The sequence below is a fragment of the Gopherus evgoodei genome, chromosome 11 (genome assembly GCF_007399415.2).
Source record: "Gopherus evgoodei ecotype Sinaloan lineage chromosome 11, rGopEvg1_v1.p, whole genome shotgun sequence".
Lineage (NCBI taxonomy): Eukaryota > Metazoa > Chordata > Testudines > Testudinidae > Gopherus > Gopherus evgoodei.
Window position 1 is genome coordinate 50,323,985 of NC_044332.1, and position 72,089 is coordinate 50,396,073.

At 41.1% G+C, this 72,089-nt stretch overlaps 1 protein-coding gene and 1 long non-coding RNA gene across 4 annotated transcripts; one reads left to right on the top strand and one right to left on the bottom strand.

Moving 5' to 3' along the window:
• Positions 1–4,949: 4,949 nt before the first annotated feature.
• LOC115659645 lies at positions 4,950–7,226 on the bottom strand. The gene is made up of 2 exons (XR_004002623.1): positions 7,147–7,226; positions 4,950–7,003 (listed from the first exon to the last, which is right to left on the bottom strand). It is a non-coding gene; the product is annotated as an uncharacterized LOC115659645 (long non-coding RNA).
• A 2,297-nt stretch (positions 7,227–9,523) lies between these two features.
• Positions 9,524–17,037, top strand: NR4A2 (nuclear receptor subfamily 4 group A member 2). 3 transcript variants are annotated; one of them, XM_030580097.1, is made up of 8 exons: positions 9,524–9,611; positions 11,279–11,400; positions 11,844–12,709; positions 13,491–13,620; positions 13,955–14,118; positions 14,854–15,056; positions 15,272–15,450; positions 15,569–17,037. In XM_030580097.1, the coding sequence occupies exons 3-8, from the start codon at positions 11,846–11,848 to the stop codon at positions 15,823–15,825; spliced, it is 1,797 nt and encodes a 598-aa protein (XP_030435957.1). In that variant the 5' UTR covers positions 9,524–9,611; positions 11,279–11,400; positions 11,844–11,845; the 3' UTR covers positions 15,826–17,037. The 3 variants fall into 3 exon arrangements, with proteins under 3 accessions (XP_030435957.1, XP_030435958.1, XP_030435959.1); XM_030580098.1 differs by having other exon boundaries at positions 13,955–14,043; XM_030580099.1 differs by having other exon boundaries at positions 12,022–12,709.
• The last annotated feature ends 55,052 nt before the right edge of the window (positions 17,038–72,089 follow it).

Sequence of the window (72,089 nt, forward strand, 5' to 3'; positions counted from 1 at the left end):
TCCAGCGAAGAGTAACTGCTTTTTCTCAAAACAGCCCAGCGAATTGAAAGTTGAAAATTAAACTCCAGTAAAGCTTTTGCCTAATTTAACTCAACCGAGGTTTCTGTCACACTGGCAGGCTGCCTGCCTGTCTCGATTTAATGGCGTTAAGCTAGGCTTTTTTTTTTTTTGCACAAGTACAATTCCAGCAATAGTTTTCTGCACAGCTGGATTTCCGCTGGGTGCAGATGTTGCTAATGGCAGCTTAAGCACGGATGGGCAGATAACATATGGAATGCAACATGTTGCCATATGGTCCGTTTAGCCTTTCACCTCCAAGAATATCAATCAAATATGTTCTGGGAGAAATTTAATGACTCTCTGAACAGGAAGATGAATTGCTTGGTACGATTTATATTCCTTGACCTGATGCTATATAACAATAAGATAGTAAATGGAACTCTCAGTTTTTATAATAAGAATGTGGCCAAATGGGGCTAGATTTCAAATACTATAAACATTTGCATGTTAGGATCTTGACAGCTGTCAAATTATTCAGACAGTGAAGCGTGCCCCAATAAAAACGTGTCCACAATAAAAATGGACAACCACAGCTTCCACAGTCTTCAGTTAAAGTTGCCTACATGTATCTCTCAAAGCATTTGAAAGTATAAAACATTATTATTTATAAACACTCCAATATCTAAAACTAGCCACACTTGTACAGCATGCTAGTATGGGAAAGAAAGGAGAGGTGCTATGGAACTAAGTATTAGGATTCTCCAAAAAACTAGGAAAATAGATCTTGATAAATTTGTTGCATCTCAGTAATTTCAAACAAGTTTACATCAGGGACTTCATTTGTTTCTTTTTATGACCTAAATTTTTTTACTTCAGTATGATTGATTAAAATCTTTTGGCAGAAATTGCACTTGCAGAAAAATTAAGTAGCTAACTATTCTAACTGAAACAGGTATGTATCACCCTTTCATCTGTTGATCTTATACTTTGAGTGTTATATATCTTGGATGTAACATACTTAGGTCCCAATCCAGTGCCCAAAGAAATCAATGGAAAGCCTCCCATTGCCTCCAGTGGTTGTTGGATTGGTCCCTTAGAGAATTTACAAAGCCTGTAGTAATCTATTTTAGTGTCACAGTTACAGTGTTTTGAAGTGTGAGCAGACTCTAAAGGACGTGCCTACCTGAACCTCTAGAGTGTTGTTGTTTTTTTTTAATATTTGTGCTCACTCTGAGTTAATTTTTCAAAGGCACTTTTAATAACTAATGAATTCTTTCCCTCTGATACGTCATTTAAGATGGAAAAAAATACAATAAAAGAAGGAAAGAGATTTATAATCTGTCATATAAATCATTTTGAGTCTGTCACTGATCTTTTTTAATCTTAAATTAAATTACTCTACTTATACACAGGGAACCAATATAGATTGCAAGCTCCTCGGGGCAGGGCCTGTCTCTTTGCTATATGTTTGTACAATGCTTAGAACAATGGGGCTCTGGCCTCTAGGTGGTATTGTAAGACTAATAAATATTACTGTATATCCCTCTGTTATGGGATAAACCTGATAAATTATTAAGAACGGTTGGTCAACTAATAGAAAATGAAATTTCATGCTCCCAAAAATAGATATACTATAAACAGGATATGTGAGCATATTTTAATTAATATACCATATGTTTGGGGGTATGTATGTATCATGTGAAAAAAATTCTGTTGTTACACGAAGTTATTTCCTTTTCTTAACAGAAAACCAGACTCTCTCTCAATATACTGGCACCATTCTTCTTCCATTGGCTGCACAAAGAGTAGAATTGAGCTCCTATTCCTAGTACATAATTACAGAAGCCTTTCAATGTAAATATGTGAAGGCAAAGTTTGAGTTGCCCACATATGAAATAATTTATCATGTTAGGGACAATGAGTTATTGCCATTTTGCCAACAAGGATAAAAAATGCTGTAGAGCCAAGACTATCAAACCACGTAAAATAATTTGTTTGACTTTAAAAAAAATGGTTTTTGATCAGCACATGTTTAGAAAAAATGGTATTCTGTTAATGCTTCTTGTATTTAATGGGATTTCCAAAGGATGAATATTGTGGCAAGTACATAGGGGGTAAGTGTCACTGTGTTGTGATTTAATCAGTTAGTGTGTTCCTTATACAGGTACTGTCTTCCTTATACAACTACTGCCTGACTGAGAGCTTTAAAAACAAACAAAATTGCACAGAATTATAAAAGTCCCTTCGAGAGGACCTACATTTCAATGAGTCCCTATGATTTTTATTTTGTACTCATTTTCACTTTTAAAAAATGCAAACCACTTCTACAGGCATTAGTTCTGTTTTTTGTTGTTGTTGTTTTTTTTTAATTCTCTATGAACTGATTCTGTTTATGCATGTCCCACTCCCACATATGACTTGTGCAGAATTACTGTCTTAAAGTCCTAGGTAACATTCATTATAATTTTAACTTAATCCTGTTATCCTAAACTCAGATAAAGGTCCTCATTAAAGTCAGTGGGGAGCTTTGGCTGAGTAAGGACTATGGAGTGAAGGTCTAAGTGGCTGATTGCCAAAATTAGCCCTATAGAAGGATTGAACTGCATTTGAACCTGTCACCGTTATTCTAATGACCTGGGGAGGGACTCACATTGTTAGTGATTGGTAAAACATTGGATTTTAAAGTATTTGTTTAGATATGGGCCTTCTAAAATTTGGACTTCAATGCCAAAAATGGTTCATTATTCACATTCTTATCTCTTAAATTATCAACTGACTGAACATTGATTACATAATGGTGCACATCAGCTGGGGAAGGAAAGGAGAGGGAATTTGAAAAAATTAAAACATCACATATTATGGATCCTAAATGCATTAGTTTCCTTATAGCATAATTCTGATTGCATTACAACCACAGCTGTTTATCGTTCACACTGATGAATTAAAATATTTTGCACTTTTGCTTCTCATTTTGATGTTGGAACTATAGCAATATGTGACAAACTTTAGAGAAAACCATCATTATGCTGCTCCCCACATGTGAAAGTGTGCCTCTGATTTGTATAGTAGTACTATAGCACTTCTTTGTGTATAATGGAGAGATTGTCTTTTATCTTTCATATTTAAGTCACTTTTTTACTAAAGTGACCAGTACACCTCTTCTAAAATGGTTCCATCTATTAAGTTTTAAGCATGTAGACAATCTCACATTGATATGCAGTTTAGTTTATCCCATTTTAGTGGGATATAATGTAAAAGTGCATTTCCTATTATAATACTTTATCAGATTGACAGTTGTTTTAATTAAATATGTTCTGTGTTCTTGTATTTAGATACCAAAATACAGCATTTCACTACATTTTATAAAATTGTGTTTGCATTTATTTAATGTAAGGTTCTTTTTTAAAGAATGTAGTCTTGAATGTTTGTTCTCCCTTTTTTTTCACATCATTACTCTGATACTGCTTGATTAGCTCCCTCCCCAGTCATGATTGGTAATTAAAATAGGCATTAAAATTAGTCACTTAGCAATTTTGCTGTTCAATTGGCAATTACATTACTTAATTGCAATTAAAGTCCTAATTTTAATTGGCAAAATGATAGATGTAGATTTAAGATAATATGTATAAATACTTTAATAAGTGTCTATATAAGGATTACTTAATTACTCAACTTCAAGTTTATGCTGTTAACTTTAGAACTTTTAAGTGAGCAATGAAATTTATATTGCATCTATTCTAAGGATATGGTAATTAGATGTATTACTTACCGTGATAAGGGTCTTTGCTATACATTATTTCTTTTAGTAGTGTGGGCTAACCATTGAAATATACACTTAATCATATTACAAACTAGTCATACTTTTAGTTTTGTGATTCAATGTGACTTTCATTCAAATGGTAGATTGGCCTACTGGAGTAGTCTAAGGTTATTCTGCTGAACATAAGTGAGATTGAACTACAGTAAACCGGTCATAATTTCAGGTGAGAATAACTAAACCCTATATTTTATTTCAAGTTGGAATTTTCAACTATTTAATGGATATCTGTTGCAACAAAGAATGATTAGAAAAAGCAAACATGTTTTAGAAAGATTCTGAAGATGAAACTTAAAATATTGTACATGTGAATTTTCACTAACTTTACTTGTGGTCACTTTACCATAACACAAGGTTTCAGTGAGATTTACTCAACAAATCTATAGTTAAGAACTTAAATCACATTCTATGAAACTTATTTGCATTATTTCTCTTTATTTCAGTGGGACTAGATATCTGAGGTAAGCAAGCAGTTTGGGCCTCATGTTCATGTCAGGTGCCATATTTACAACATAAAAATATTTTAAACTCTTAAATTGAAAGCATTCTCAGTTTAGACACCGTATAATGGAATAATTACTGATTGACACAGATTGCATGTTTTTATGAGTAATTTTGGACTTGTATGTAATTATTATCTTAATATTTTGGATGTCTTTTAATGCAGACAGACATTCTAGCACAACTTTTAAGGGGGGTCGTTTTAAAATATTTCTCTGTGTAAAGTTATTTTTGTTAATTCTAAACTGATTATATTTGCATATAATCCTAAAGATGTCTTTTTTCTAAGTCATTTTTTGTTAGTTTTAGTCTATTTACATTCATAATATAATAGTTTTCGACAAGTCAAAAACAAGGCAGAAAAGAAATTGCATTCCAATTGTCAAAGATCTGGCTCATACGTATTACAGAAATACCAACTTGCCTTATTCTTAAACTGTAACCGTGGAAAATGATGAAATTAAACTGATGTGTGGGGTTTTTTTATCTTTAAATATACAGACTTGATTGCAGCAGAAAACTCAATTTGAAGACACACAGCAATTCTCAGAAGTCTCATTCTCTCAAGAAGCCAATATATGGGACAACTGTTTATTATGAAACTACTGGCAATCAAGCAACCTCTCTTTGTTCCAAACTCCAAGGAAGTCACTGTTTAAAGTGCTTGTTATGTGCCTTTTAAAACAGGTTCCTAAAGTGGCCGTAATGAAAAGGTAGTGCTCTTACTTTCACTCTGAGTAACTCTATTCTGTGAGTTAAGTTTTTTTTGCTTTTTTCAGAATTCTGTTCTAGTCTTTGATCCCACTGAAGTCACTGGGAGTTTTACTGTTGACATAAATAGGGTGATGCATATACAGTGTTTCATATGTTTTTGAGATGAGGAAAATACTGTTTCATGCAAGTCTTCATTAAGCATTTAATTAAAAGTTCCCTAGTTAAGGCTTAATTTCTAAATTGTGATGTGTATTAAATGTATATACAGATTATATGTAATATATACAATAAAATATTAATAATTGAGTTCCTTAGAGTGGTGGGTTTTTGGTTTTTTTTAGATTTTAACACAGTGGTATGTAATGATTATAAAAATGCACATAACTACTGGTCTTTTGCTTATTTTCATGGTCAAATTTTCAAAGTTATCAGAGCAATAAGACTACTGACAGATTATTCTAAAAATGTTACTTTCTTTAATTTTTTTAAAAGATGGCATAAATTGTGGATTTAGAGGAGGCAGGGAACACAGTGTCAACAAAAAACAACCCTCACTGTTGAAATGTTATTGGTCTGAGGAGAAAAGACACAGTGTGAACTTCACCGCCATCAGTCTATTCTTAAAAACATATTTACTATTTTTGAAAATCAAAGTTCTTTTAATTTTGCTTAAGCTCTGTAGAACTCTTCATTTATTTTAAAAGGCCAATCATTTTTCATATTTATTCCCCTTTGTATTTTTTTTCCAAGAAGATGGTAGCAATGGAATGACATTTAGAAATACAGATACCATGTCTTTTAAGAACTGAATGAAGTCTTCCCATTTGACTAAAAACCTTTACAAAGTTAGTCATTAGGCTTTGGGCCTAAAAAAAAGACTGCACTTCCTGTCAAACTGCCACATCATGGGGTTCCTCTGTATACACAATTTTAAACAGCTGGAGTCATTTTTAGCATGGGAAATCACTTACATTTAGCCCATTGTTTTACTGTTTACAGATATTGCTCAATTCGGTGTGGGTGTACAAACACACACATTTTCTACAGTCAGGAATCCTCTCATTAAGTTAACTTATTGAATGTTTTTAAAAAATGTGCCTTTTGGTTTTCCAAACCTGATTTGAATTTTGTTAGGAGATTAAAAAGCCACTACTTCACATGGCATTTATGTGGACATAAAAATTCTTCCTTCTGAGGAGTTAGATTCCTAGAATCTGTCCCAAAATAGAGAGAACCCTATGCCAATTTATTTAGAAATTATTTAAAGGCTTGAAGTAATACAAAAGTTGTTATAGTGATGGTTTCTATGCTGCTGTTTCAGATCCATATGCCATTCTGTACTAGGGAGATAAGGTGGGTGAGGTAATATCATTTATTGGACCAGCTTCTGCTGGTGAGAGGGACAAGGATTTGAGCACAGACAAACATCTGAGAAGTCCTGTATATCTCACCAGCAGAAATTGGTCCAGTAAATTATATTCCTTTACTCACCTTGTATCTTTAATATCCTGGGCCCAACACAACTACCACACCACTGCACAGGCTGTCGAGGTGCAGTTTTATATTAATTGTGAAGTCTAGCCTCCTACTGGTGGGATCCCTGAACTGCAGCGGCTGATGGTTCTGATTGGACTGCTGCTGCTGTACTTCCACCACTTTTGATGGTGGTTTAAACCTCTTCACACGCTGTGTGCATGTGTTAACACAGCTGGCTGTTGGACATCAGGATTCCTACTTACCATAGGAGTAGCTGAAGCCCATTTTGTCACAACTATGTCAAGTATAGGTGTAATTTTGGTCCAGAGGGGTGAGCGAGGAGAACTTTCAGTAATTTTTTGCATGGGTTAAAACACTTTCCAGAAAGACTTGGAAGGTACTAATTGTCCTCGTGGAAACGTGCTTCTCTTGTATTTTAGGAATGAGATTGATAAGGATTCAACATAGCTGCATAAAACCACTCATCATGCTTACCTACAAGAAATCATGGGGAATTTGCACAGTTGCCAATGTCATTAAGAAGAGCTATCACGAAAAACTTGTGAGCTCCTTTGAAGTACAGTGTGGCTCAGGGGAGCTTTTAATAAATTGGCAGATACCTTGCTTAAAACACCTACCTCTCCTTTTATAGTTATTTGCAGTGCTGTTGTAGCTATGTCTGTCGCAGGGTATCCGAGAGACAAGGCAGGTGAGTGAGGCAATATCATGTATCCGAGCAACTTCTGTTGGTGAATGGGAGGAGCTAGTATCCTAGTGCCGGTAGCACAGCCTGGCTAGGATTGCTAAGGAACTTTGGAACGAGGGTCCTTCCCGTTTTGGGGTGGTTTTTAACAAGTGCCTCCCACTGTCAACCTGGGAGCCCGCGGGCACCGAGCCTTGGCGGCTCGCGAGCTTCCGACCGGGGATACTTGAAATAGCCCCGCCCACTCTCGGGCTATAAGCAGCTCCCCCAACTACAATGGAGCAAGGAGCCGGCCAAGCAGCTGCTATTTTTGGCGCAACCGGCTGGTTGCGTCAATAGCGGCGGCCCCTTGCGTCACGCGCCGCCCCGCCCAACTCTCACTTTTTCCCTTTCGTTCGCTTCGGCCCACGGGCGGCGGCTGACGCTGCTGCGCTCATGCTAATGAGCCCCCTCCCTCCCCCGTGTGCCGCTCGCTGCAGCCGCCGCAGAGCTTAAGGTGGCTGCTTCAGGTTCCCCTCGCCCGGGACGCCCGCGGTTATTTATAGCGCTGCCAAACATAGCTCCCGTGTGACGGCCGAGGGGACGCGGGTGGGCGGCCGGGCTGTCCCTGGCCCCCCAGCGCAGACACGCGTCCTGGCTGCAAGGAGGGCCAGAGGGGTTGTAGCGGGGCAAGCCGCTTCCCGCTGACGGGAGGCGGATAAAGCCGTCCAAAGGGAGCTGCTTCCCTGCACCGTGGCCGTCAGGTTAATGGAGCTTTGAACCCACGTGCAGGGAGGTCAGATGCTGCAGCCGTCCGGGGAACCAGGATAGATGAGGCGCTTCTCTGGAGCTTGACTAAAACCCCACTGGAGAGCGCCGGGCAGGGGCTGGGCGGGGACACCTGGACTGTCTCCGAAGGGGTCATGCCCTGCAGGGAAAGGGGATAAAACATAAAGCACAGGTCATACCCTCGAGTCGAGAGCCAGCTTTCCTCCGGCAGACGGGAGTTGGGGGCAGGCTGGGCTCTTGCTGGGTCCCTATCATTGTTCCTGTTACGTACCGGCAAGTATTTCTCCTTAGCAGGTATTTTCTGCGCGTCTTCCCTTCCTTTCTGTGAGCTGGAGCGCCCACTCCGAGCCGAGTTCAGTGGATTAACATGCAAAGCAGGGACAAGGCTCTGTGACAGCTTCTAGCATTACCCTGGTCTGAGTAAAGCGCACCCCCACCGTCACCCTGGCTCTGCATTTTTTCTCTCAGTGGAGCACAGAGGTATTGATAGCCATGCTTTTACATTGCATACGTTAAAGTATAATGCGTATAACTCCGTACAATCGGCTTCTTTATTCCCCGCGTACAGAAAGAGACGGTGTCCGCGGCGGGACAGGAACTTTCCTTCCAGAACAAACGTTTATTTCCAACGCCTTTAATTGACCCTTTAAGTGGTGATGTGGGCTGTAAATCAACCGCCCACCCCCCACACAAACACACCTTCCTGACAATTGGACAACTTGTTGCGTTAAGCTGTGTGGTTTTGAGAGAAGGATGATTTCAAGGCACCAGCGGACTTCGATTTTATACGGTGACGATTGCTCTGCGCCGCGTAATAAAACATTCTCTCAAATACGCCTGGAGACAGTGAATCTGGTGCTAACAGGCGCTGCTGTTTGTTTTTCGGGGAAAGAGGGGGGTCCTCATTTTTAGCGTGTAGAAAACGCCTCCAGGGGTCACAAAGAAGGAAAAAACTGTATCTAATAAATGCACGAAAGTAGCGATGTCCGTGTGTATGTACGTATGCAAGAAAAATCCCCGCACCGTACTGTGATATAGACACACAACTTAGCAGACCCCACGCAGACAGAGCAACACACGTTATTACACCGCGTGTCTGCGTACGGAGAGCCGCAGAGAGATCCTCTAAGGTTTATGACACGGCGTAAGGGGTGGGGGGATTTAGGTCTTTGTTTACAGTCTTGCACATCTAGGGGGTGTACGTGTGGGGGAGGGTGGCACCTATTTTGGAAAAGCTGTAACAAGGTGAACCGAGGGAGCTTGTTCCCACCTTAAAATCTGCACTCTTGGTGATGTCACGTCGGAAATTTACCAAAGCAAGAACCGGCCAACTGTGCAGAGAGATCCAGCCCCTCGGATGGCTGATTGGGCGGGCAGCACTGACGTGCACTGACGCTTGGAGACTTTAGGTGCATGTTGGCTGTGGAATACGGAGCCCACATAAACAAAGGCACATTGGAGGGAAGGGCCAGTCTGTCCGGCTTGCTCGCACTGTGCTTTACTAGTACTATACTTCCCAACAGAGAATAACTAGCAAGTGCTCCGTCATCGGTTGTTTTGTCTGACGATCTGCAGCTGGGAAACTGTTGTTCAGACGGTTGAATGAATGAACGAAAAAGACATTGCTAAAAAGTGAGTATTGATTTTTGTAAAATCCCCCTATTTAATCTTGTCGTTGATTTACAGCCATCTGCAGGATGCCCTCATTCTTCACGATGGACTCCAGTGGAAGGGCTGGGAGGGTGGCTGGAAGTAGGAAGCGTTAAAATGTTTTGTGTGTGGTTTTCAAATGCAACCTTTTTCCATACTGCATTTCCAAAGTGTCATTCAGTTAATTCCTCACTGAGTGAGCCTCCGATCTGGTTCCGTAAAAGATGCTACCGTGAAATCAACTTTGGTGCAAGAATATGCCCCTGACCTTCTGCTATAACTTTCACCTGTTTGGGGGACATAGGACATCGAAGTTGGGCTGTTGAGGTAAAGGTGTGTAGCTGGGGCCTGAACTTCCACGGTTACATAGCAGGAGAAAAGTTCTTCAGCGTATGTGTTGCTTGGGCACATTTTTCTCTCTCCATTTCCAAGATTAGCAAGCGGTGCTGGTATTACACGGTAGCTCTGTAGAGTTCTGCAGTGTCCTATCACTTAGTTGCCTTTGATATTTATTGCTGCCGTGCGCGTGTTATAAGCTTGTGGGGGTGGCTTGCAAGGCTACCTGCTAGTTTAATCTAGCGTAGTTATTCTTTTCGGCGGTGACCCCCCCCCCGCCTGCCACCTTCTATTTACTTAGTGTACACTGACCATCAACAAAGCAAGGCGTCATGCCAGCCGTTAATTAGCAGAACGCGGAAGAGAAAGGAGTGAATGTTTGGATCAATCGGAGTTAGATTGAGGATACGTAGTCGCTGTCTGTGGTATCAATGCAGTCTGGAGATTTTAGGGATGTTAGCGTGGTTTGTTTCACCGGGTAGGGTAAATATTAAGTTTGTGATTGTACAACTGGTAATGTGTTACATGTGTAAGGTGTCACACTATGAAGCAAATAATGTTGGTGGGGGTTTAAAGTCACTCCTGCTTAAATAAGGAGCTGCCGGTTCTGTTTATTTCATATGTCCCCTTTTAACTTTAGTTGTGCATTTTTATAAAACAAAGGGAAAATTATATTAGGCGGCGTTCATTTATTGTTAATTAAGATTTCCCTGGGTAAGTGCATCCACTAGAAGCATTTTCCACCTCTGTTTACCAGGTTTCTTTCATCGGAAACTCCTTTGGCTTCTTTGATTGTCTAGTTACCTTTTTTTAACGTGGTTTTTTGTCATTTATGCCCCTTTTTAGAGCTGTCGTTAAAAAGTCACATTTGGATTTTAGGAACTTTCGAGGGAAGGTGCAAAAATGTGCCTTCCTCCTTTTATTCTTCAATAAATGGACTCAGATGTTTTTTGGGGAGGGGATAGGTGTTAAAAATCAAATCAATTCCCCCCTCCGTAGAAATAATAGAATAAAATAATTAAAATTAATAATGTAAATAACAACCTGCTTTCAGTAAGTTTTCTTCCCGATAATAACTCATTGGGGGGAACTAGTTTATATGCCAAAATGCCATAAGGACAACATTTCATATTAGATCTGACTAGCTCTTTTCTTAAACTATTTTAAATCTGATTTCTTTATTAAAAGGCCGCACAATGTTTCTTACTAAAACAGGCAAACTTTGTGCTAGAGAAGCTCATGGTTTTGTGATACATTTGTTTCAAATCAATCCTTAGCAAATCTGAACATAAAGTCTATTGTGTCTGTTTCAGAGAGCGTACTGGGCAGTCTGGAGTCCTCACTGATTTTCTAAAATCTTGGAAACTTTGTCTCCACTGAATTCCGACACTGTTCACCTTTAATTCCCTCGAAAACGCCTGTAACCCGGCTGAAGGTTTGTGAGCTTAATTTCTTTAATATTCAAAAGAAACAACTTCACACTGAAAGCCAAGTAACATAAGTAAGACACGTGCGTAGATGTGTTCCAAACAACTTCACATTGTGCAACTCACTTCATCGTGTTTCTTTACAAATGAACTAGCTGAAAATATCATTGTACACAGAAATAAAGCGACTGGTGCTCATTCGGTCTGTTTGTGGGGAACTGAAAGACATTTTGGGGGTACACTATGCACTTTAAACATTCACAAACATCAGAGCTCTATGTACTTTAGTGTAATCTCTTTTTTCCCCTGTGAACACGTTTTCTTTGCGCAATAAGAAGTGTGTGCGGCTTCCTAATGTGGCCCGCAGTGTTGTAGAAAGCAGGTGCACAAGGCAGGGGAGAGAGTATGCAGTTGACCAGGCTGAGTATATATTACACTGTTTCATTTCCAGCCATGCCCTGTGTTCAGGCTCAGTATGGGTCATCGCCTCAAGGAGCCAGCCCAGCTTCCCAGAGCTACAGTTACCACTCTTCAGGAGAATACAGCTCCGATTTCTTAACTCCAGAGTTTGTCAAGTTTAGCATGGACCTCACCAACACTGAAATCACTGCCACCACTTCTCTCCCCAGCTTCAGTACCTTTATGGACAACTACAGCACAAGCTACGACGTGAAGCCACCTTGTTTATACCAAATGCCCCTGTCCGGACAGCAGTCCTCTATTAAAGTGGAAGACATTCAGATGCACAGCTACCAGCAACACAACCACCTCCCCCCTCAGTCGGAGGAGATGATGCCTCATTCAGGCTCCGTTTACTACAAGCCTTCGTCGCCCCCGACCCCCACCACTCCCAGCTTCCAGGTGCAGCACAGCCCCATGTGGGACGACCCTGGCTCCCTCCACAACTTCCACCAGAATTACGTGGCCACCACCCACATGATCGAGCAGAGGAAAACGCCTGTGTCCAGGCTCTCCTTATTCTCCTTTAAGCAATCACCGCCAGGAACCCCAGTGTCCAGCTGCCAGATGCGATTTGACGGGCCCCTCCACGTGCCCATGAACCCCGAGCCATCTGGGGCCCACCATGTAGTCGATGGCCAGACATTTGCAGTGCCCAATCCCATCCGCAAACAGGCATCCATGGGCTTCCCAGGGCTACAGATTGGCCATGCTTCCCAGCTGCTGGACACCCAGGTGCCATCCCCTCCCTCCCGGGGGTCTCCATCCAACGAGGGCCTCTGTGCAGTGTGCGGGGACAACGCGGCCTGCCAGCACTACGGAGTGCGCACTTGTGAGGGCTGCAAGGGGTTCTTCAAGGTGAGCTGGCGGTGCTGAGAGCGCGTGGGGAGGGTTGAGGAAAGGGTTAATTCACAAACACCAAAGGGATCCCCCTCCTGCGCTCACCCACACAACTGCAAAGCAACAGCCTGGCCAAAGAGCTCGGGCGCAGATCCCACTGGGAGGGAGGGTAGAACGGGAACCACAGAAGGAGCAAACAGGAGGGCAAATGTTTGCAAATAACAGTGCCTTGTGCTCCTCTATGCCCGATGTGGTTTTGCAAAATCCCCGCTGCAATGGGCCAAGACACACTGAGGTCCTTGGTGCCGGCCCCAAATGGCTGCAGGTCCTTGGCGAGAAGTTGCGTGCAGCAGTTGAACAGGAGGCATTTGCGTGTGCTAGAAGCTGCCTTCCCCTTCAGATTGAAATTGGTTAGGACAGAGAACCGTGTCTAAGCTAACCAAGTGGAACAGAATTCCCTATGGTAAAATTAAGTGATCTCTTTATTTCACCATCCTGATTGAATAATCTTATCATTTTAAATAGAGAAGGTCTCCAAGGAATGTAAATAATATGAATGCCCACGGATTTGTATTTACTGAGCGTCTCCTTCTCCTTCTCTTGGCATATAAAACACTGCTAGGAGCTGCAAGGTTAGCTCAAATGTTAACGCTATCAATTTTCTTCTGTTAAATGCCCTGGAAAAAAAGGAAGGGAGGGGGGAATCCCAGCCATTCAGACACTTTAACTTGATCAGTTTGGGGCTGCAGAATTTAATGGAAAGTAACAAATAATTTGTCATTTCCTTCTCTCTGTGTAGCGCACTGTCCAGAAAAACGCAAAATACGTGTGTTTAGCAAATAAAAACTGCCCAGTTGACAAACGCCGCAGAAATCGCTGCCAGTATTGTCGGTTTCAAAAGTGCCTTGCAGTTGGCATGGTCAAAGAAGGTAGGTCTTCAGCGATCCCCAGATACACCCTCCCCCACACGTACTTTCTGTTCTCTCTCCACCCCAGAATTTCTTTGTGTCAGGCCTCAGCTGGGAGAGTGATCTCTGATTCCCTGAGAGCCATACAGATTTGTATTTAAATAGGATCCCCTTGGAATAAGAAATAAAATAAAGCAGCATTTTTTTTACCCTTTTCGGATGTAGCTCTTTGCAGCCTTGGCAATTTATACACAGGAGGCCTAGGTACCTTTAGCGAGGGGGGAGGGGCTGTGTGTTTCACTCTCGTGTGTTCTATGTGGGGGGAAGGAACGCTGAACACCCTTGTCTTTCGCAGTGGTTCGCACAGACAGTTTAAAAGGCCGAAGGGGTCGCTTACCATCCAAACCGAAGAGCCCCCAGGAGCCCTCTCCCCCCTCTCCCCCGGTGAGTCTGATCAGTGCCCTGGTGAGAGCCCATGTCGACTCCAACCCGGCTATGAGCAGCCTGGACTATTCCAGGGTAAGCTGGAGACAATATTAACATACAGACATAGCTGCAAACACGCACACGCACACACATGCCCATATGCAGAGAGAGAGAGAGAGAGACTAGTAACCAACCCCCTTCACACACTACACACTGCAGATATCGGTCCCATTTGTTCCGCAGAGTTTTGGGACTCTCGTGACATCGTCACGCACTCCTGTATACTCTGAGCACATACTTTTCAGCTTCTGCACACCCTGAATGCTGGCAGCCTGTAGTCCAGGCACTGAGTAGTGAACCTGTGGCACACTGCACTGGGAATGAGGGAGAAAGTAGTATAGCAAGAATATTCTGTGTTATTCCAGCTGCGCGGAAATATAGGATCTAATGAAAGGGGGGTTATTAAAATACATAAAGTGCTATAATTTGTATTAAGAGGTTACCAGGCTTTCCAGGAGGCTAACACCGGGACTGGCATGAATACTAACTTGCTAATTGTGTTGTGTAGATAAGAGTGAACGCTTCTCAATGCCGGGTGACCCTCTGTTTAGTCTGTATAGAAATGGCAATTTACATATTCAAAGCAACGACCTCATAGCACCATCCCTAATTGAATTAATTGCCCTGGAACATCTAATTTCCTTACTGGTCAGAGAGAGGTTTAATTGTTATAAAAACCTGTCTCCCCGACTAGAAATGGGGTTAGCAATTTCACGGGTTATATATTTTAGAGAACCTCATTAAGTGCTTTTTAAAATGAAATTCCAGTTCCAGGCTAACCCTGACTACCAGATGAGTGGAGATGACACTCAGCATATCCAGCAGTTTTATGATCTCTTGACCGGCTCCATGGAGATCATCCGAGGATGGGCAGAAAAAATCCCTGGTTTCACTGACCTCTCTAAACCAGACCAGGACCTTCTCTTCGAATCCGCTTTCTTGGAACTGTTTGTGCTGCGGTTAGCATACAGGTAAATGGCCAAAATTCAAAAGGCAACTTCTGGATTATTATGAAATCAAATCCTTTCATGGTCCACTGATCTGCGTTTTATTAACTCCTGGGTAATTAGGTGCCTCTTAAATCCTCCATTTATTGCTCTTCGCGTAATTAGTTGTTTAGCTTATCTTTTCTTTTTTCCCCTTTTCTCTTTCTCGCCTCCCCCCCCCCCCGTTGTATTAATTGCAGGTCCAGCCCAGTGGAGGGCAAGCTTATCTTTTGCAATGGGGTGGTCTTGCACAGGTTGCAGTGTGTCCGTGGCTTTGGAGAATGGATTGATTCCATTGTTGAATTCTCCTCCAACTTGCAAAATATGAACATCGACATATCTGCCTTCTCATGCATCGCTGCCCTGGCTATGGTAACAGGTCAGTACAGTTCTACCTTCTTGTGTTTGGTGTTTCAACATCACTGCACAGCCCATTTGCCCTGTTCTGGTATCCACATTGTCAAACCTGTGATGTCCTGCATCCTTGTCTTTTGCAGAGAGGCACGGGCTAAAGGAACCCAAGAGGGTGGAAGAACTTCAGAACAAGATTGTAAATTGTCTCAAAGACCATGTGACTTTCAATAACGGAGGTTTGAATCGCCCCAATTATTTGTCCAAACTCTTGGGGAAGCTCCCTGAACTTCGCACCCTTTGCACACAGGGACTGCAACGCATTTTCTACCTGAAACTAGAAGATTTGGTGCCACCTCCAGCAATAATCGACAAACTTTTTCTGGACACTTTACCTTTTTAAGACTCTTCCCATGCACTTGAAGTGAACTTTAAAGAAAATAAACTCGACCTGTCTGAAGGGGAATTCGCCTGTGCGCAAAGCAGCACCTTTGAGTGCCAGATTCCCATCCCCAAAACTGTTGCTAACCTCCTGAAGGCAAAACGTGAATGGGCATTTTGGCTCTGGGGTATCAAGGATTCAGATGATGGACAACTTAAATACCATGGTATAAGCTTTTTATTATCGGCTCAAAATATTATTAAGAAGGACTTCTGATTAAAAAGACGATCATATTTGGCAACTCTGGGCTAAGACTCATATGATGACAAAGTATTAAGGTGACCCACAAGTCTCACCCTCTTAAAGACTAAAGTTTTCTATGTAAAAGAAAGCTGTAATATATACTAAAACTAAATGTTGCGTGGGTGGCATGAAATTAAAGAAGGCAAAGGCTTGTAAATTTATAAGATGCAGTTTGGCTTTTTAAATTATTCTGTGCCTATTTATGAATAAATATTAAAATCAATTCTAAAAGAAAGAACATAGATGTGTTTGCAAAGAAAGAGACTGAAGTAACTCAATGAAATGGGAAAGCATGATGATTCTAGGATGACAATGTTATAGGCACTTGCTATTTCAGTAATGTCTATATTCTATAAATAGTATTTCAGACACTATGTAGTCTGTTAGATTTTATAAAGATTGGTAGTTATCTAAGCTTCAAACATTTTCTCAATTGTAAAATAGGTGGGCACAAGTATTACAAAACCGAAATCTTGGACAAAGGGGCATATAGTGTTTGTAAACACCGTCCAACATTCCTTGTTTGTAAGTGTTGTATGTACTGTTGATGTTGATTAAAAAAAGTTTATATCTTGATTATTTTGTTGTCTAAAGCTAAACAAATCTTGCATGCAGCAGCTTTTGACTGTTTCCAGAGTGCTTATAAAATATATAACTCCCTGGAAATTACTGAGCACTTTGAATTTTTTGTTTTGTTTTCTATGTCTAAAATTGTCGGTTAATATATTATTTTATGTTTGAGTAATATTTTTAATATTGCCATATTCTGTAGTATTTTTCTTTGTATATTTCCAGTATGGCACATTATACAAGTCACTGCCTTTTTTTCTATGGTGTATGACAGTTAGAGACGCTGAATTTTTTTTCCTGATAAACTCTTTCTTTGAGGAAAGACAATTTTAATGTTTACAACAATAAAACCATGTAAACGAATGGAATTTCGTCTTCTTTCTGTCTAAGCGAGAAGTACCAATACCAAAATCCATTGCAGATAAAGAAACTTGACTGTGGAGATATAGTAATACAAAATGAAAAGGAGAACGGATGCGCTATGTCACTTATTTAGTAATTTGTGGAGATGAATTTGCAAACTTTAAAAGAGGAGCAAGAGGAACAGCTGAGACTAAAAGGTTGGTCCAGATTTTATCCTTAGGAGGTCCCTGTCCTTGTATTGAGTCCAAGCACTACTTTTAACGGCATGGAAGTCATTTAAATCTTCGAGTATATTGCTTTTGTAAAAGCAAGGAACTTTTATGGATTCTATTTCCCAAATCCTGTACTGTAGCTCCTGGGGTCTGTTTGGGATGGGGGTGGAAGTAAAGGGGAACTAACGCTGGTGACAATGCCACAGATGTTTTTTCTGAAGTCTGAAGATTTTTTTAAAATGTGTTTAAATTTTGTTTACATGAAAATATTTTCATTTTAGGGATCAGTGGAGCCTGGCTTAGAATACTTAGAGTTCTCTTTGAAGAAAATGTCTGAATAAATAAGACAGAAATTGACTGCTTTGACTCCGGCTTGCTATAAATAAGTTATGACGCAGTCTCATATTTAGCGACTTTTAAAGTTTAAAAAAAAATGAAAGCTAGAAAAGCTAATTTAACTGTTTATACTGACCCCAAGCCTCTTGTATTTCAGTGTGAGACTGAGAAATAGACCTGTTTCATAGCTTTGAACGATGAAGGCTGCAAATTTGTTCAAAAACAAAAGTAGATTTGAGAAATTGTGAAACAATATAATGTATTTAAAATGTGACGATTTGAATGATTAGCGCCAACATACATTTATGTGGTAAAATTTACAGTGAAATGAAAGCTTTGGTATTATATGCGGGGAATTAAGGAAACTTCGGTCTCTTATGTCAGGGAAGGAAAATGTATGTAGAGATGTATCCCGGAGACGATGCTGAGGTCTGTTATTTTCATCTGTTTTGAATATATTATCTGCAAATTATAATAAAGAAAATGGATGGACAGATTAGGGAGAAAGAGATAAAAACCAGTTTTCCGGATTTCAAGAAAAGGGAATTTAGGAGCGAGAGATTCTCAATCTATTTTCAGAGTCCAGGAGCGTGGGAGGTAAAAACCCAAGTCACAGCTAACAAACCTTATTAAAATACGGAAATCTGCTGAGCCCTGTAGTTAGACAACTGGAGGCAAAGGCGTGAGAAAGCGCGAGATAAAGAAGGGGAAGCGAGAGTGTATTGAAACCTATTCCATCAATTGTGCGGCTCTAGACTGAGTAGGTGTCATCAACTAGTTATTTCACTTCTTACCTATCCAGGCTAACAGTGAATCCAGCTGATACCGCACTAGGATGTGCTGAGCAGCGTACAACCCCGGTATCACTGAACTCCTGTCTCCACCCGGGGTTGTACCGCAGCGTCGCCCCGCGATCTTCATTGTCTTCCCTTCGGATATAGGCTCTCCGCTTCACCCCACGGGCTGCGCTTGGGCTAAGGCGGGCAGCCTGTGGGGAGAAGGGACAGGTCCTGTGTCCAGCTTGTCTGTTGTTTGTCCCTAAAGGGAGCAGGATCGGGGGCTCTCTGCGGTACAATCTGCTGTCCCAGTCTCTGACTCTTTAGCAATACAGGGGATGCAGAATCTTCCTAATGTCTCATCCCCCGCGTCTCTCGCCAACCCCAGCTGTTTGGGGCCAGGGATCTCAAAGTCTTTGAGCAAGAAGCTTCTGTCGCTGCGGATCAAACTTTTTTTAAGTTAGTGCCCTGACCGATTCCTTAAGCAGAGAAAAGGCGAAGGATCAAAAGGCAGGGTCCCTATGACAGCCTCACGCAGTCCTCGAAATCCAAGCCGGAGTGAGGTTCTCCAAAGAGACTTGACACTTTCCAGGGCAGTGTTTAGGTTCGGGGTTATTTTACTTCTTATCCCCAAATGCACTGAAACAAACGCTGAAACCTTCCTCATTTGGACCAAAATCTGTTCTCATGATGAAGTTACTTCGAATGTAGCCAGGTGTAGCTGTGATTATAACGGAGCTACTCTGGCTTTAGCAGATGTGCATGATATCAGAATATAGCCCAATGCTTTTAACAGATTAGTATTTCTCTAGGTAAATGTACAGATTATTCAGGATATACGTCAACAGCGGGACAATACTATTAATTGATGGAGACACCTATTGTTAATTCAGTTTGGGAAGTAAAGTTATTTATATTGCCTGACGCTGATCGTCTCTCTTAGCATCTCCAAACTGATTTCCTCCGTTTCGTGCGCTTCTTCTGAATGTCTTTACGCTTCTCATTCTCAGGGACGCCTTTACCGTGACTTTGCTTATTACAGTTACGTTAAATGTAAAGATGCTGTTATGTCAAGAAGCACCTTTATATTTAGTTAGGACTCGCATTGGTCTGAAAGCTAGGGCACAAGGACGGAGCTTGTGATTTTACAAGGGATGGAAGAAATCACTTGTGCCTGTGTGACTTCTTTTCTTATTTGCAGAACACAAATAGCTCAGCCTTCCCTTTTAGGTGCCTCTTGCACATCATTGAAAGACAATAAGCGGGTCTTGGGAGTTATTTTGTCTCTCTCTGTGTATCTAATACACGTAGCTTTAGAGAGGAGAGATCCATTGTCATATGAACACTTCATGTGCGCTTTATGTAAATACCTCTAAAAAGAGAGGATTACTTAGCTCCATAATATAATAGCTCTGTGCACACAATTAACAATTATGGGAAGAACTTTCTGTGTTTTTATGGATTTCATGTTCCCAGGGAAGTTCTTTGAACTAAAGAAAAATCTCCAGTTAACCCAAATATGCAGCGACTCTTTCACAGTGACCTTTCCTTGGTCACATACTCTCATCCACTCATACCCCTTAATCCAGAGCTCATCTGTTGCCTCTCTGGCATGGCGGCTGCTGAGCCAAAGCCCTTTGCAACAAGGTCTCGCCTCTTCTGGGAGGTTGCAGGCCTAATCACTTTTGGAGGTCAATAGGGGCAAAATATTGCCCCAGCAGGGAACAATATTCCGAGACAAAAGCCAGAAGGTGAAGGGACAATATTTTGCAGCTTTTAGTTGATGTAATCTGATCTGTTGTATTGCATGTGTGCATTGCTCTAAAATTATAGATCCTGGCTATATTCAGCACCTGAAATGCTTCCAGTTCTTTACACAGCAAACACTCCTATTTTGTCAGAGCAGTTATTTGATCCCGAACTCTGATGGACCATTCCATTGTCACAGTCAGTAGAGGGGTGCTGGGCATGTAATGGAAGTATACACAACAAACAGAACATATCTAACAGTTGCTCAGGGCCTAATGTGCTCCCCATCCAACAACCTAACAAATAACATCACCTGCAGTAATGCCAGGGATGTATTTCTTTCTATTATATAATTGACTTTTTTGGTTCTCGGTGTGTGTGAGTTTTGAAGAAATCAAGACCTTTGCACTTACCAGTGGTTATTGGCACATTGTAAACGTCACTCTTTGGTAGCTACTTGGAGTGCATAATTTGTTCTTAGTTCTATAATCATATTTTGTAAATCATTTAGATAGAAAACAAAAAGCCTAGTGTGATTCCTCATTCCCCCCAAAACCGAGATAACTGATAATAAGTTTAAGATGATGAGGCAATACATCTTAGTGGCAATCTTTTCACATGTCATCAACCATTCGCATGCCTTAGGTCGAAGAGACCCCGATCTTGCTTCCATCGAAGGCAATGGCAGCCGTCTCATTTACTTTAAAGAGCGTAGGGTCTGCCCATAAATCGGTGATGCACCGGCGTGCCTGCAAGTGTGGCAGGACTTGTGAGCATGTGCGCTTAATTCTTTTGCCCTGCGGAGGTTCCATCGCCTTCTGAACTAATTTTTCAGGCACTATCACAGATCTTAATAGTCAAATGAAGCCTTTTAGGCATTGAGAATGGAGGGAGAACTCAGGCTGTCTCTGGGATGGTACGCCACACCTGTACGCGTACATTTCCAGAAGCGTGAGTATACACACCAACAGCGAAACTACATTTGTTTTTCTGTTCGTTGTTTATAACACATCGTCACTGTGCAAATAGCATCGTTTCAGCTATGCCTATAGGTCATGTTGCTTCCACAGCAGCAGCTGTGTCATATGTCACAATAACTCGGCTGATTATTGCAACACAATGGAAAGGATACTGGATTGCCTGGCTTGGGAAGAGTTTCATCTTCTACTCAAGGCTTATTCTCTGTAAATACCCTTAAACAAACCGGAGGTCACAGACTTTAATGGGAATCCCAGGACTAAAACCCGGCGCATCATTTTCAAAATGTAGGGGATAACCATCAGTCATAATAAAATAAGCCAGGAAATTCAGGTTTCATCTTGAAATGCCGTCCTTACAACACATATGGGCCTCAGTTTTGTTCTTAGACAGATGGGGCTTATTGCCACATACTCTGTAAAATCAGCAGCTGCTTGTGCATGCATACGCACTAGCTGGTTTTATGTATATGTGGCGACAGGCACCCACCTACTAGGAGCAAGTATAAAACAAATGCAATTACTCACGGTTCAAACACCTCTGCAATAAGGCCAGGACGCTAAAGACGTGTAGAAATCTATTCTCCCCTGGGTACCACAAGGAACTCCCATTAAAGTGAATGGGAGTAATGCACACATTAAAGGGAGGATGCCATTTCATGTTACTTCAGAGCAGTTGTTTGAATGTAAACGTTACATGCAAGTATAGACTGGAGTTTATATCCCGGACACATTGGAATAATAATACACAAATACAGACAATTACCAATAATTTCTGTGCACATTTACTATATTTATGCGGGCTCACCTATTTTCAGGATTTTCAGAGAGCCGTATAAGGCAAGTAAAAGCGCTTATGAGACTTCATGTCAATTCATTATAGTCTTTTAAGCATATTTCTTTAGTGATAGCCATGAACTGGCATGTACAGCATACACACCTGGGTAAAGTGAGTGAGGTTGCATTTACTCACGCAAGCACACGTTGATGTAATAGGTATTAAGCCTTTTGTCAAGTCCTAAGAATATCGGAAATGACCGCAAGTCCTTAAATATCTGCCAAACGTCCAGCTCAATCTACCGCTGAAAGTTTTTGTTAGGCATAATAAGCGATCTCATTTTCAGTGGGGGAAAACTGTCTATTTGATCAAACGACAAAACACTTGCAAGTATAAGGAATGGATTACCCCGCCCCATAAATAACAAGAAATATAAATGCTAAGGTGGAGAAATTATGGCAATCGATTGGATTTCCCCCTCTGCTTCTTTATCATCAACTATTATTTCTCTGATCGGAGAAAGAAACAAAGGCTGTGGACAATACAGGCGAGCACAGCCAAATTGTGCCGTGATTCGAGCTCAGCTATTGCAGGGCTCTGCTGCTGTATGGGTGACAAATATTTGGCAAAGGATTGTTTTACTTCCTGCAACTAGGGAAAGCGCCTGTCCCACTTCCAGCTCAGAGGGCTCGCACAGGGATCTAGCGCTGATGGAAGATGCTCTCATCTTTAGTAGACAAACGCCGAGCGCTCGCGTTTATTATGGGGGAGTCTGCTGTGCTGTTAAAACGTGGGGAGGTGTCAGACAGAGGGACAGGCAAAATGTAACCCTGCGGGCTGCTGTGGAGAGGGAGAGAGAAGAGAGAGAGAGAGACCGAGCTTGAGCTGGACGGGGAGGGAGATGAGCCGGGCGAGAAAAAGAAAGAGTGGGACAAATGGACACTGGGAAAGGGGCGGGGAGTGGCGGAAAGAAGGGACAGGAGAGAGAAAACGGGTAGGTGCAGTGGGAGGAGAGATTATGTAGGGTCCTTGAGAAAGAAGGGGGAGAAAGAGGTCGGAGGGGGTAAAGAGATGGGAGAAAGCAAGAGACAGGGGAAGAGAGAAGCAAGGGGTCTTGTGGGGTGGAGGGTGGAGGAGAGTGCACCGAGTCCTAGGGGGAAGGAAGGACATATGGAAACTGACCCGCTGGAAATGGGGGCGATCAGAGACGGGCGCTGGCCCTGAGCCTGGGGTGGACTTGGAGGAGGCAGAGTGAATCCGAAGGAGCTCAGGGGTGTGTCTGGGTCTGGTGATCCTCTTCCCATTCAAGTTTCACTTCAGTGGGAGGATGGAGCCCGGGGAGCAGAGCTGTGAACAGATGTCAGGATAGACGCCAGCTGACACTGGGTACCTGGGCACAGGGGCCTGCAGAGGGGGTACCCGTGAGGAGCGGGTGTCGTGCTGAGAGCGGGGGAGGAGGAGCCAGGGACATGGCTCTGTGCCTCACTCTGCCAGTGACCCTTAGGTGCCTCCCTTCCCCCTCTCTTTAGGCTCATAATTGCAGCGAAGGGAGCGCTGGGATTTCCTGTACGTGCGGCCCCGTCCAGTGAACTGCACGCCCGGAGTTTGCCTGGGAAGGGCCGCTCCGGGAGCGGCTGGGGTGGAGGAAGGAGGCGGTCCTGCAGGGGAGGGAGAAGCAGACAGCCGGGGAGCCTGGCGGTGGGGCCGTTCCCCACAGCGGGGTTGGGAGCAGGTATCAGGCCCATACTGACTAGCGCGGGCAGAAGTGGGCCCCTCACGGGCCCTGAGGCAGCCCCAGGCTGTAGCGCTAGACCCCGCAAGCCCCTCACATCCCCCAGCGCCCAGAGATGGGAGCTCAGCCCCCTCTGCGCCCACGTGCTCCGCTGGGAGCTGGCCCTTTAAGTCTGGCAAAGAGAGGCCGCTGCCTGCCTAGAGGGGCCATTTTGTGCCTGGCTCCATTAGCGTTCGCCTTTCCTCGCGGCTCCTGGGCTCTTGGGTGTGGCCGGGAGCGTCCCTTGGCTGGCCCGGAGCGGGCCGGTGCCTTAGCCAGGCAGGGGACTGACTTCCCCAGCAGCGCCGGGCGCGGAGCCGGCCGGCCGGCCGGTGCCTCTGCAGCAGGGCAGCGGGAGGGAAGCGGAGAGTGTGTAGGTAGCGGCGGCTCTCCCGTTTTAACGGGGGAGGGGAAAGAGGTTGGGGGAGAGAGACCGGCTGCTCGTTAGTTTGGTTTCTCCAGCCCCAAGGAAAGGCGAGGTGGGCAGCCACCTGCAGGTGTCGTTCAAAGAACACAGACATCAAGGGGCAAATTGGAGGAGTGACTGTAAAAGCGTGTTACCAGTCCGCGTCGATGGGCAATACAAACATTTTGACTCTTTTTACCCCCCCGTTTCCAGGTCACTGGCTTAGCTATTGTCACTCCATAGCCCATATGGAAGTTGTCTCTCTTCCCGGAGCAAGTTGTCACATAATGGTAGAGGAAGAAAAGCTCCAGCCAGGCCTGAGCTGACCCTGAAGTCTCCGTTTTCTCTTGCACCTACCACTTGACCTCTTTGAGCCTGATTCTGACCTTACTTATGCTAGCATAACTTCATTGACTTCAGAGAAGTCATGAACTCTGTATCCTGATGTATAAGTGAAAGGAGATCCAGGGCTGTTAGCTTTATTAATCTTTCTTTAAAAGCCACACTTCCATTTCCAGCAAAGTCCATAAAACGTTTCCGTGTGAATACAGTGGATTGTCTTTGCCTCCTTCCAAAAGACAGTGGAATGCCTAGCTGTGTCTGCTTTGGAAGGATGACTGGGTTACACGAATATATTAATTTACAAAGTTTATTAGAATTTGTGCACTTGACAAAAAATATGGTGGATTTAGGTCAGGTGTTTGCTTATACAATAGATTCTGTTCCTCTTTAACATTTAATTTAAGCTTCATTTATTTGAGCGCCTGGGTAGTATAAAAGTATGCTTTGCATGTATTATGCTGAGTCCCATAAAACTATACTTATCTGCAGTTATTCTGAGATAATTCACAATTGGTGACTTAGGGACAAGAAAGCTATGCAACATCTTCTGAAACTGCCTTTTTAAGATGAAGTGTTGAAAAGATATATTACTGTAGGCAGACTCACAGTAGCTTTATTAGTTTTGGAATGCAACCAACAATGCTTGCTTTATTAATCCTTTACTTAATTACCATAATTGCCTATGGAATGTACAGTTAGAAATAAGCCAGTAGGAATTCATGTTTGATGTAGTCAAAACTTGAAGATCTCTGTTACGTGTACTTCCTCCAGTGCCCTCTCAGTTGTAGGAATCCCTGGGTTGGTGGCATACCTCAAAACATATTTGACACACCTGTGGCTCATTTTTAAGTATAAGAAAAATAAAATCCATAACTGCAAAATCTGCCCTGGAAGGAGTGTTAGCCCTAAATAACCTTTACAGCCGGTTCTGGTGTGGTGGGAGATAATGGTATTCATTAATGTTTTGACATGTTTGACATTTTGTATGTGGTGTGCTGCTTTGTCTGTCTTCCTGATTTTTTTTCTCTCTCTCTCTCTCTCTTGCCAGGTTGGTGTGGTAGGCTGGGTTGGAGACAGTGATCTTGGTCTGCAAAAAAGTGTATGGGATTTAAGCTTTGTTTTTGTTTAAAAATGTGTTTATGTAAATAACAGGATTATTTCTATTGAGCATGACATAACTGTAAGCAGAGCAGTTCTTGTGACAAAATAAGTGATTTGTGTTTTCTTTCAAAAGAAAGACATATCTAGCATGAACCATTGAAAGACTTGAAGGCAATGGATTATGCATATCTGAAGCTTGATGTAGATGCTCTATAAATGTGGTGTGCTTATTACCGAGTATCAGTTTAAAGTAGGGATTTATACTGTAAATTCATTAGGATGATTATACTTACAAAAATTATGGGTTTGTCAGCATTTGAATCTCAAATGCAATGTTTTCTACAAGCTAGGTAGCATGCCTGACCAATAAGTGACTTTTTTGATTGTAAAGGATTGATTGTGGAGTACAAACTCACAAGTAGACCTTTGCTGAGTAGGCTGCAAATATGCTGAGATTATGTCTAGAGTGTTTCTGTGGTGTATACTTGTTCTTTTTATAAGAAATCAAACCTAATTTGTGTAGGATAAGGAGGTTGATCTGTAATCCTGAGTGTGATAGAAGAATTGGTGGGATATTTTTGGCCGTTTTATTTTGATACTTAACCTTTTATTGTACATTTTAGAGTAAAGGGATCTTTGAAACAATGTAAGAGAGTAATTTTAACCTTTATGCACCCGCACATTTATGAGAAAAGATATTGTAATAAAATAACACTTTCCCCCTATATATAGTGCTTTTATTCACATTTCCTTCACAGAGAATCCATGGAAGAAACAGAATCCAGTGCCTCTGACAACCAGTCCCTTGTAATTTTTAAAACATAATGTGAGCATGGTTGTACATGTAGGCTTGAGTGTAGTGCTTGTGAGAGATGTACCTCAGCCTTGAGGATCGAAGCACTTTATCAAAACAAACAAAACCTCTTCAATACAGTATTGTCACATAATGTGTCCATTCAGTCACACTTAAATGAATAGAATAAATTTTCAACATTCAATATCTACTAGCCCTATTTTTATTTTGTTCACATACAAAATAATACAGTATAATACAGTCACCCGCTCAAGACCTACTCATGGTCAAAATTTAGCTGTAATCCAGTAATAAAACAAAGCAAAAAAACATTGTTTGTGCTCCCACTTGCCAGAAAAGTCTGGGCAAACAGATGCAACTTGTGTTGTGCCCTAAAATATTAAGGGAAAAAGCGATTAGTGGTACATTAGTTACTGAATTATAGGGTTGTGCTATTTTGGACCTAGAATTAGGTAGGTAAAATATCCAAAGTGGAAGAGCTCTCATAGGCTACGTCTACACTACAGGATAAATTCGAATTAGCTTAAACCGATTTTATAAAACAGATATTATAAAGTCGATTGTGCACGTCCACACTAGGCACATTAATTCGGTGGTGTGCGTCCATGGTCCGAGGCTAGCGTCGATTTCTGGAGCGGTGCACTGTGGGTAGCTACTGTAAAATAATGAGGCCAATAACATCGATTTGCGTCCACACTAACCCTAATCCGATATAGTAATATTGATTTTAGCATTACTCCTCTCGTTTTGTAGGAGTACAAAAATCGATTTAAAGAGCCCTTTAAATCGATATAAAGAGCAGTGTAGTGTGGACGGGTGCAGTGTTAAATCGATTTAACGCTGTTAAAATTGGTTTAACAGCGTAATGTAGACAAGGCCATAGACAAGTCCAGTGAAGGGCAGCAAGGCATACTGTTAGGCTCACTTTGATTTAATATCTCTATTAATGGTTAAAGTATCTCGTTTTAAATCAAGAACAGCCCCCCTTCCAATTCTCTCAAACAATGCCTTCAAAAAGAGCCTACAAGAAGGGGCAAGCTTTGCAGCATGTTTGCAGCTCTGCTGGATGAAGATTGAAGAACAAATTGTGGAGTTGTGAGTCCCCCTTTGATAATGTTCTGCCTCCGTCCTCCACATCCAGGGAATGTGACCTTGAGAGACTGAGATGTTCTCTATAGTTGGATTATAACACAGGGAGAGAAGTAGTCTCTAAAATACACAGCACCCAAATTTGAGAGGGCTTTATAGATCAAAACCAATACTTTGACTTGCACCCAGAAGCAAATTGGAAGCCAGAGCACGTGTGTCATTCATGAAAGAACTATCGCTATGTAAGCAGGCAGCCACATTCTGCACCAACTGACGTTTCTGAGGTGGACTCCAGGTAGAGACCCAAAGAATAACTATAATTTAGTCTGGCACTCACAAACGAATCAATAACTGTGACTGCACTATAGTTGTGGCTATGTAAGTTATAGAATGTGGTACACTGTATGGTATAGTATCTGCTGTAGTGTGTGGCTATGTAATAGCTGTGTGTTTATTTTAACATGCTCATAGGTAACTGCCAAGTTTAACAGTTTTGAATGAAAACTATATGCAGATACTTATTTCCCTAGGTGATGAACATAAATGGTATGCAAAACCTTTTCTGTATGCTAGATCTGTGAGATAGGCTTGGCAGAAAGTTCTGCAGGTGATTTAGTAACTATAATATACCACTAATCACTTTTCCCCCTTAACCCTGATATTGCTAATTCTGTAGGATTATTTTAAATGTTATTCTCTTTAAGAATGTTCCTAACTTTATAAGGTCTGACATTTTTTTCGTCCCAGATATTTTTCCTGTTTTTATCTCCACTTACTTCTTGTCAGCTGCCATGACAGCTCCTTACCTCCAGGTGGAAGGGCAGGTGAGCAGCTTTCTCTGGAAATGATGTCAGGGTTGGTTTACTTCACGGAGTTGCTAGGAATGGATGCTTTGTGAGCAGTTTGGTCTGTTTGCTTTCCCTGGAGTCTGAACTCATCAATACTATGACATGCTCAGCTTCAGTGGCCTGGGGTCTGGGATCATAAGTCCACCTCCAGTTTGCAGTGAAATTTATTGCCTATTTGTGTCCAGGCAAGCTAAATTAGTCTATTGGCATTACAGCAGTGGTGCTGGAACAGTTGTTATAGTGGGGGTGCTGAAAGCCATTGAACCAAACTGAAAATGCTGTATATAATGGAAATCACTTCAAGCCAGGGGGTGTGGCGGCACCCCTACTTTCAGCACTTATGCATTAAAGGATCAGTTTGAAAAGTAACGTTCGGAAGGTGGCCTTACAAGTTCTGCTCTTTGTTATCAGAATGTGAGGCTATAAATTCTGCACACTGGTTTAAAAATTCTTCTAAGTATCAGCATGTCTCCTTAATTATTTGGAGGTTTAGGGTAAAAAGTAACTTAGAATCCAAAGTCTCTTCTGTGATTTTGAAAATTGTATCATTTCCCTTTATATGGAAGGTAATTTTGAGTTACACTAGGAGTGTTTGTATGCCTGAACAGACTTCTGTTATAAGATTACAAATGAACGTGATCCTAATTTCCAAAGTTAGAGTTTAGGGAATTAAAATAAAAATGTTGAATGCACTGCATTTTCCTGGTTAAAAAAATACTGAGCACAGATACACCGCTTATAGTCTGTCCTTAACTGGAGCACGTGAATAGGATGAAGCCATATCTATATCTGCTTTTAGAGTGCATTTGTTCTAAAACTTTAAATTTTGAACAGATTGACAGAATAAAACAGTATAAGCAAAATGGCATAAATGAAGTTAGTTAACCATAAGAAGGTGCTGGTGTAGGTATCAAAATAAACAGGATGGGATCATGGTTATTTAGCATTAACCTGATGTTCACCGTTATCTATTAACTTGCTGATATCTTCTGGGTCATCAAAAAGAAGGATGCTACCGTTTCAGAAAGCAAGTGGCTAGGTGTAGGCATTTAGTCATTGTTCAGAAATATTTGTATCCCTGGAAAGATTTGTGTCATGCAGATTTCTTTGTAAGTTTTAATTCTGGAATAATATTCCTTTTGAGAACAGAAAACATGCATGCAATTTCTGGGAACATTTATAATATGTTTTAGATGCAGGTGAACTAAGTATTCAGTTAGTATGAAAAATGCAATATTTATTCAGAAAAGTTATGTAAATAATATGAGATTTTTTTTATACGGAAGAAATCTTGCCAGTCAAGCTCAATCATTTTTTATAATTATTTACAAAGTTAGTGGATGAAAGGGAACGCATTAGATGTAATGTATGTGGGCTTCTGATACAGTGCCTCACAAAATCTTTCTTCAAAGATTAATTCAAACAGGCTAGGTTAGGATGCAAGCACTTTCACATGAATGAAAACAACTGGAGAGTGATAAATAAAATGGTAAGTAAGATAAACAGCAATGTATCGAGTTGAGAGGTGTAGAATGAGGTGTTACAGTTATCAACATCTTTAAAATGATTTGAGAGAGAAGAGGTGAACAGAAACTGAATTTAATTTGTAGATAATAGTTACTTGGGAGGAGTTGGAAACATCAGTGAGGACAGATAAATAATACAAAGGGGACATTGAGAGGTTAGGAATATGGATCTTGCTCTTGTAAGCAAATCCGTGTGGAGTCACACTGAATGCAGTAAGGTGTTCCATGTGGTCTGCCTCAGTGGATCTAATTAAGGTCAGGAAATAGATTTGGATTTTTTTTTAAGGTTGATTCTCGTTTTGTTAGCTGGTGAAAAATAAACACAAAACAGACATTCAGTGGGAGGGAGATGTATGAAAAGTAGTGATGTTAAATCAGAGCTAAGATTGAACAGCAAGTTTAATTTGTGTTTGTAACTTGATGCGATGACAAAAGAAAAAGGCAAATATGATTTGTAGCTGTATATGCAAAGATATTGTGGGACAGACCTGGGCAGTGATAGCCCTTATCTACATGAGGAATCTGTACCTGCAGGAATCTTGTCATCTGTCCTGGGTATTTAATTATTAGAAGATATCAAAAAGTTAGATGGAATTTGAGGAAGAGTAATTAATTAAAGTAATTGGGGAAGAGTAAAATGATTAAAGGGCCTCAATGGCATGCCAAGATCTGTGCTTTAAAAGAGTAACCTTAAAAATGGGTAAGTATTATTGTATTTGTAATAAGGTTGCAATGCTAGAATAATTTTGCTTCTACTGCCGTCAGTCCATTTCCTGCCACTGCTTGCTCTATATTTTAGAGCTTGCTTCCATTCAAGTCAGTGGTTAAAGTATTCTCTGCTTCCCTAAAGGCATGTTTCAAACACTATTTGACTATAGTAAGGTGCTACTCAGTGTGAGTAAAGGTGGAATAATTGGACTTTTAGTGAATTTTCAAAACCAGGTTTATTTTGGAGTTAAATATAAAAAGTGATGAAAACAAGTAGATACCTTTTTTTTTTAAAAGGCATTATCCTAAACCAGAAAAACATACATATTCATTTAACAATTAAGGTCCAAACCCAAGGAGCTTTGCTTGCATGGGCTCTGGCACCTACATGGGTACCTATTGAATCAATAGTGCTCTCTGCAAGGGTCTGCATAGATTTTTTAAAAAAATGTATTTTATATGTTCTTTAGTATAAGGGCGTTAATTAGAAAAATGTCTTTCAGATTGGGATCATGTATGACTACGGAGACTATTTCCTGCCGACTTATAAACCCCATTAAAATAGGATTTTTAAATGGAAGTGTTAATACAGCCTTGAATATAGTATTACAAAAACTGTCTGTATGTATTTTCCCCCATTGAATTTCAAAAGGACCTGTTTTCAAATCTTGCTAGTCACAAATAGAAATAAATGTCAGTCTCCCCCTTAGTCCCTACTGGACGTCTGTCCACATCAACAATAAAAAACCCTCTGCCACATGGTTTGGCACAGCTCGGCACAGTTGGCAGCTTCTCCTCAGCAGAGGGCTGGGACTGGAAGAACAGATGTGTTGCAAGTCTGCTTTGTGGTGCATTGGCACAGCTGTGTGGGAAAGCTTGTACAACAATTTAATGCATTAGTTTGGCTCCAGTTTGCAGTTCTATAGCTAGATTCTCTTGTTTCTAAGCAGTAGAAGTGAATCTAAATTTTTTTTAAAAAGGTAAAGAAGTGATATTGTGTGTCAATGTTGTTTTTTCTTTATGGCACTTGTAAATAGGAACATTGTAAATAGATGAAACCACAAAGAGTGTCTTGAATGAGCATCCATTGCTTAAATGTTGTTTTTGGAAGATAGTGAGAAAAAGAGAGCGTGCATTAATGGAAAAAGTATGTGTCAGTCAAACTGCTAATGAGAGCAACTTCTGTTTGAAGCAGTGCTCAATGTATTGTGCACATTTGTTGAAAACTGAAGAAAATCATTGCTTGAAAGTATTTTCTTTTTTTAACTTTTGGTGTCACTGAATGCTTTAAGTGGTGTTCTGCTAACATCTAAGGCATAAATGCTCCCACAGTTTCTTTGACTCAAAAGGATCATGGATCTGGACTGGGAAAGAATGATAGTGAGGAAAGAAAACTTCATAGCCTGCTCCCTTCCTCATTTCTGACCCTTCTAGGGGTCTGTGACACACCCTCTGCAGATTGGGAGGTGGAGGGGCATGTGTTGAAGGGCCAGTCTGGTGCAAGTTACTGCTTACTAAGGTCATGCTACTGGTAACACTTAGGTGCATGGTTAACTTTAAGCTTGGTGAATAATCCCATTGAAGTCAGGGGAATTGCTCAAAAATTTAAAGTTAAGCATGTGCATAAATTCCTCTTCCATGATGTTGAACTTCACAGAGGGGGATTCTAGAGGCAGTGGTTGTCAAGTGAATTTGCAGTTTGTCTACTGATGGGGATGGGGGAACTGTGAGGGGGAAGCAGGGTTTCCACATAGACAAATCCCCTGAGATCCATTGATTTAGGGGGCTGAAACTCTTGTTACTTCCATGAGAATGGGGACCCTGTGCCCATGGCTGGAGAATGAGAGCAGGGGTGAGGGGACTCGACAAATCCAAATTTGTGGAGTTTTCTAGCCTCTACATAGGGGAGCTTGGAGATTCTTAAGATTTTGCTGGTCTTATTTACAATATTTTAAGTTTGCTACATTAATATATGGTTTTACATCTACTATAAATAGATTAAAATGTATGATTTTGTTTGTTTCTTACTCATTCTTTCAGCTTGTGGTAGCTGTGAATCATCAGATGACCTTCTTTAGGTGGCATGTGGTAGACAGTGCTGTTAGAGTATGTCTTATTTTTCTGAATCCTCAGCAGATAGCTGAGATAGCAAACCTTGGCAATATGCTTGCCTCCTTTTACAAAAAAAAAAAATCTCATTTGGAAGATAAGACATGCGGCTTTCCACTACAGAGCAAGGGCAGTCTGCCATTATTGGTTTAGACTGTAGGGCAAGTTTAGTGGTATAGACACACAGGCTATGGAAAATGTCCTATGAAAATGGAATGAAACTCAGTGACTGGATGGTTGTTACTGTGACAGCACAGCATTTTCTATGCAGTCAAGACAGATCATTTACCTAATAAGGAAAAAGTGTGTGAAATATATTTGCCTTTGCAGTGACTGACTGAAATTTTGTCTCAATTTTAATCAAGCAAGTTAACACCCAAGTAAAGTGAAAGCTTTACTTTCAATTGCCTGTCCATGTTGTAATTTTAGGGTTTTTCCTGTATCATGACAGTAGTTAGTCTCATGTGTCAAAGGCTGTTTCCACAATTATGGTTTGCCTAATGGTCCTTTTGTTATGATTCATAGGCTAATAGAAGTCAGAGATGGAAAAGGCCTATAAGATTATTGAGTCAATGCCCTGCAAATGCAGGCTATAATCTCCTAGATAGAAGATGTATCAAGTATTATTAAAGAGATTCTATACTTGATCTTAGCTAAATAATGGGTATGTAGTCATCAGAGTTCCTTGGATGGTGTAATAAGGATTGTTTCATTTCAGATTTTGTATATATTAAATACATTTACCATTTAGCATTTTCATATATTATCTGTAGATGTGCATGCAGTGTAAGGGAAAGAGCATATTTCTTATAGACAGCAATGTGCAAAAAGTCCATCAAATTTTGCTCAAAAGCATTTGCATTGTGCTAGGTTAAAGGAGTTTTAAATATTCTACTTTGCTTAGTGGAAGAAGAAAACTGAGCAAGAACAAATTATCATCAGCATGTGAGTCAACACTAGAGCTACATGAAATGCAGCTGTTTAATTTTTTAGGGCTTTGTGCAAACATTTTTTTGATTTTGATCCAAATGTGTTGTACCCATCTGAGTTTCAGGATCAAGTGAGCCTAAAATCTTAAAATAAAAATTAATTTAAAACATCATCCTTCACCTGGTTCTATAATAAAGGTATTGTGAAATTATAATTTTTCCATGATTTCAATGCAAAGTCATAACTGTGGTCCAAGTTCACTCCAGCCTAGCTGATGTTTCTTCAAAGCTGAGCTCAGAATTTTCTGTGGTTTGGGGGTTCACTGCAAACATTTGCCTAACACCATTGTTCATTTGTAATGAAAGAGGTGCTGGGGCTATGAACTGTTAAGTCTTGAGGTGCTGCTCAGCCCTGGCAAGGCCTGGCACAAATTAAGCAATGCCAAAAACTAGGCAACAGAATAACATAGGTTTCCATTTTCCTTCTCCTGAGGTTAGTCTATTATCCTCTAGTTTTCCCTTTACATATTTACAAGCTTTTCTCAAGTTATGCTCCCCAAACCTTTCTGAACAAAAGAGGGCATATTCCATAAAATGTCTGAGAGTGGGGAAGAGAATATTGTATAAATACAGCATGATTACTCTGTAAGTGGTGAAGACCGCTAGTGGTAGACTGTGCTTAAACCCACAATTCTGTTCAGCCCAGGTAACAGGAAAGTCCTTTGACCACATGAGAATCTTTGAAAACTACTTCTTGCTGTCCATTTTCCACTTCTCAGTGTTTAGATAAATGCTTGATAATCAGTGTATTGCTGGTAAAATCTTCTACAGTGAGTACCACCAAAACCATGAAGTGATGATGAGACTTGTTTTAATAGGCAGCTTCCATAAGTTCATGTCATACTTTCAAAGCATCAGGCTACATTGTTCACATGCAGTGCAATGACATAATTTATAGCTGATCTGTTTTGTGGAGTCTGAATATTCTCTTACCCTTACATACATACATTATATATATATATATATATATATATATATATATATATATATATATATATATATATATATGTATGTATGTATTTGATCATAGCAAAGTTCCTGAGAAAAAAGTGATTGCCATTCTGGTTCAATATAGCTTTTATTATTTTTCAAGTCTGATAATGTAAATATGCAATCTCTTTTAAAAGAAAGGAACATACAAAACCATATTGTGATCTTTTTGATTGGGGAAATGCATAAAATACTTGTGCATATGAAAATATTTTAAAATGAACAGATGTCTTTAATGAAGGTAGTTTTTTTTTAGTAATTGCACTTGAGCAAAACATATTTTTGGAAATAAACCAGAATATGTAAAGAACTAAATGCAAGGAAATAATCTTGAAGTGATGATGCTTTGCAGCATAGGCATGAAATTAGGTTTTGTAAAATAGTTTATCAGAATTTTATATTAAATGCAAGTTTGTTTGAATTTAAACATTTCCCTGCAGTGTTTGCCATTGTTTGGAAACCAGAGGGGGAAACTGGAGGCAACCTGAAACAAAATTGTCTTTCTATTGTTAGAGCTGTATCATAAAGTTTAGAGACTCAGACAGCAAAATAACTTTCCCTTTTTAGAACTGGAGCACAATATCATAGTATTCTACATTTAGTGAAGGGGAAGATGAAAGCTGGGAGAGACCAGGAATTTTGAGTGTTTCGTGATTATCCAGTGCTGATCATAACTAAGTTTGACTTCAGAGGAAGGTAACAGATACTTTGTCTGTTGTGGGAGAAGATACATACAGTGAATCACTCATTAGGCATGATTTATAGGGTTTCTTTGGGTTTTCTCAGGGTCTTAATCAGACCTTCTTAGATGTATTCTGCTCATTTTGATTTGGTGTGGGGTATGAGTGGGAATGTCATCTGACTTGGGTAGGATGCACGTGTCTTTTAAATTCATGAAGAACACATTCTGGTCTTTACATAAAGTATGCAGAGACAAAAAGTAATAGAGGAAGTACTATTGTCTGTGTCCTGCTAATGAGGAAGTTTCGTCTCCATCATCTGACTTGTGAATAGTGCCTGGTGATGTTCCCAGCTGTGTCTTTGTGTTGGGATCAAGGAGCTAAGAAGAGCCATATAAAAATCCCTATCCAACATCTTGTACACTAATATGAAAAGCGACAACAGATCTGTGTGGTTCCCATGGCAAGAGGAGAAGTTGTATTAAAAATGTAGCACCAAAAAGAAATGTTAAGCACTCTCCATGGAATTAAATAGGATGAAATACTTAAGACTGAATAACCAGACTGTTAAGACTTGGGGTCTTCAGTGGTGGATTCTTGAACAAGTGTCTCTGGCATATTGAATGTACCCTCTTTGTTGGTCTGCCTTATCTGCATCAGAGACTTTATCCCTTTTCTTCTGATTCTGATGGTGTTCTCCACAGTGGCCAGTATAAATCTGAGTGGTAAATTCACAAGTAAACGGTCCAAAAAACTTGAGATGGGTGTAGTTGTGTAATAACGAGTTTGAGTGTTGGCAGCCATGCAATTCTGTATGAATATCAAATGTACTTGCTGGAAGTAAGAGAATGTCAGAAATATTCAAATGCCTTGTTGAGCTTCTACACCAATGGGAAAGGAGATGAGTCACATTATTTAGCTTTATTCTGGATTGTCATACATAACTAAATTTTTCAGGTTGGTATGAATTTTTTTTTATTCCAATTGAAGGGAGTTTAGTTACACAAAGGGACTAGAAAGTTGTATTCTAAAGGAGTTGCAGCCTCTATTTATTTTCAGAACTGTTTCCACCAGCTTTTTTCTCTGCTGACTTACTATATAGTGTGTCAATAAAGAAAAGAAGGTTGGTCTTGTGGCTAAATAACAGATTTCCTCCTGTGGGTAAAAGGAGGAATAATACCTCCTTTCCTCATTGGGTATTGCAGAGCTTAATTAATATTTGAAAAACTTTCAGATCCTCAGACAGAAGGTACTATAGAAAGGAAAAGTATTATAGTAATGGTATAAACCCTATCTCATATGTCTAACTTCCTGTTGCTTTGTATGTCTCCTAGTTTGGCTATTACTAGAAGAAGTCCTTATGAATATCATGAATTTCTGAAGGTCTGTTTCCTAAGAATTATCCTGTTTTAATATACATATATGTCTATATGAATGTTAAATGCTACTCTGGAAAACCAGTCAATTTGGCTTACATTTTCAAAAGTGAGTAGTGATTTTGAGTGCCCACGATGATGCATATTAGACACCTGATTTTCAGAAAATGCTGAGCATCAACCATTTGTTTAAGGTGTCTTAAGTTAGGCACAAAAATTTGCTAGTCACTCTTGAAAATTTAGATTGATGAATAAGTGGAAAGGAAATCTCAAAGTTTCAAAGCTCTGGTATTTGCTGTGTGGGGCAGAGGAGCGCTGGCTACACAGCTTATGCTGTGATGTTTCATTCTCATTCCCCTTGGTTTCCAGCTTCTGCATCTGATGATGCACACAGTAGCAACACACCATTGGGGGTAAGAACAGAGAGGCAAGTAGTGACCCCTTGTATAAATGGAGTGACCTCACTCATTGGCTCACCAGTAGTAATGAATGCTGTCTTTTATTTGTTTAAAAAAAAAACAGTGTCCAGCAGCCCTGCAGAAGGATACAATAGTTGGGGAAAAAGGGAAATAATTCTGCAGGGGAGACTTCCTTCTGCACAGCATTGAAAGGGTTTCTTATCCTGTGAACATATTCCCCCTTTAGCAGGTATGCTTATGCAGTTTCCAGTATGCCCTTTACCTGCCAAACTGTATTTGATCTAAGTTTTTCTCCTCAGGGTCTACGATAAGCTTTAAAAACAATATATGAAATAGGGCCTGAGGACCCCAAAACACTGAAGCCAGGGTTCATAAAGCATTTATAAGGAAAAGCTGATGATCTCCTGAGGCTATCTGTGTTTACCCACTGTTTCTACATGGGTCTGAGAAGCATATTAATATGCCTATTAGTAATGGAAGTCTATTTCATTTTGGGGTCAGACAGCTAAAAGAATATTTCTTTTCTTTTTCTGATTGCTCTACCTGGACAGTAACTAGCTGAACATTTACAACTCTGAGTGATATAATGCAATTAAGACTCTTTATAGCATTCTAATTTGCATATCTCATTATATAGAGTGACACCATTAGAAGACATGTGTTGAAGCTTTCAAAATGATTATGATATGTGAAGGCATTAGGGACATGGATATGTCTTGCTGGATCTTAGGATGCCTGCTGCCCTGGCATTGTACAGAACTCTCACAAGTATTGCTTAGCTTAGTAGGTGTTTTCAGTGGAAAATAATAGATTCTAAAGGGCTAAAGTCAACTGACTAATCAGCTCTTGTTCACACAAAACTCCCGTTGGCTGAGTAAGGACTGAAGGAGTTAGCAGCAAGTTAGAATATTAATTTCAACTGTATTTAGTGTATGAATAGAAATACAAGTTCAAGTTTTGTTACGAACTCCATACTGTTGAAAGATTTGTTTTGAAAATTTTGGCTTGATTTTCAATTTTCTTCAGACCTGCACGTGAGTCAGAAATGGAAGAGATGGAGGACAAAGGTAGCCTTAAGTTACTTTTGTATTCTCTATATTATTGGACCAAGAGGCTCCTCTAACTTAGATTCTGCTTCTTGCGACCCCTTGGAAACAGAGAGTACCTGTACTGTGGTGCACTTTGGCCAGGATTTCTCCTGTAGGGAGACATTTTCCTGTGTTTTGTAATATCCCTATAGCACCATCTTCCCCATAACGCCATCTTGGATTACTGTAACACTCACGTGGAATCCATGTTTGGTATCCTTCATCACCCCCTGTTGTGTTTTGGTGCCCTTTTTCATCTAAGGCTGGGAAACTGGCAGGTCACTTGACAGGTAGTCTGCCCAGTGACTGGGCAGTATATAAGGCTTTGTTCTCCAGTCACTGCTCATCTGGGAGGTAGCAAGTGCTGCTGCCTACCCTAAAGGGTAGGCCTAGGACCACGCTAAGGGTTGTCGGGAGGGCACATACCTGCACTGAAGGATGAGCTATCATCTGCCATTCCTTCTCATATATCCACCCACGATGACGCAGGGAAGAAGAGGAAGAACAGACCATCCATCAGCCTGTGCCAGAAGATCCTTCCTTTGTTTCTGCCGGGTCATCTAGATCTGGAACTGGAGCCAGTCCTGCCGTGACGGTGCCATTGGTTAAAGTTGCAGGATATGGTAGAGACCCAACATCTTTCTTTCTACCTAGCCTAATTTGAGAGTAGCCTTCAAGCCCTCCCCTGTTATGGTCAGTGCCTGTTTTTGTATTTGGTCCTGTTTGGTTGTATTGTGGGAGTCCTTAATGTTTTATTCAATACTTTACTTCACTGTACTTTCCTGTATTACTTACATAAGTTTACTTTTATCTTGTTAACTGTTGTCTGTCAATAAACCTGCTCTTGTTTTGCAAATTATCCTTTTGTTAGTTCTCTTAGGCCCTGTTGAAAGACACGGGATAGGGAAGATGTATTTGAGACTGATCCTCTGGCCAAGTTAAAAATCCAGTCAACACTCTCTGCCTCTGACATGCCTCTATGGGACATGGGAGCAGAGCTGGGATGCATAGGCAGTCTTAATTCTGGCATTTCCTAACTTCTGAGTGCTTGACTTTGCAACCTTAATAATTTTCTTTTAAATGTAGGTGTGTGTGTGTGTGTGTGTATGTATGTAATTTCCTAGGTATTTTAAAAAAACAAACTGAAAAAACATACTCCATTATGTGACCTCATATTGATACTCACATGAGACATCAGAAGGCATGGAATCTTTATATCCACTGCACAGACTTCTGCCACTGGAGTTAACAGTAACTGATAATTAAGGCTACAATTTTGTCATGGAGGTCATGGATTCCATGATTTTACAAGTTGTCTCTGAATTTGGGTGTCTGGGCTCAGAGTTTGGCTTCAGCCCCGGGCAGCGGAGCTCGGGGAGAGACCGCCACCTCCACCTCTTGACTCACCTCAGGGGGCCAACCAGCCTGTGGGTCTTTGTCAATGCCTCTGCATTACACTGTAATATTTTATTGTTAAATTGTTACATTTTTTGTTTTTGCCATGACCATACACTGATTTTGTACATTTTTATCATTACTGTTTTGTGAATTTTGCTTAATTTTACTGTGACAAAATCGTTTGCATACTGATGATACTAAGTTATAATCATTTATGTGGGCCATCACTAGAGGGGATGAGAAAAGTACTTTGCCAATGAGTTTCACAGATACTGGCTGAGAGCAGAGAAGTAACTGGATTTGACAATCTTGAGTTCCATTCCGTGTTTTGGTGTTGAGTATTCTCTAGTGAGCACAGATTCTTCTGCTCATTGTCCCTTAAGCTTTATTACTACTGGCACATCCTTCCAACCTCTCTTTTCTCCACTGCTGGTTCCTCGTCTCAGTCCCACTCTCCTCGTTTGCTCTGTCTCCATTCCTCAGGCTTCTCATCCCAGTCTCCTTGCCCCAACTAGTCCTAGTTGTCTTTTCTGGGCTCACTGTTTGAATCCCTCTCTCCCCCCACCCCAGTTCCAGTCTCTTTTCCCAGCCAGTCCTAGTTCTCTTTTCCCAGCTCCTCACCTGATTTGTGTCTCTTCTTCCCCCCAAAATGCTCCCAGTCCATCTCCCTTATTGGGCTTTCACCCAATCTCAATGTCACCCCCGCACCCTCCTTCTGGCTGCTTGTCCAAGTCTGTTTGCCTGTCCCCACCTTCCTCCGTAACTCCCAATCTCCTTGCACAAGCAAGCCCAGCCTCCTCTACCCCCTCACTCCCAGTCTTCTTGTCCAGCCAGTCCAAGTTTCTCTCACTCACCCGTCCGAGTCTTACCAGAGTCCTTAACCCAATCTACTCCTTTCCCTCTGTCATAAACAGATAGCTAAGGGTTAATGTCTCTTTCACCTGAAGCACCTGACCAGAGGACCAATCAGGAAACCGGATTTTTTCAACTCTGGGTGGAGGGAAGTTTGTGTCTGAGTCTTTGTTTTCGGTCTGCCTGCTTTTCTCTCAGCTATGAGGAGTGATTTCTATTTCCTGCTCTCTAATCTTCTGTTTCCAAGTTGTGAGTACAGAGATCATGTATTTACATGTCTATAGTTGCTGGAGTGCTTTGAATTGTATTCTTTTTGAATAAGGCTGTTTATTCAATATTCTTTTAAGCAATTGACCCTGTATTTGTCACCTTAATACAGAGAGACCATTTGTATGTATTTTTCTTTCTTTTTTTGTATAAAGCTTTCTTTTAAGACCTGTTGGAGTTTTTCGTTAGTGGGGAACTTCAGGGAATTGGGTCTGCAGCTCACCAGGGAATTGGTGGGAGGAAGAAGTCAGGGGGAAGTCTGATTTTGCATTCCCTCTGGGTGAAGAGGAAAGTGCTTTTGTTTCCAGGATTGGAATTACAGAAGGTGGACTCCTTCTGCTTAGATTCACGGAGGTTGCTTCTGTGTATCTCTCCAGGAGCACCTGGAGGGGGGAAGGGAAAAAGGATTATTTCCCTTTGTTGTGAGACTCAAGGGATTTGGGTCTTGGGGTCCCCAGGGAAGGTTTTTCAGGGGGACCAGAGTGCCCCAAAACACTCTAATTTTTTGGGTGGTGGCAGCAAGTACCAGGTCCAAGCTGGTAACTAAGCTTGGAGGTTTTCATGCTAACCCCCATATTTTGGACGCTAAGGTCCAAATCTGGGACTAAGGTTTGACACCCTCCCCTTGGCATTAGAATCAGATGGCTTCCTTGTGCACCAGCAAGGAGGTCATTGAGAACATAGGCGAGATGGGCTCCCTGCTCTTGGCACCTGTGCCCTGTCCCTCCTGACTTCCCTACTCCCCAGTGGGGCCAGCCATTACAGGTAAATTCCTCCAGAGTCTGAGTCGCTCTGGGCTGAACATGCTCATTCTCTCTGTGGGGATGGTGCATGCACAATCCCATTTGCACTGGTAGTTGTGAGAGGCTTGAAACAGAATCTTTGGAGATTTTAGCTGTTAAGCTCTAGCAAGTTTCCACAGACCGTGTGCAAAGATTTATTTTCAAATGCTTATAACTCGACCAAGTTTGAGCAGACTTTCATGGGCACAGCAAAAGGCACATCCCTAACGTAAAGGCCACTCCTGTGGAAAAATTTCAAGACCCTACTCCAAAGTACTGGAACGCTTCCAAGAAAATATCACAAGATTTTTTTTTCCCTACACTTGTTCTCAGAAACAGCCTAACTGTTTTGGCTGTAATTTACCAGAAAAATTCAGCCTGAGGCAGTCACCCATCACGGAAAATTTCACCCCAAATGGTTCAAGTTTAGCAGAGTTGTAAGCAACTACAAACAGGGAACTTCCAGGCAACCTTAATAGGCGGTGCTGCCAGTGACATCCATGTTGTCTTGTGTGGAAAACAGTTACACAGATCGACGAGCATATTGTGAGCTCAAAATCAAAAAAGGAAGCTCCAAATAACCAAAGCTTATTTAAAAAAACATTTTCCATGAAGTTCATATTAACAACCAAGGTGCAGGAAATTTCAGGGAGGTTAATGAATGAGCCACAAGGGTACCCAGAAGTCGCCTACTACAGGAGCGGCCCAACAAAGAAAGTAACAACGCCACTAGCTGTCATCTACAGCCCCCAACTAAAACCTTTCCAGTGCATCATCAAGGATCTACAACCTATCCTGAAGGATGATCCCTCACTCTCACAGATCTTGGGGGACAGGTCAGTCCTCGCTTACAGACAGCCCCCCCCAACCTGAAGCAAATACTCACCAGCAACTACACACCACACAACAAAAACACTAACCCAGGAACCAAACCCTGCAACAAACCCTGGTGCCAACTCTGTCCACATATCTATTCAAGGGATACCACAACAACCACAGCATCGGGGCTCATTCACCTGCACATCTACCAATGTGATATATGCCATCATGTGCCAGCAATGTCCCTCTGCCATTACCTTGGGCAAACTGGACAGCCTCTACACAAAAGAATAAATGGACACAAACCTGACATCAGAATTATAACATTCAAAAACCAGTAGAAGATCACTTCAGTCTCCCTGGTCACTCAGTAACAGACTTAAAAGTAGCAATTCTTCAACAGAAAAACTTCAAAAACAGTCTCCAACAAGAAACTGCAGAACTGGAATTAATTTGCAAACTGGACACCATCAAATTAGGCCTGAATAAAGACTGGGAGTGGATGGGTCATTACAAAAACTAATTTTCCCCTACTGTTACTCACACCTTCTTGTCAACTGTTTGAAATGGGCCACCCTCATTACCACTACAAAAGTGATTGTTCCTCCCTTGGTATTCTACTGTTAATTGAATTATCTCGTTAGCACTGACAACCCACTTGGTAAGGCAACTCCTATCTTTTCATGTACTGTGTATACCTGCTACTGTATTTTCCCCTCCATGCCTCTGATTAAGTGAGTTTTAGCCCATGAAAGCTTATGCCCAAATAAGTTATTCTCTAAGGTGCTACAAGGACTCCTTGAGTTTTTTAAGGTTATTGTGTTTCTGCTGTATTTACATCAGCTTCTCCTAGTTAGTCAGATAATGCCTTAATATTTTGTTTTTATATTTGGTCCGAAGCTTAAGTTGCAATCCTCTTAATTGAAATCAGTAAAAACAAACAAAAAACAACAACCCCTTTTACTGAATTAAATGGGAAGAAGGCTGGGCCAGTAAGAAATGTAAAAATTTGCGTGTGTAGTTACTTGTTCAGCCATATTCTGAAGTATATACTTAGTCCTTACTCAGGCAAACTCCCACTGTCTTCAAGGGGGAGTTTACAGAATTTTCATTGGCTTCATTGGGAACTTGCCACAGTATGGAATAAGTAAAAACTGAGTAAGGCTTCTGCATTCTGAATGATTGATTATTTATTAATATTTTTGAAATAGAGAAACCTCTATCTGCAGCAAGTAAACAGAAAATTCATGAGAGAAATGTACATCTTCAATTGTAGGCATACACGTCTAGCTTCTTTAAAATTTCTGTCTCACAGTCATCCACTCCTCCAAGGCCCCATTAAAACTGGTCCCATTAGATGCTTCCTTTGACTTCCCTGAGGAAACTTAAACTGCACCCCTTTTGTACAATCACTGATGCTGCCTTTATCTCAAGATGAACGTTCTTTGATTTGGTGGCCTATGAAAAGAACTCCCTCATTATTATATTCTCCCACTTCAGTGGCAGACAGGGTTATTTTTAACTGCTGCTGCTTTAGGTAATGTCTTTCTCAGTTAGCTTAGAAATATGCTTTCAGAATAGATCCAGTCATCAGTACCTTATATACAATAGCATATATTTACAGACATTATCTCTTCCAGACCAGGTATACAGCATAAAATAGTAAGACTTTTTGTAATGTTTTTTAAGCAGACCCATATATGGGTAAGACTAAAGCCCACATTTTCAATGGTCTTGTGTCCCTTTAATACACTCAATTTGTGCTCTGAGAAATATACAATAGAACCTCAGAGTTTTGAACACCAAAGTTACAAAGTTACTGGTCAGCCACACATTTCATTTGGAACTGGAAGTACGCAAGCAGGCAGCAGCAGAGTGCCCCTCCCTCCCCAACAGGCAAATACAGTACTGTTAAATGTAAACTACTAAAAAAAGTAAAGGGAAATTTATTTTTTTTATAAGATAAGGAAACTGCTTGTTTCATGTAAATTAAGATGGTTAAAGACAGTATTTTTCTTCTGCATAGTAAAGTTTCAGAGCTGTATGAAGTCAATGCGCAGTTGTAAACTTTTGAAAGAACAACCATAACATTTTGTTCAGAGTTATGGACAACCTCCATTCCCGAGGGGTTCGTAACTCTGAGGTTTTACTGTTCTTGCAATTTAACAGTAGATGCAAATCTTAGTAGTAACGTATTTAAATACCTATCAGTCACAAGTCAGATAGGTATTGTGATTGTTCAGGGGCGAGCTGCACCTATGATTTCTCCCCCAGTTTCTCGGTGCCCTTTCCAAGTAGCAGGTCTATTCTGTACCCTTCCCAAAGTGGAACTCCCCACTTTAAAGTTCACCCCACGTTAGACTGGATTATCCTACTTCAACTCCCCCTAGTCCACTGTCCTGCCGTAGTTAGAATGAACAATGCCTTATAACACTTTGCAGTCCCTCACAACAGCATCCCTCAGGGTACAGGTTTCGCTGCCTTTACCTCTGGGTGGAAGCCAGCAGTTCTACCAGGCTTAGCCTCTTGCGGGGTGGCACCCTCTTCGTGTTCCCAAACATGTTAATGCGATAGGCCTAACTGTAATTAGTACCTGCAAGACACTCCTTTTGGTGCCTGTGACAGGGAGCTGATTTAAAGTAACTCAAAACAGGTTGTTCCAAACAGCACATTGTCTATTTGCCCAAAGGTACATAGTAAGCACAGGAGAGGCTTAAAACCGCCCAACGTCCACAGGCTTAGGTCTTACCTACAGCCTATCACCTCTATCAAAGCTTAGGCAAACCTTAGTGCCATGGCATTACTGCAGGACAGACTCTCCCCATGCCTTTCCCGCAGCTCCTCTTATCCTCAGCTGCTGCTGCTTGCTCACCACCAGGGCCGGCTTTAGTCCGATTTGCCCGATTCCCCAGAATCGGGCCCTGCGGCTAAGAGGGCCCGGCGCCTTTTTAATTTTTTTTTTAACTCGGCAGCGCTCTGCTCTGGGGTCTTCGGCGGCAGGGGGTCCTTCAGTACCATGGAAGACCCGGACAGCCGCCAGGTATTCGAATTGGGCCCCGCAATTAATAAAGCCGGCCCTGCTCACTGTCCCCTCTTTTTTACTTTCTATGGCAGAGTTTTTAGTGTTTTTTTGATCTTAGGCTCTGGTCTTGAGAAAAGTAGACCTGTGAACCTGACTGGCAACAGGCAGGTAGGTATTTCCCAGTGACCAAATCGTCCATTGGTCACAATGACTGTTGGTATTCTCCTAGGAGGCGCATTATCAGACTTGTTGTTTGTTTCCTGCTTGTTCCCCTGTACAACCTCTGTTGATTTGACCCCATGCAGTCAGCCAAGAAATATCAAGAAGGTAAATGGAGGTACATACTTTTATGCCACATAATATATATTTCCTTCATTCTCCACAAGTATCGACTAAGATTTGTGCCCACAATTAATCAGAGGGTGCAAAAAATGTAGGTGTAAGTAGTGTAAGAAAGTGGTCTCATTTTCAGTTTAAACTTCATATTAAGATTTTCACACACAAGCAAAGAAAATTAGTGATATAGTTTTAAAAAGTATATTACATGCAGATATTCTATAAAATAGAAGTTCTATGGAATACTATAGCAACATATTGAGTAAAAAATTGACAAGATTCTAAATGTTCATGAAGCATTCGAGCCCATTACATTTTGTTGCCTAAAACTCTCTTAGTTCTAATCTCGTTCTACAATGTTTGGTTGTAGAGCTATCATGTGAGAAATCCTACTTGTGTTCTCTCACTCGTAAGATCTTTATCCTGAGTCTCGCTTTGCTTGCTTGTCTCAGAGAAAGTCAAGGAGTCACTCATTTCCACACAGAGCTTTGCCAGCTGGTGGCTGACTTTCAATCTTCCTTTTTACTTAATTATAGTGAAAGTCCTTTGAAGTCAAGCCAGTTTTATGAATTAATTTACCTGCTGCCTTAATACAAACATTTAACAAACATTCAGGAAACAAATATTCAGGCACTGATTGAATTAAACTGAACTTGTGACCTAGACTCCACATGTCATTTGTTCGGTTCCTAGACTGAATAAGTGAGTAGTTGTCTGTCCATAGTTCTTCCCTGCTGGGTGATTGAGAACCATTTGGAAAAACTGATTTTTCTACAAACGAATTGGACCAGGAATATGGCTACCTACAACATTTGATTTAGCCATTCAGAAGAATGGACTACCAGAATGGGTCAACAAAGCTAAAGACTCTTATCTAGATACAGTTTGATAACATGCTCATGACTTGACTTGCTGCTCTATCATTGTTCAAAATAGTTGATTCAAACCAAAAGGCCCCTTCACATTTAAGTAATTGACAGTTTAGACAAACTAATACTGATCCTCCCTTTGTTTTGGACTTCTCCATATTAAATAGTTTTTACATATTTTTTAAATGAGTTGAAATTATATTGATTTACTGCACATCTCTGCATCACTGCAGTTACTCTTCTTTTGACAATGCAACACTGATAAACACACAGGTCGTTCTCAAGCTTCATTAGTGAATGAGAGACTTGCAGGCTTTCTAGAACCTTCATTTTCTCAGTCTTCTGTAATGTTGCACTGAAGCAGAACAGGAACATTTAAAATTATGCCACAAGTAAGGCCCCACTGCAAAGAATTCAAATAAACCATAGCTTCCTGGTTGACAGAACACATTTAATATTGCTACTCTATAAAAGATAATCTCTTTCTAGGGGGGATTAAGGGACACAGAATAAGAAAGGTTCATATGTATGAACCATGTAAGGCTTTTCTTACAATTACAAGTAAGACAATAATTACCATGGTAATTTGGTTCCTTCATGGATGAAATTTCTTCAAACATGTTCAGAAATATCTCCTCCATGTCGCTGTATCTTTATGCTCAGTTCACCTTAGAGATAAAAGCTTCATATCAAACATTTTGAGGAAATCCAGGAGGCTCACAAAAAAAGCTTTTAATCTAATTTTTACAAAACCCGTATACACTTGTTCACTATTCATATAGTTGTATATAAACAGAAATTTAGCCTTTGGCTTTTCTGTCTCACATTTTATATAACAGTAGTTCATATTTAGTACATAAAGGAAATTGAATGTTTAGAAAACTGGCAATGGGCTATGTATAGCCTTCAGCATCTGTTATTTTGGATGGCTGTTCAATATCCACTGTTGAGTTGGTTAAGTTTGGCCTTGGTTCAGTTCTAGTGGGGGTAAGGTGAACAACACAAAACCCACCTTCATAACTAGCAGACTCAATGGCAGTCTTAGCAAAGAGGACAAGACTGGATGGGTATGGAATTTGAACGACCATGTCCTTGTAGAGATAATAGAAATGTTGGACTGGAAGGGACCTTGAGAGATCATCTAGTCTACCCCCCACGCCTCGTGCTGAGACAGGGCCAAACATACTTAAACCATGTCTGGCAGGTGTTTGCCCAACCTTTTCTTAATTCCTCCAGTGATGCCACCTTCTTTGGAAGCCTGTTCTTCACACAAGGGTCACTCTAGTGAAGAAGGGGAACAGTGCCTACTTCTAGAACTGGGTGGGCATTTTTGAGAGTTTGAAAAAAAATCCTGTCCCAAATTGGGACAAAAAGGCTAAATCTCTCATTTTTCACAAACTGAAAATCCATTTTTTGGATCAGCTTAATTGAAATGTTTCATTCCAATAATTTTTAAATGCTTTGTTTTGATTTTGACCTTTTTAACTTAAATTTCCAAATGAAAAGTTTTTTCAAACCAAAAAGCAGAACTTTTTGTTCTGAAAATGTTTTGAATATGAACTCCAACCACAATAAACAGTGTTGAATTATCGCAGTTAAATATGTACTGGTCATATTCAGAAGATATTGGTACTATTTTCTCTCATGTTCTGTGAATGTAATGAGGTGGATCACAATTTCTGTGTGCAAGTCTGGAATTTGACTCAGAACCCTCTTGGATCTTGACACTATGGGTATGTCTACACTGCATTGTAGTCCTGGGCTTGTAGACTCAGTGTTTCCAAGCCTGTGCTTGAGCCTCCACATTGCATTGCAAACTTTGGGTTTACAATTCCTGGGCCCAGGTCTCTCAGTCTTGCTGTCGCGTCTATATTGCACTATGCCAATCTTCTGTCTCAGTCTGTGTAGTGCATCCATGCTACAAAATGACAGGGCTTGGACCTGAGCAATTCCCCCTAGCAGGTTCCTACCTCCTGGATCCTGAGTGCCTGCTGACCCAAGTCAGATTAATTTTGTGTGTGAATGGACGACAGGCTTTGCTCAACCCTGAGTCAGAGTCTGGGCTCAGTGTTCAGTGGAGACATTGATAGTAATTTTAAAATCAAATGTCTTAGCTACTGAGAAATTTATACTTGATGATTAAAAAATAAATGTACCTGATATTGGAATTAAAATTTTCGTATGTTGAGGGATTTAATAAAATCAGCTTAATAGTACAGTATACAAAAGTATGGGAAAAGTCTTGGTAGTCCATTGATCCGATGATGAGAAATCTGTGCAGATCATCTGTTGTTGGTCTCATGGTATGCCCTCTGATGACTGTACAAGCCAATTCTAGAGGTGCACGTTTTGCTGCAGATGGTGCATGGGAAGTTCGCGGTCAGTGGTTTATGTGCTGCTGATTCTCTGTGACATTGGTCGCATGCCTCTTGTAGATGCCGGCAGCAGTCTTCCTCAAAGACTATGCAGGTATTTCTAACTGTTGCACGCCACTGTGTTCTGTCGCTGGCAGCATCCTCAAGGTCCCTAGGTTTGATACTGCTGTACTGCAGATTGGCTTTGATGGTGTCCTTGTAACATTTCCGTGGACGACCTATATGCCAGATGCCCTGGGAGAGCTCACCATACAGAAGCTGGTGGGGGATTCTGTTGGCATCCATGCGGCTGACGTGACTGGTCCAACGTAGCTGTGACTTCATGATCATTATTTCGATGCTTGTCATCTGGGTTGTCTTGAGGACCTCAAGATTGGGCACTTTGTCTTGCCAGCGGATCTTCATGATGTTGCCGAGGTGATGTTGAAGGGGGCTGATGTGGCTCCATCAGACAATACTTCGCCTGTCATGCTGTCATGAAAAAGGCATATAATCTGGACAAATTTTCTTAGGCAGCCAAGTCGTGTTAGAATGGTCCAAAGAGCTTCCCTGTTGATGGTATCAAATGCCTTTGTCAGATCTATGAAGACAGCATACAGGTGTAGATTCTGTTCAATGCACTTCTCTTGTATTTGTCTGACAGCAAACATCATGTCGACTGTGCTCCGGCCAGGTCGGAAACCACATTGACTTTCAGGTAGATTTGCGTTGGAAATACTGGCTATTAGGTGGTTCAAGATGATGTGGGCGATGATCTTCCCACCAACGGAGAGGAGGGATATGCCTCTATAGTTTCCACATTCTGCTTTGCTGCCTTTGTTCTTGAAAAGAGGGACAATAGTAGCGTCGCGGAGGTCATGGAACGCTGCTAGTGCTGCTGGACCTGCTGCTTTGTATATCTCTGCTGGTATCCCATCTTTTCCAGAAGCTTTTCCTGAATTCATCTGGCTAACAGCTTTCTTAATCTCATCTATAGTAGGCGGAAAGTCAAGATCTGTCAGAGCAGGTTGTTGTGGAATTTCATTGAGGACATTATTATTCACGGTTGATGGTCTATTGAGAAGGTTGCTAAAGTGTTCTTGCCATCTTTCATTAACGCCTTCTTTATTTTTAATCAGCGTTGTGTTGTCTGATGAGAGCAGTGGGGTGGTCCTTGGTTTAGAAGGTCCATAGACAGTCTTAATAGCACTGAAGAACATCTTTGAGTTGTGAGTCTCAGCATAGTGCTCAATTTCTTCGGCTTTGCTCTCCAACCAGTTGTTTTGTATCTGACGGAGGTCTTTCTGTGTTTTGCTCTGAAGGTACTTGAAATGGTCCCGTTTAGAGACTGAGGAGGGATCATTCTGCCATTCGATAAAGGCTTTTCTCTTTACTTCCAGTGCTGAGCATATTTCTTCTTGATTCTCATCAAACCAATCCTGATGTGTTCTTTTCTTTGGTCCAAGAGATGTTATTGCTGTGTCAGTCACTATCTGCTTGAACTGGTCCCACTTTTCGGTTACAGTACCGATCAATTGTCTGTGGGATGTCAGTTTGTCATCAAGACTCATCTGGAAATTGTTGAAACACTGAGCATCCTTCAGTTGGGCTTTGTTGAAAGCAGGTTGCACATGCTTAGGACGTTTGTGCTGAGAGGGAGCGATGTGAAGTTGAAGAGACATCCTGACTAATCTGTGATCCGTCCAGTGCTCTGCCCCTTGCATTACTCTGGTGATCAGTACGTCTCTGATGTCTCACCTTCTGACAATGGCACAGTCTATCAGATGCCACTGTTTGGACCTAGGGTGCATCCACGTCCTTTTGTATTTGTCTGCCTGTTGGAACAGAGTGTTGGTAATGGTCAGGTCATTTTCAGAAGAAAGGCTCAAAAGGAGTAGTCCATTGCTGTTCATTTTGCCTACACTATGTGGCCCGGTTACTCCTTTCCAGTTCTCGCTGTCAGCCCCGACTCGGGCATTGAAATCTCCAAGTAGGAGTAGTTTACAGGTGTGGCCTTGATCAGTCTGTCGAGATCTTCATAGTATTGTTCCTTTGAGTTGTCAGAGCATGTTAAAGTGGGTGCATATGCACTGATGATGGTGGCATGACGTTTGGCATTTAACGGGAAGCGTAGTTTCAGCAATCTTTCATTGATACCCACTGGAAGGTCTGGGAGTTGATGCATCAATGAGGTTTTTATTGCCAGACCAACTCCATGTATTCTGTCCTCTGTCTCAGTCTTATCCTTTCAGAAGAAGGTGTAACCACTTCCTGGTTCGCTCAAGGAACTTTCCCCAGGCAATCTTGTTTCACTTAATGCCGCTATATCGATGTTGTAGCGGGCTAGTTCTCCAGCAATGAGAGCTGTCCTTCTCTCAGGTCTTGCAGCAGCTTCTCGATCCATGAGGGTACAAACATTCCATACACCAATGGTAAGTTTCCTCAAATTTTTCTTTTGGTTTAGGTCGCAGGTTGGGTTAAACTGCCAGCCGCTGCTTGCTGGCCAGTTGTTGTAGGGCAGGCAATTTTTAGACCACCTTTTCTAGGCCCCTCCCTTACTAGGGTGAGCAGTGCTGTCCTGAAGAAGGCTGCTCCGACTCCTGGGATGCTGCTTGGCAATTCTGCTGCCCCAGGTGCAGAGCTGGATGACCACCAATCCACAATCCGCCTGCGTGCAGGTTTGAGACTACGACTCTCGGTGGTAACCTCCACCTGTCGCTTTGCCCTCCCCCATTGACGCAGGACTTGGGTGATATGATGATGATGTTTGATGATTTGCACAGGACCTGTGCGTGAAAGCTTTTTAAGTGGTAGAGCCATTGCACGGGAGCAATCCCACTCTCTTGACCTTAGAAGCCAGACACCAATGGTACGAAAAATCGTCACGACTGGTAACTTCTTTGGTTGCAGTGGATAGCCTTGACATCTTTCATGCCTCGTCAAGCCCTTCGCTGTCCACAAAGCATTGCAGAACCGCCTTCTTGGCCGTTGAATCTTAATGATCTCTTTCACCCAGTCTGTCGGAGCTGACATTGCATGCAGGGTTGGCATATCCCTAATTCACTGATGGTTTGAGTTCCATCAGTTACACTCACCTGGTTTAGCCGGCCTGTCGAAGCCGTTGCCCGGGGTGTGGCCACTGCGCATGCTGCAGCTACTTGGAGCCACAAGTGAGAGCTGAGTGACAGGTGGGGACCAAAGTAGATGGACCACCCACGAAGGGGTACGACAAGTCCCCCCATCAGAGGTACTACCCCTCCCTGGGCACCCTGTACACTCCATGGGGAAAGTATCAGTAGGGAAAAAAACCAGAACTACAATATTTTACATAAACCTGGAGATGTCTGTCTTGAAAGAGGTTTACCAGACAAACCTTAAGTATAGGAACCTCAATCACCTTTACCTGTCTTTATATCGGGAAAAGTCATGAGCTTGATGTCTAATAATTACATTATTAATTGTCTTGCTTGTACCAACTTATTTGGTGTCCCCCATGACTTTTAGATATGTGGCTCTACTATGAGATATAGTATATTTTTCCTCCTTCGTCTCTTGTCCTTGTCAGAGATGTAACTTATCGTCTCTTATCTCTTATGTGCATTAGTATTGTAATTGGAGAAAGCCAGTAATTTTTTTTTGACAAAACATGCATGTTTCTTATAGATAAGATCAGGTGTAAAAAAAGGTCAAAGGAAATAAGGGATGAGCATCACTCTATTGTAGCTAAGTCCTACATATTGTGAATCTTGATTCATAGCCGAATGACTGTGATTTTTCACTGTGGTGTTTGTAATTTGATAGGTATTCCTTTCTTTAGATCTGCTGTGTTTTAAAAAGGGGTTATCTTCAGATTTAGAACTTGTTTCTAATTTTCATTTAAAAATACAAATTTCTGGTAGATTGGTAAGGCCTGATTGTACCTCTAGAAAGGCAAACTGGACAGAAGTGTCTATTTCAATTATGTTATGTAGACAGATTGCCTTATATGCATCCTCGGGGTCCCATACAGTCCATAAGGCAAACTGTGCAGCTAACTAGGGTGCCAAAATGTGATGAATTCAAAATATGTCCCCTCCAAACTCTATGCAGTCTTTTAGTCTTCAGAGCCTCTCCCTCCCATCCACACGATCCAGAATGTCATTTCCTCTTCAGAGGGAACTTCTCACAGAACTCTGTCTTGGGCACCAGACAGCTCAGTCTCAGCCCCATGTGTCCTCTATATTTGGCTAGGACTGATGTTATATTCAGCATGAGGTAAAATCTTAACGGCAAGGTAAGTAATTCAAAGCAAATATCTAAGTGGCTTCTTGCTGTTGTTTAGTCACAATCAAACAGTTAAGAAAGGGTATAATAAATCCAAGCCATTGAGCTACATATACAAGATAATATAGAACAAGATCAAATATAACTGATAAGATAGATGATGTTTGAAACTGTGTCTGCAGAAAGATATTTTATAGCATATAATGCTTGGCAAAAGAGACAGTATAGATCAAATGGAATGCTAGGAAGATTAGAAATAATTATAAAATTTGAAGATCTCCAGGGTAAGGTCACTGATCCTGATAGAACAATAACAAGATGTATGCATAAAAGAAGCCTGTTCAAAGACTAAAGCTGGGGTGTACAGAAAAAACATATTGGTGATGTGCATTTGTATTTTTAAATAAATTTATTTTGAATGTGTTTGCACCTATATTGCATTTATTCTTCCTGAATATTTTACTAGATTATTTTACTGGCAGGAATATTTGATGAAATGGAATATTTAAATACATATTTTAGAACACTCATGGAAAATTCATTTTGAATTTGTAAACTTGAGTATCTGCTCTGGAAGTCTGATTCTAAAGGGCTCATTCATCCAATCAGGGAACCAGAAACATACCAAGTCACCTATGTTAACAACTGCAGAATAATTTACAATGAACTTTAACAACTTACAATTACAATTGGAGATACATGCTCTTCTAAATAATAATAAAAAAAATTGGCTAGATTTGTCCCCCACCTCCCGTGCAATGCAACCGGAAAAATTTCTTAATCCACTACATGATTTTCCAGTCAGGGAATTCCAGGTGGCAAAATGTATAATGGTTCCTATGCTGTTCTCTTCCATTCTTCCCCTGTCCCCCAATCTCTAGCATAGGCAATGTGGGTGTGGAAAAGAGGGACATGGCTCATGAGCTGCTAGGGCAGCCAGGAACCAGTTGGACATAACAGGCCCTTGGGCATCGTTATGAGCGGGCATAACTTAGAGAAGCCTTGTAACTTGTCTGAGTTGTGTCTCAGGAAAGGAAACTCAGTGGTCCCATGACTAGTTTTAGGCTGGGGTAAGGGTGTGTAGCAGCAGCAGGTGCATAAAGGCTGACCCAAGGATCTCGCTCTTTTTTGGTAAAGTCAGTTGAGAAACTAATGTGATAAATAGTTGTGGGCCTGGAGCCCCATTCATTAAAAGGAGACTTGCCATTTCTATGCAAGCAGAGATGAGATTTAAGTCTGGCACTTCTACACGATACATTTTTATTCATGCAATTAACTATTTCTCTACTGTTGTTAGCTCTGTTTGTTTTACAATGGTCAGGTGAATGACAGAACTGCGCACATGCAGTATGTGCAACTTCTTATGCTGTATGTGTGTGTGTGTAACTTCTCTTCGAGATTATGAAAATGATGTGGAGTTTTCTGAATAATTAGGAAAATAATGACAGTTTCACTGATGCCAAAATACATAGTGAGATGAAGCAGAGATTTTTTTTCAAAGTGAGACACAAATCGTATGATATACATAATGTTAGGCTGAGTCTCACTCTGATCTGTCTTACAATAATATTGTGCTGGTCTAACTCTTGACTTGCAGCATAATTGGTGCTCATCTGTTCCTGTGTGAGATCAAAATCAATCCCTGTTGCTTTATATCTGCTTTATCAAATGGCTGATGAAGATGATCTGTCTGAAGGATGGTGGCGCTGTACAGTGACAGTTGCTTAGTCTGTCATTATAAATAAGCTACTTTCTTATTGGCTTGCAGAATAGACTTGCTATGTCACTATGTCAATCGAAAAACAGCTCGTCCATTAGAGAACGTAAAATATATTGTACATCCGAGTAACTGATGTCCTAACAAGTTGTTTTTTTCATCTGTCAATAAGTTAGTTCTCCAGCAATGATGGGCTAGATTTCATTTTGTATCAAAACTAAGAAAATTTCAAAATAAAAGTTGAGAAGTTGAAAATTAGTTAAGGAGAATCTTGATATCGTGTAGTTGTACAGCTGATTTGTCCTTTGGCTCAGTCACATATCAGGCATACTTTTATGACAGTTTTTCATACAACAATTTAGGAGATTTATTTTCCCATTGATACATGAACTTTTTTTCTATGGGGCCTGATTCTGCAGTCCTTTTGCATGCAGAACTTGATTTGCACAGGAGTTATAAACCTGGAAAGACTGCAAAATCCTGCCCAATTATTATTATTACTCCCTAGGTAATGATGCAGTAGGTAACTGTCTATTACAACAACTACTATCAAACCGAAAGATTTAAATCTCAAAGATCCAGGCATTTTAATGGAGTATTGTAGGATAAATGTCTCCAGTTTTGAAAATAAACATCTTGATTTTGTTTTGACTTATTTCTTCTCCTTTTTTTTTTAATGTAACAGACTAAGACTATTATACAATGGTAATGTTCTAGTCCATTAATATTATCTTTTATGTTGTGCTTGATGATATCTTGACATCTTACTTGATAAACAGTTCCACACTGAAACTTTTAGTATTTGGAAAACTTTTGAAATCAGTAACAAAAAATAAAACTAAACTAAACAAAAAAAAACCCAACAACAACCAAAAACAAATGCAAAACTACTTAGTTGACTAATTTTTCATCATTGAATGAAAACCCCAGATATTTCATTTCAGTTGTGTGAACTTTATATACATTACATTAATTTTGTTCAAGTTTGTGAAATGTGAACAATGCTTGCTTCAAAACAAATCCCTAAACTTACAGAAGGAAATAACTATTTCCCTTTTCTTACTCAGATGTGAAATAAAGTGATTTAGATGCTGAATCTTACTCAGGGATGTTCTCACAAAGTGTTAACTGCAGTTCCCCTCAAAGGCAAAACCTTAAAAGCAAGAGAGGCAAACCTGCACTCTTGGTCTTATTTGTGACAGAGAAGTGGGGGAAGGGAGACAGGGTACAGCTACCTTATCATCATACTTGTTATAGCATAGTTTATAGCAGCCTAGGAGTTGCTCCACACTGCACCAGCTATTAGCAGCTCCCAAATGACTGTCTCCTACTGGGGATTGCAAGAGCACAGTGCACTGTAGCCATGCCCTCTCAATGAGTTGATGTACCATCTATTCCAGGATAAGTGCTGGTATAGGAGCTAGTAATGCCAGTTCTACACCTGCTGAGTGATTCCTCATGCTGAGAAGAACAAAAATAATACATATTTATGTTCAGTGTGACATAACCTAGAGGAGTGGTGTTGACCGCTATACAGAGGTTGCCTAACACTTCCCACTATGAAAAAAATTCTGAATTAGATTTTTAAGAACTCTAGTGCTTCATTATATTGAGGTCGAGAGGGATAATCAGTTGAACATGAGTTCCCAGTGTGACATGGTGGCCAAAAGAGCTAATGTGGTCCTGGGATGCATAAATGGGAATCTTGAGTAGACGTGAAGAGGTTATTTTACCTTTTGATTTGGCACTAGTGGGACTGCTGCTGGATTGCTGTGTCCAGTTCTGGTAGCCACAATTTCAGAAGAATGTTGATAAATCAGAGAGGGTTCAGAGAAGATTCATGAGACGGATTAAAGGTTTAGAAAACATGCCTTATAGTGACAGACTCAAGGAGCTCAATCTATTTTGTTTAATAAAGAGAAGATGAAGGGTGACAGACTATATAAGTACTTACATGAGGAACAACTATTTAACAATAGGCTCTTCAATCTAGCCGAGAAAGGTATAACATGATCCAATAGTTGGAAGTTGAAGCTCGACAAATTCAGACTGGAAATAACGTGTACATTTTTAATGATGAGCGTGATTAACCATTGGAACAATTTACAAAGAGTTGTGGTGGATTCTCCTCCACTGACCATTTTTAAGTCAAGATTGGATGTTTTTCTAAAAGATCTGCTCTAGGAATTATATTCTATGGCCTGTGTTATACAAGTGATCCAACTAGATGATCACAATGGTCCCTTCTGGCCTTGTTGTCAGTGAATCTCCAAATTTGTCATGGGATGATTCTAGTGTTACAGAGATGTCTTTTTCTGTCTCCATGAAAATCCTTTCAGATTTGGCTGAATTATGAGATATTGAAAATTACCAAGTGTCCAATAGTGTGTGTTAGACAAATCTGCTGTGTTGTGACTAAATATACCTCTATCCCACTATAATGCGGTCGTGGGGAGGCAAAAATCCCTACCATGCTATAGCTGAAACCCCGTTATATCGGGGTAGGGGTGGCGGGGCTCTGGCAGTGATTTAAAGGGCCCTGGACTCCCCACAGCAGCCGAAGCCCTGGGCCCTTTAAATTGCCGGAGAGCCCCATTGCTGAAGCCCCGGGGTAGAGGTGGCAGGGCTCCAGTGGTGATTTAAAGAACTCTGGGCTCTGGCTGCTGTGGGAAGCCCGGGTCCTTTAAATCGCCAGTGAGCCCTACTGCCACAGCCCTGGGGTAGCGGTGGCAGGGCTCCAGCGGGATTTAAAGGGCCCAGGGCTCCCCGCAGCAGCTGGAGCCCTGGACCTTTTAAATCACTGGCAAGCCCCGCTGCTGCCGCGCTATACATGAACTCATGTTATATCAGGTCGCGTTATAGCAGGGTAGAGGTGTATGTGATTGTCAGGAACTTTTTTGAAATGAAGTCTAACTTACACTTTGCCTTGGAGATGAATGTCCCCTGAAGACGCAGTGATGTCCCTGCTGCCTTCCTTAGCCGTTCACTTCAGGCTATTTCATGATCTGGCAAACAGGGTAGCAGACTTGTGGCAGATACCTCTTGAGGAGGTAAAAGACACTCATCGTAAGCTCTTGGACATCTTGCACTCCTCCTCCAGAATAGCCCTCCTCATCAGCAAGGCCCTTCTGGACCCGGCCAAGCTTATATGGCAACGCTGGCATCAGTCATGCCTACTGGTAAATGGGCCAATAGGAAATATTATGTTCTGACTAGGGATATGGAATTTCTGCACCCCAACTCAAATCTATTGTTATGAACGTCGTAAATTCCCAGGGTTGCCAACACCGAGTGACATCCACCTCTGTGATAGGGATTGGAAACACTTTGACCTATTCAGGAGAAAAGCCTATTCCTCCTCCACTTTGCAACTGAGAATTGCAAAGTATGACTGTCAACTACACCAAGCTTATCACTGTTATTGATCAGCTCCCAAAGTCACACCATGAGCAGTTTTTGGCCATTATCAATGAGGGACAACTGGTGACCAAGACAGCACTCCAATCAGCGCTTGATGCAGCCGACACAGTGGCCTGGTCCATATCCATTTATGCAGAAAGCGTCCTGGTTGGACACATCTGGCTTCCCTAAGGAAGTGCAGGCTATTGTGAAGGGCCTTCCCTTCAAAGGCACCAAATTGTTTGCCAAGAAGATTAAGCATATGGAGAGACACGTCAAAGACTCCAGGCCATTCTCCATTCATTAAGAATTTATACTCCTGGACAAAAAAAAAAGTAGTCCACAAATTCAGCATAAATCCTGCACTCTACATTTTCCAATTCAGTGCTACTATGAGCCTCAAAGGAAAAAATCCAGATTTTCTTAACATTAACCCATCAGGCCTACAGTCTTCCTCATCACAACCATCCAGCTCAAAACATCAGTACTGATGTTGGTCAGAGTCACCTACAGACCACTCCCCTCAACACCATTTCGGTACTGCCTTGTCTTGTTTTACAACAACTGGGAATAAATAGCATCCAGCCAATGAGTCCTGGAAATCAACCACAATGGGTACTCCATCCACTTCACCTCCCTCCCTACCCCAGCACCCTTCTCCATCCCTCTTCAGGAACTCTTCTCACAAGAGTTTATTACATTGAGGAATAGATCACGTCCTCCATCTAGGAGCTATAGAATTGGTACCTCTGCATCTACGAGGCAAAGGTTTCCACTCTCATTATTCAAGAAGAGAGTTTGGAAACCCACACTGGACAAAGCACGGTACAAATTTGTCAGAGCACGGTACAAATTTGACAGAGCACAGTACAAATTTGTCAAAGCTCAAAAATTCAAGATGGTCATACTAGCAGGGGTCATTCCATCTTTGGAACAGATTGGTTTTCGGCCCTTGACCTGCCGGATGTATATTTTCACATATTGATCCTACCTTCCCATAGATGATTTCTCAGATTTACCCTGGCCCAGGACCATTACCAATAGAGTGTTCCCCTTTTGCTTCTCATCAGCTCTAACTGTATTCTCCAAGGTCCTCTCCATTGTGGTAGCTCACCTATGTTCACAGGGGATCATGATTTATTTCTACCTGAACCACTGTCTCTTCAGATCCAGTGCCTTTGTTGAGGCCCAGCAGATTACCCAAACTGCTGTAGACTTGTTCATGGAACTGGGTCTACAGATCAACATTAAAATATCAATGTTCACTCTTGTACAGCGCTTAGAGTTCATAGGGGCCGACCTCGACTCGTTACAAACAAAGACACTCCTGCCACAGTACAGGTTCCACACCATGGCCATACTCAGAGACAGTACATATCAGGTAGAATCTGCCTCCAACTTCTGGGGCATATGGCAGCAGGCACGTTCATGATACCTCCTGCCAGACTTCACATGAGATTCTTCTAGATGTTCTTCAGCTCGGTCTACCGGCCAAACAGAGACAGACTAGACAAACCTCTAGCACTACCTGCTAAAATCAAACACTCCCTGGTCTGGTGGAAAGACCCAGCAAATGTCTGCATGGGGATCCCTTTCTCGCAAACTTCTCTTTATTACTCCTCACCACTGACACATCTCTCATAGGATGGGACACACATCTCAACAATCTTACAACACAGTGCAAGTGGTCATCCATGTAGATGTCTCTTCACATCAACCTTCTCGAACTCAGCGGTCAGGAATGGCTGCGCTCACTTCCTCCCACTAATGAAGGATACACACACAAGAGTCTTGACAGATAGCATAGCAAGTATGTACTACAGTAGAACCTCAGAGTTATGACACCCCCCTCAAGGAATGGAGGTTGTTCATAACTCTGAAATGTTCGTAACTCTGAATGAAATGTTATGGTGGTTCTTTCAAAAGTTTACAACTGAACAGTGACTTAATACAGCGTTTGAAACTTTACTATGCAAAAGAAAAATGCTGATTTTCCTTTATATTTTTTTTAGTAGTTTGTTTAACGCAGTATTCACTGTATTTTCTTTTTTTCCTCTTTCTGCTGCTGCCTGACTGCATGCTTTCAGTTCCAAATGAGGTTTGTGGTTGACTGGTCAGTTTGTTACTCTGGTGTTTGTAACTCTGAGGTTCTACTGTACATAAATCGACAGATTTATGCCAGATTTCCCTCTCTTTACATGGAAGCACTAAAGCTGTGGAACTGGTCCATTTCCCATAATGTCACATGGCCTACTTTCCAAGAGCACAAAACTCAGTAATGGACAGTCTCCATTGCAAGATCCCTCATGACCACGCATGGGAGATAAACCCACCAGTACTTCATGACCTATTCAGGTGATGGGGACACCAACCACAGACCTGTTCGCCACTTACCTGAATAAGAAATGTCCAAGCTACTGCTCCACGGCAGGAATAGGACAACACTCCTTGGGGGGCACTCTCCTTCTGTGTGACAGGGACCTTCTCTATGCCTTTCCCCCCGTCTCCCCTACTATCAAAAGTCCTACTAAAAATAAAAAGAGAGAGAGCAAATGTCATACTGATTGCTCCCACCTGTCTGAGACAGACTTGGTACCCTTATCTGCAACAACTGGTAACGTGCCCACTGATCTCTCTCCAACCCACTCTATACCTCCTATCACAGAATGAAGGACACATTCACCATCCTAATTTGCGGATACTCCGACTCAAGACCTGGCTCCTTCGTGGTTCCAGCACATAGAAAGATTCTGCTCTGAGGAGGTACAGGAAGTGTTACTGCACAGTAGAAAATCGACTACCTGTCATACCTACCTGCAAAAGTGGACTGGGTTTCAGGTTTGCTGTAATTCCAGACAAAAATTTCCCTGACATCTGCTACTCTCCCAGTATACAATCTGGCCTTAGATTGTATACTGACACTCAGAAAATCAGGACTATCTCTCAGTCCACTCAGAGTTCACCTAGTGGCTACAGCAGCCTTCCATCAACAAGTAGAGGGATAGTCAGTGCTTTTGCACCCAACCACAAAATGATTCCTCAGAGGTATAGTAAACCTTTTTCCCCAACCCAGACATCCCACCCTGACATGGACCCTAAACCTAGTACTAAAAAGCCTGACTAGACAACTCCTGGAACCTATGGTTACTTATTCACTCTCATACCTGTCAATGATCACTTGCTGAGGGGAATGGGGAAATAGCAGCACTGATGGCACATCCCCCATATACAAAATTCTATTAGGACAAGGTCACAGTCAGACCTCACCCAAAGTTCATCCCCAAGGTGACCTCATATAAACCAACTGATTCACTTCCTGACTTTCTACCCCAGGCCTCACTGTGGTAACAGGGAGGTTATACTGCACATGCTAGATGTTAGGAGAGCCCTGGCCTTTTACTTGTACAGAATGAAGGCTTTTAGGAAGTCTCCTATGCTTTTCCTTTCCATTGCAAAGAGGTCTAAGGGTGCAGTGATATCGGCTTAGGAACCCTCCAAATAGAAACATAGACTTTAAGGTCAGAAGGGACCATTATGATCATCTAGTCTGACCTCCTGCACAATGTAGGACACAGAATCTCACCCACCCACTTCTATAACAACCCCCTAACCTGTGTCTGAGTTACTGAAGTCCTCAAATTGTGGTTTGAAGACTGCAAGCTGCAGAGAATCCTCCAGCAAGTGACCCATGCCCCATGTTGCAGAGGAAGGCAAAAAACTTCCAGGGCCTCAGCCAATCTGCCCTGGAGGAAAATTCCTTCCCGACCTCAAATATGATCAGTTAAATGGGTCTCAAACTGTATCAGGTTTGCAACATAGCACCTCCATCCAGAATCTGCACACAGTCCACAAGGTTGGTTTCCTCCTCTGTCGTCTTCCTCAAGAATGTCCCTATCTTGGAAATCTGTAGAGCAGCTCTCTGGGCATCTGTACATACCTTCACAGAACATTATGCGATTACTGGGGACTCCGCTTCAGAGGCGATCTTCAGCTCCACAGTATTGTCATCCATAGCAGACTTGGCTCCGAAGTCCCAGCCTCCCACTGGGGGTACTACTCAGGAGTCACATACAGTGGAGCACCCATAGGGACACTACTTGAAGAAGTAACGATTGTTCTTCGAGGTGTGTGCCACTATAGGTGCTTCATGACCTGCTCTGCTCCCCTCTACTTTGGGATTCTTTTCAAAGACTCTGGTAGAGCAGGAATTGAGGGGGGTTCGCCTGCAAGTTCTGGTTAGTCACATGGCAGGGCACAAGGGGTAGGGGCAGCGCATGTGTGGGCCGAATGGACGTTGCTACCGAAATTGTCGAATTAGCAGCGCAGGGACCGAAGCACACGTACAGTGGAGTAGCTGTAGGGGGAACACATCTCATAGAACCATTGCTACTGCACAAGGCGAGTAACTTCCTTTTATTTCCCTATAAGCAGAATAACAGTAACAAGTAACAGTTGAAAAATATTGACATTTTAATACAAATGCATAACATAATTATTATTATTAATAATAAAAATAACTTAGTTGAAATTATCTGACAGGTTAAAAGCATGAGCATTTTGTACCATGTGAGAAGCATCCACCGCAGAATTCTTGTTGACAGAAGTTTAACAAGTGCCCTCTGCATTCATTCATGAAATGTCCGTTAGAAATCCAGCTTTTCTGCGATGGAAAGATTCAAATCCTTTCCAATGAATAAAACATTGACCATTGCAGTACCGAAACACCAACAAAATGTTGATTAAAAATGATCACATTTCTAATTCATGCCATCCATCTGTTGTCTACATATAAATATCATTTTTTCACTGTATTTTTTTCTTTTAGAAAAGGAAAGCAAAGCAAAGAAGGCAAAAGTCTTATAAAATGGATGTTGATAAGATGTTCTACAATGATACATTTTCTTCATTAACAGTAAAATTCACCACAGTGCACAGAAGCTATGCAAAGTCACCTGGATCATGTAAGTCCTCTGTGGAAGACTTATGTGGTATGGAAGACCTTGTATTTGCTTCCTGTACTGGGGTGAATTCCACCCTAAGTTTTATAAGAAAAGACACCATGTTTTCGCTCTGGTAATTTCTAGATGACCAGAAGTTAGCTCTCCAAAAGGTTAATGGGAGAGAGATTTATGTTACTATCAGTTATACAGACTATACTGAGAAAATCTGAGCCTGTACAAAAAATACATTGGATCTAACGGGCTTGGGTTTCTGGGCCAGATTTGACCAGGAATATGTGGCTATGGATCTTTCAAAAATGAATGTGAAGGTTACTGGGGATTTTACCCTTCCAAAAAAAATCCACCCCCCCACACCACATTTTGTGAATATTATCTGTAACATTATGGGTTTTTTTTAAATACCATAAATAGTCCAATAAAAAGCATATGATCTTTAGTTTCTCTTGAGCAGTTGCATGTTCTGAGTTTGACTTGGCTATGCCCTTTTATCACCTAATGTTGCCCTCTTCAGGAATTATGCACCACTAGGCGTGTGACTGAGACGCATCCAGTTACATACATGGTATAAAAGGTCAATAAATCATAAAAAAGACATACTTTTATGTGGAAAAATGCATTCAAAATTTTTTCCTGAGTAAAGTATGCAGAAAACCTGCTTAAATGGGGCATATAATTTTTAATGAATCAGGCCTTAGTCCTAGGAAATGAACCAAGTATGATAAATAAGATGGAAGCTGGTGAATATCTAGGGTCTAGTAATCATATCATCATGTTTGAAATACACCTGAGGGTTTGTGTGAAAGGTAGTAGCTCAAAAGGATTAGTCTTTAGACTAGTGGACTTTGAGAAATGTAGGATAAATTGGAGAAATTTGATTGTAATCGACTAATCAAAAACATGCTACTGAAAATTCAGAGGTGCTAATAGAAAAAATCAGAAGGACATGAACTACATTAATTTCAATAAAATACTAGTCCAGTAGCTTACAGAAAAATACGTTGATTTATTTCTGTGGGATCCATGCATTATTTTCATAAAATACTTACCCTGAAGTCTAATTCCTTCTTCCCTGGTTTCCTTTAGTTACCATTTTATCAGATCATTAGGTTCTGAGTCTGCTTTCTTGACCAGTTTTAAACTAAACTCAGTGGAGTAACAGTTTTGTTTCTTCCATTTTATGCCAATGTGAGATCAGAATCATGCCCATGTACTGCAGGCATAAGTAGCCAGTTTTCACTTCAGACATGCCTTGCTTCAAAATGAAACACACAGTCCAGTAGTCAGCTGTTACGAATCAGGTGGTCTGTGCAGGCATTTGAAAAATCAAACGACTGTATCATTTATTTTATTTAATTTGATGTAATTGTTAGGAAATGTATGAACAGAGTTCCAGACATCATGCTGAGTGACAGCGTAAGAAGAATGTGGTAAATGAGAAGATTGAAAAAGCTGAAATAATTAGCTAAAGGAGGAAAAAAGTAATGTATAAGCCCACTGATTTCAGAGCAAGATCAACAGAGCAACATGGCATAAAGTCTACAGGTAAAGGGATATTGGAGTTCTGTTTTCTGTCAGCCCTAATAGGTGATATCACTGATTTGGTTGATTTAATGTACCCTGGCTACATACACACACACATCATACACAATTTGAAAGCTTATTATGACTACTTAAAGAAGATGTATGATGTGGAGCTGTCAAGTGGTGCTGTTACCATGCAAAGGGGATAAACAGTGATACCATTAACACATTAAAATGACCTCTTTGAAATATTTATATTTGTTTTAGTTTAATGACTCTCTGTATTATTTCAAGACATAACATTGTATTTCTTTGTGACCTCATAGCATCACAACAATCTAAAGGGTAAAACAAAATCTAATAATAAATTTCTGCAGGTACCATAGAAATGTAATAGTGCTGGTGACATTTCTAGTCAACATCATTATCATCATGTTCATCGTTATGATCTCTGTCGAGTGCATGGGTTACCACAGTCTCCACTGCCTGGGCATTTACACAGTTCTGTGCAGTTCTGACTACAGACACAGTTGATTGTTGTTTGCACTTACTGTATAGGCACAGATAAGGTCTTGTAGAAGCTCATATGCCATTGGCCCTTGAAGAATACAGGAAGTAGTTCATCATTCACTTTTTTCCATCTATGTTTCTATGGTGATCTGAATCTGGTTTACCTACGTATGCAGACATGCAAATCTATGTTTGCCAAGATGCTCTTTTAACATGATCTTTACAACTGTCCTCATATGCAAAAAGCCTCCAGAAAGAAGTGTTTGTGTTGAGTGTGCTCTTACAATCTCAGGTGCATTTTTGAACCATAATCTGTTTGTTCACATTTCTTCTTCTTCTTGGCCATTTACCTTTCTTATATTTACTTAGGTGAACTGTTGATTACATTAATATTACCTCTGTTAGGTGGATCCTACTCTTACAAGTTGGATATACATTTTTCCATAGAACATGCTTCATGGGCAGAGAAAACATTTAGATAGAAAATCTGCATAACAAAGCATATTTTTCCCCTCTCAGTATCCGTATAGGGCAGAATTAATGTTTGAATGCCTAAACAAAGTATTTTTGTACCGTAACATTTTTCAGTTTCTTTTAAGTGTAACCGTAACTCTGAATTTCTTGAGTTTGTAATGCTTGGGATTAGGATAATTATAAATTCTTATTTTTTGTCCATAAATTATTTATACGGACTCTCAACCTTAACTCGTTTTGAGAGTAGAATTTCCTTGTCTTTTTTATATTAAATATTTTATACATGAACACGAAACAAGAAACCCAAAGATAATTCTATTGTGATATTCTGTTGATTAGAAGATTTCTAATGTCAATCTTAAATTACTACTTAATAATTTTAACTTAAGAGCAAATTCACTGGTATACCACAGCAATGCAAAACAGGCCAGAGTGCACTGGCTAGTTAATCTGAGTTACATATGGTTTGTGTTGCCAGAGCAGTGCAAAGCAACAAAAGTGTACTGGTGAATTTGGCACTTAATTTGATTTACTGGTTTAAAGGGCTGTGTTAGTGACATCTGTGCTATGTGAAAGGAGGGTAGGGAGAGCCCAGACACCGAGTCCCAGTGGCTCGGTGGTTTAAGGGTTCACCTTGTGCTCCTGTCTCAATTCCCATGGCAGTGCTGCCTTGCTGCACTGTGGAGTCAAGACAGCAGTGCCATAGGGGAGCCTTTCAAGCAGTGCTGCCCAAGCTAATATGCAGCCACTGAAACTTAAAAAAGTGATAACAATTGCTCACATGATTTACCAAAGAGAAATTTTTACACATGCATCTAGTCTCTCTTGTAGCACTGACTTATTACAATCTATAGAATTGTTACAATCAAATCTTCAGTGGAGGAAGGCTGTTGAGTTGTTGATTTGCCTCTGTCACAATGAGCTGTTGACCTGACCTCTCTGTAGTCGATGTAATTATAGCAATTAGATACTACAGTGGTTAATAACTTACTTTAATTATAACCCAATTTCTTCAAATATAGCCTATGCAAAAGATTTTTTTTAATTCTAATTTATGGAAATTTGAATAGTCTGTTGTTCCCTTATTAAGATAATTTGGGACAAAGAAAAGACTGACACATACTATATTTCTTAAAGGACCATTTTTTAACTACCGGTAATTTTAAGTCCTAAACTAACATGTACATGTAAATTCTCAGCAAATTCATTATATACCAAAACAGTAAGTGCTATAAGTTTGGGGCAGATATGCTGTATTCTTCATACAGAACCAACACTGAATCCCTGCTTCAGGTGCAAATGGAAACTCAGCCTTAATCATGGAGTTGTGACTGGTGCCACCATAAAATCTTGTATTCATCTGGAAGGACTCTTGTAACATTGAAAGACAGATTTCTGCTATTTTGATTGTCTAGTTTCTTAGTGTGATTTCCATTTAGACTAATCTTGATGCTGCATCTCTGTGTGGCTTAGCACTGCCTTTCTCTATGTGCAGATATCAGAATTCTGTCTGAGCATACTCAGCTGACTCAGTTCTATGATCAGCACTAGCCAGCTGCCATACAAGGTCTTGCTGGGAGATGTCAGTTCTTGCTTTATTCTAATCAGGGCCCAAATTGTCCAAACTTGAAAGCCTACTCTAATGAGATGTGTTCTTCATGGCAGTGATGAGAGCTGAGCACCTCGAAGCATCAGAGATCTGAGGGGGAAATGCACCTTTTGAAACTTGACGTATCTCTCAAAGACCTGAATTGGGAGAAGGCAGCATTTATAGCTCTCAACTTTCCAATGTGTGAGAGAAGCAATCAGAATGTGACCTGTGACCAAAATGTCAAACACCTGGGTGGTGTTACTTGTTGCACCAAAATTGACACATTACAATGGTTAAAAATAGAATTTATTAGCTAAATGTTTTGTTGCTGTGTGAATGAAATAAAACATTTGTTTAAGAAGAAAGCTGGAAAAAGAGAAATTCCATGATGCAAAACTATAAGGACCCCTTGCATTGCTTATTAGCTGGATTGGGATATTGAGATCCCTAGCCCAGACCTCTAGCACTTGAGCTAAAGGAGATCTTTTATGTGGATGAGCCAGGGGTTGACAAAGGTCTGGCCTGCACTGGGAGGAGTGGGGGATTGATCTAAGATACGCAACGTCAGCTATGAGAATAGCATAGCTGAAGTTGACGTGTCTTAGATCGACTTAGAATCACTTACTTCACGTCCACCCAGCACGGGATCAATGGCCACTGCTCCCCCGTCAACTTTGCTTCCCCCTCTCACCGAGTCAGAGTTCAGCAGTCAATGGGAGAGCTATTGGAGATCAATTTATCGCATCTACACTACACGCGATAAATCGATCCCCGATAGATCGATTGCTACCTGCCGATCCGGCAGGTAGTGTAGACGTATCCAAAAAAGTGACACACACTTTGCCAGTGGGTCCACCGCTATTTGCTGGGGAGCAGTAGAATGCTGAGGATCAGTATTTGTGGATTCTATTACTGCTCCTTAGAAGAGAGGTTGGTCTGATAAATAGAGCCGTGGTTATAGACAGAATAGCCAAGTACATACATTTGGCACATTCGTTTGGACAAGCAATGTGATTAAGGCTTGGGTTTGCCTGTCATATTAAAGCCTGCTTCTCATATAAAGAATCTGGTGAAAGGCAGGCTAGCACCATTGAACTAAATGGAGCTGGGCTGATTTAAATTAGTTGAGAATCTTTCTGTTCCCAGTTCTGCCAGAAATGATTTTGTGCAACTTCTCCATTCACTTGTATGTAAAATGGGGTTGTATAGGTGTCATAAACAGATGGTTAAGGGTTAATGCCTCTTTTACCTGTAAAGGGTTAAAAAGTTCACCCAGCCTAGCTAACACCTGACCGGAAGGACTAGTGGGGAAACAGGATGTTTCAAAAGGAAGGAGGGAAGTTTTTCCTTTGGTTAGAGTTTCTGTTTCAGCTGGAGTGAAAAGATCAAGGAAGCAGCCTCTTATCAGAATAGTAAGTTTTAGAAAGGAATAAATAGGTTTATGTTTATTTCTTTGTAACCTGTCTTATGCATTAGAGGTAGAATCAAATTGGGTATTTTTTTGTGTAACTAAATTTGTGCCCAGGGGAACATCCTCTGTGTTTTGAATCTGTTGTCTGTGAGAGTAGTTGGTATGCTTATCTCTCCCAGAGGGTTCTCTTTTATCTTTCTTTTCTTTAATTAAAAGCCTTTTTCTTAATACCTGATTGATTTTTCCTTGTTTTTAGATCCGAGGGGATTGGATCTGGACTCACCAGGGAATTGGTGAAGGAGTCTCTCAAGGCTATCCAGAGAGAGGAAGGTTTTGCGGGGAAAGGAAGTGATCGAGACACTAAAAATTCTGGATGATGGCAGTGGTACCAGATCTAAGCGAGTAATTAAGCTTAGAAGTCTCATAGCATCCCCCACCTCAACCCTAAAGCCTAAAGTGTACCATGTTAATTCTCTAAAGCCCTTTTATTCCAGAGAATTAAAGGTTTTTCAGTTTACAGCCCAGAGAGGAGATGACGGTAAGTGGTCTGAAGGTGTCTACTATGAAGGAAAAAGTGATGGTGGTGTGGAAGAGATGAACCTCTCCGCGACCCTTGGACGTCTGCAGAGACAGCAGATCAAGGAGCTGTGCACTAGCTTTGCACCAATGTTCTCGGCCACCCCAAGACGGACCAAACGGGCATACCACTCCATTGACACAGGTAATGCTTACCCAGTTAGGACCCCATCCTACCGGGTGTCTCCTCATGCTCAAGCTATAGAACGGGAGATCAGAGCATGCTACAGATGGGTATAATCTGCCCCTCTAACAATGCATGGGCATCTCCAGTGGTTCTAGTTCCCAAACCAGCTGGGGAAATACGCTTTTGCTTGGACTACCGTAAGCTAAATGCTGTAACTTGTCCCGACAACTATCCAATGCCATGTACCGATGAGCTATTGGAGAAATTGGGACATGCCCAGTTCATCTCTACATTGACTTAACCAAGGGGTATGGGCAAGTACCACTAGATGAACCCGCCAAGGAAAGGTCAGCCTTTGTTACCCATGCAGGGGTGTATGAATTTAATGTGCTTCCTTTCGGGCTGCGAAATGCACCCACCACCTTCCAAAAACTTGTAAATGGTGTCCTAGCAGGACTGGGAGAATCTGCAGTTGCCTACCTCGATGATGTGGCCATTTTTTTTGATTCATGGACAAAACACCTGGAGCACCTGGAAAAAGTCTTTGAGCGCATCAGGCAGGCAGGACTAACCGTTAAGGCTAAAAAGTGTCAAATAGGCCAAAACAGAGTGACTTACCTTGGACACCAGGTGGGTCAAGGAACGATAAATCCCCTACAGGCCAAGGTGGATGCTATCCAAAAGTGGCTTGTCCCAAAGTCAAAGAAACAGTTCCAATCCTTCTTAGGCTAGGCTGGATATTACAGGCAATTTGTACCACACTACAGTCAAATCACTGCCCCACTAACAGACCTGACCAGAAAGACACAGCCAAATGCAGTTAAGTGGACTGATGAGTGCCAGAAGGCCTTTAACCAGCTTAAGACAACACTCATGTCTGACCCTGTGCTAAGGGCCCCAGACTTTGACAAACCATTTGTAGTAACCACAGATGCATCTGAGCATGGTGTAGGAGCAGTTTTAATGCAGGAAGGACTGGATCAAGAATTTCATCCTGTCATGTTTCTCAGCAAGAAACTGTCTGACAGGGAAAGCCACTGGTCAATCAGTGAAAAAGAATTCTGCGCCATTGTGTATGCCCTGGAAAAGCTACGCCCATACGTTTGGGGACGGTGTTTCCAGCTACAAACTGACCATGCTGCGCTAAAGTGGCTTCATACTGCCAAGGGAAACAACAAAAATCTTCTTCGATGGAGTTTAACTCTCAAAGATTTTGATTTTGAAATTCAACACATTTCAGGAGCTTCTAACAAAGTAGCTGATGCACTCTCCTGTGAAAGTTTCCCAGAGTTAACTGGTTAAATTGTCCTTGGAATGTGAAAAATCTTGTAGTTTTACATAATTAGTAGTATATGAAAAGGTGCAGGTGTTTTATTAAACTGTTTATTCTAAAGTTCTAGGAAGAAATCAGCGCCAGTGTGGTTCCACGCTGTCTGAGATTTGGGGGATGTGTCATAAACAGATGGTTAAGGGTTAATGCCTCTTTTACCTGTAAAGGGTTAAAAAGTTCACCTAGCCTAGCTAACACCTGACCAGAGGGACCAATGGGGGAACAAGATGTTTCAAAAGGAAGGAGGGAAGTTTTTCCTTTGGTTAGAGTTTCAGTTTCAGCTGGAGTGAAAAGATCAAGGAAGCAGCCTCTTATCAGAATAGTAAGTTTTTTAGAAAAGAATAAATAGGTTTATGTTTATTTCTTTGTAACCTGTCTTATGCATTAGAGGTAGAATCAAATTGGGTATTTTTTTGTGTAACTAAATTTGTGCCCAGGGGAACATCCTCTGTGTTTTGAATCTGTTGTCTGTGAGAGTAGTTGGTATGCTAATCTCTCCCAGAGGGTTCTCTTTTACCTTTCTTTTCTTTAATTAAAAGCCTTTTTCTTAATACCTGATTGATTTTTCCTTGTTTTTAGATCCGAGGGGATTGGATCTGGACTCACCAGGGATTGATGGGAGAAAGGAGGAGGGATGGTTAATTTCTCCTTGTTTTAAGATCCAAGGGATTGGATCTGCACTCATCAGGGAATTGGTGAAGGCTACCCAGAGAGAGGAAGGTTTTTGGGGGAAAGGAAGTGATCAAAACACTGAAAATTCTGGATGGTGGCAGTGATACCAGATCTAAGCTAGTAATTAAGCTTAGAAGTGTCCATGCAGGTCCCCACATCTGTACCATAAAGTTCAGAGTGGAGAAGGAACCTTGACAGTAGGAAATAATACTTTCCTTCCTCCTAACACAGGGGGATAGGTCCTTGATCAACAGTAATGGTTTCGAAGAGCACAGAAGAACCAAGCTTGGAACTTACGGCCTTCTGATTATAGAGCAGTATACCATAACCTAAATCAAAGGGTGTTTGCATAGAGAAGGTCTGTCTCTCTGACCCTTTTACTCAGGACTATGTAAGATGAAAGACGATTCTCCCAAAGTGCAGAAATTACTGAAAAATCTTGAACGCCCAAGAGGTCTGGTAGCACTTCAGAAAATACAACCATTTAAATCAACATTGTTTATTTTTTCATTATTAGAATCCACTGTTGTCAAATGAATGCATGATATAGCCAGAACAGTAGTTACTGTGTGAATTTTAGCAAACGGTGCTCATGCCCCAATCATTTCCTAGAATTCTTGGAGGCTATCACTGCCAGACTGGACAGTAGAGATGCAGCAAACATCTTATACCATGATTTTCAGATAGCATTTAACAGAGTTCAGGAGCTAATGT

Coding starts and splice junctions, on each gene's coding strand:
- NR4A2 (XM_030580097.1), top strand. CDS start 11,846: ATGCCCTGTGTTCAGGCTCAGTATGGGTCATCGCCTCAAGGAGCCAGC. Junction 14,119..14,853: donor GCAGCCTGGACTATTCCAGG/GTAAGCTGGAGA, acceptor ATGAAATTCCAG/TTCCAGGCTAACCCTGACTA. Junction 15,451..15,568: donor TGCCCTGGCTATGGTAACAG/GTCAGTACAGTT, acceptor TGTCTTTTGCAG/AGAGGCACGGGCTAAAGGAA.